At 38.1% G+C, this 72,089-nt stretch overlaps 1 protein-coding gene and 1 pseudogene across 1 annotated transcript; one reads left to right on the top strand and one right to left on the bottom strand.

Moving 5' to 3' along the window:
- The first annotated feature begins 20,463 nt into the window (after positions 1-20,463).
- LOC127214188 (eukaryotic translation initiation factor 2 subunit 1-like) lies at positions 20,464-21,650 on the top strand (annotated as a pseudogene).
- A 29,897-nt stretch (positions 21,651-51,547) lies between these two features.
- Positions 51,548-52,067, bottom strand: LOC127214186 (60S ribosomal protein L26). The gene has a single exon (XM_051174592.1). It carries the CDS (start codon positions 52,038-52,040, stop codon positions 51,603-51,605), a length of 438 nt encoding a protein of 145 aa, XP_051030549.1. The 5' UTR covers positions 52,041-52,067; the 3' UTR covers positions 51,548-51,602.
- Between the last annotated feature and the right edge of the window lie 20,022 nt (positions 52,068-72,089).

The following is a 72,089-nucleotide window of genomic DNA, read 5'->3' as shown; positions in this document are numbered from 1 at the left end:
AAAAGAAGGAGGTCTCCCTGGGAACCAGTTATGGAACTCTTGGCCTGAACAAAGTATTGAGCAGTAGTTCACTTGGCAATCTCTGTTCTTCTATTCTTTTCTCATATTGATGAAGTATTCCTGAAACCCCGTGCTGACATTTCAAACAATAGATACAAATGAGAAACCATCCCCTGAGACATGGTCACTGACAATGACCCTGTCTCCAGGAGAGCAGTGCTTTTCAAATCATTCACATAAGTACAAATAGTATTGATGAAGACTTTCCAAACAATAAAATTTCATATGGCTGTATATTTGTAATTGAGAGTAGGTTTAAACATTTGGTAAAGACAGCCTTTTGAAAAGAAAAATATTAAACAATAACTAACCATAAAAATTTATTAACCTGATGTTAGAAAATAGGCGGTTTGCTGTGGTTACCCTTTAATGATTTTCTGATTTATTGTTAGCCTTGCATAAGTTGTATGTTACTGTGCCTAACAACAATGACATCATTTGTTCTGTCTGGATTTGCTTCAATTAACATAATCTCTGGAAGCTATTCTTTATCCTGGATAAAAAGCCTTGCTTGAAAGATACAAAATACACTCAGATTCAAACTGTCACTGTGTTTGTTTCTGTTTGTCACTGTCGAATCCTTCCCCACCTACACTTTGAGAATCCTTGTCCCAGGGACCCCCATACTCTGCTGGGGAGGTCCGTGGCAATAGATATATAAAATGAATTCAAACACTGGAATAACCGCCTGGGAGAAATTTATGCAGTGACTGAGAGGTACACTTGCACAGAAAGGGTCTGCACCTCTAGCTTTGTATTATTGGAGAAATCACAAGTCTGCTTTCTAACATTAAGAGAGATAATTTCTTTTATCTTTAATGCTTGGAACAAACATACTTAAACCACCAATGAAAAGTCGTTTGAGAAAAGACATTTCATAAATGTTGAACAAAATTAATTGATTCATTATTTTATAGAGTTTGAATGAGTACAACTGGAACAGGTGGAAATTGGGCCTTTCCATCTGCACCTCTTTTCTTGTTTGAATCACTGTCCTTTTAAAACCACCTAACCTCTCTTAGACAGTTCGAGGGAATGGTGAACAACTACCTGTAATATATCTGTTACTATGGTTATGGGTCCTATTTTTTAATTGGAAAATGCTTCTCTTAATTTTTGAGATTATAATGTTATTTCATTCTTTCTGTCTTTTCCTCCCTTCAAACCTTCCTATATACTCCTCCTGGATTTGAACACACACACCACACACACACACACACACACACACACACACACACACACACACACACACACATAATATATACATCTTTCTCAGTGTGAATAATGTTACTTGTATGTAAGATGTCAGGACTGACCATTTGGTATTCAATAACTAATTAATCCCTGCTGTCAGCATTTCTTGGTTACCCATAGTTCTTTGTGTAAGATTGAGGTCTTGTTGGCAGCACATCTATTGTGTTTGTGGATTCGTAAAATGTACTCTTTGGAGTGATGAAGATAAATCACTGCTGACAAGTCACTAACTGTAATTTCTACTGGAGAGATTTTATGTTTTGACACCAGGGACTGAGGGAAAAGATCATTGATCATTTAAAAAGTGGGGTACAGAACTAAATAGAGAATTCTCAGTAGAGGAATATAAAATGGCTGAAAGACACTTAAGAAGTGCTCAACATCCTTAGCCATCATGGAAATACAAACCAGAACAACTCTGAGATACCATCTTGCTCCTGTCAGAATGGATAAAATCAAAATCACTAATGACAATTTGTGCTAGAGAGGATGTGGAGAAAGGGGAACACTCCTCCACTGCTAGTGGGAATGTAAACTTGTACAGACATTTTGGAAATCAGTATGGTTGTTCCTCAGGAAAATGGGACTCAATTTACCACAAGATCCAGCAATTCTAATCAGACATATACCCAAAAGATGCACATTCATATAACAAGGACATCTGTTTGAGTTTGGGTTGGGGGGCAGTGAGTGGAGACAGAGTTAGGAGAAAGAGAAGGGGAGAAGAGGAGGGGAGAGGAGAACATGAGGGAGCAGGAAGATTGAGTAGGGGGAGGAGTACAGGAGAGCAAGAAAAGAGATACCATAATAGAGGGAGCCATTATAGGTTTGAAGAGAAATCTGGCACTAGGGAAATATCCAAAGACCTACAAGGATGACCCCAACTAACAATCTAGTGGAGAGGCTACCTTAAATGCCCTTCCCTGATAATGAGATTGATAACTACCATATATACCATCTAGAGCCTTCATCCAGTAGCTGATGGAAGCAGAAGCAGACACCCACAGTTAAATACTGAGCTGAATTCCTGGAATCCAGTTGAAGCGTGGGAGATATGATAGGCAAAGGTGTCAAGACCAGTCTGGAGAAGCCCACAGAGACAGATGACCCGAACAAGGGGGAGCTCATGGACCCCAGACTGATAGCTTGGAAACAAGCATAGGACTGGCCCAGACCTCTGGATCTAGGTCTCAGTTAGGAGGCCTGGGCAGTCTATGGGACCTCTGACAGTAGAACTAGGATGTATCTCTGGTGCATGAAAGGACTTCAGGAGCACATTCCCCATGGAGGGATACTCCCTTAGCCTAGAGACATGCGGGAGGACCTAGGCCCTACCCCAAATGACTTGATAGATTTTTATGATCCCTCCTGGAAGGCATCATCCTCCCTGGGAAGTCGATAGGGGATGGGACAGGTCAGAGTCAGGGAGTAAGGAAGGATGGGAGGGAGAGGGAACTGGGATCAATATGTAAAATAAGAAAAAATATATATATATAATATCTGAAATGGAACCCAGTCATTCATTATTACCAGTATGTCCTGTTTTGAGGTGCTCAGGGAGTCTTTCTGGGTAATAATTATGGTTTACTCAGATGTACCCGGAAGCACATTATACCTGGTTGACAATACCATGGACTACTTGGTGGGTTTTACTGCAGACTATTTTTTCACATTGAAGAGAGACCATGCTTGTCAAATATTTTCAGTAAATGTGGTAGCTTGATTTGCAATGGTAATTCCATACCAGATGATATGTGAAACGTTTCAGAAATCACATTTGGGTCTTAAGTCAGTCTGAAATATCTTCTGGTCATGAGGGAAAGCATCTGCACTAGAGGGTGGTTTTTTTCCCCCCCCCAGACAATTGGCTTCTGAAACTACTATGAGTCTAATAAATCTATAGGTAAATGAATTAATTGGATAGTTGTTCTATGGGAATACCATAATCATTGGCAGTTCTGGAGAGAGACTGTATTTTCATCTAGCAAAATTTTTCAGATATTCTCTTTGTTACCGAATCTGATGTTTTCAAAGGCCATTGGCGAAGGGCATTTGAAGATAAGACTGGGAAGTTACAGTACATTAATCCTAAGTTCTGAATGGCCATTTCTGGATAATGAAGCTTATATCACGGTTTCCTAGTGAGTTAGTTCATATTGTTACAGAGAAAAATTGTCCGCATAGAATAGATAAGGAACACATGATGTCATGTCTATGGGAGATGGGGTGGGGTGGTATGATATGTAGAAATATGTACCTATAAATGAATGTATATTTACTGTAGCTGAAATATGGCTATATAAGAAAAATCAGAAGGAACCTAGAAAGCTGTAAATGGTAAATTCTACCATAATTGAGAGTATGTAGCACTTGGGGGAAAATGTCATTTCTGTTGAGGAGGAATGAGGGATGTCACCATAATTTTAACTAATTTCATGGTGTGTCAAGTGTTACTTTAATCTTTCTGTCACAGCTATGTAGTGAAACAAATGGCTTATTAGTTGACAAAATTAGACCATGATTAGAGAATATTTGGGGATCTTAATTTGAAGATCACAAATTAAATGTACAGATGCTAACTGGCCAGAAATAAGAATGAGTTTTACCTTCTTTTAGAAATAATTACACAATTAAATGGTTTCTTTAACGTACATAAAGGATTCAAATCTAGACAGACAGACAGATACCTTACTTGGTGTACTTCTCTGGAGATGTCTCTAGTATATTGGAGGAGAGAAAAAATGATCACTCTAAAAGTTTAGAACTCTTCAGTCTTACAGCTAGGATATCTGAATCTTCTTTGAATCCCCCAAGACAGCACCCCTTACCAGCAGGAAGTAGTTTGGAAAGAACGACGCCTAAATTCCCAAATATTGTGTATAAATGTTTGTTTTCATTTAATTGGACTTTGTTATATAAAATTAAATAAAAAATTATATATATATATATATATATATATATATATATATATATATATAAAGAACTCTTCAGTCTTACCCAGTTTTATCACTATCAAGCTTTGTTTTACTTGACAGTTCTGTCCAATATTTTACTCTCTTGTTTTCCACCCATGGCAGACATATGCCTGTCTACTCCATGAATTGTTATAGTAAGTCAAATATTTGAAGGAAGAAAAGGAAGGACATTAGCATTAATCTTGAAAGACTGAACACACACATTAACCTCTAAGGTTCATATAACCTCAGGTGGTAGAGTAAAACAAGCAATGAACTGTAAACAAATATCGAAGAGATCCTCAAAGAAGACATGATTCCAATCAACATTGTCCCAGTTGGGTATTTCAAATCACGATCACTATTAGGATATTAGTAGGCTTTATGCTCGGTATAAAATGTTGAAAATTATTCTTGCAAAATATATATTAAAGAGGTATCATAGCTAACATCAGAGTAGAGAATGGAAAGAAAATGTTAGCTATAAACTTACAAGTTATTCTTCCTTCAGGATTGTGTGCTGGGGAAGAAAAGATCCATCCCAGGGTGTTGTCAGCATTCTACAGGATGACCACTTGCTTTTTTTCTGGAAGAATTCTTATACATTGGGTGCCCATGGTGTATGCCTCTGGTCTACTTATTTTAAAGGACTTTGGTATGTGTAACTATATAATGCATGGATTCTTGGAAAATATCACACTAACAATAAAAATCCTCAAATATGAAACAGATGTCTCATGACAGATACTTCCTTTATGTAAGTGTAAATATTTCAGTCAACATTTTGAGGTGACATGCTAAAGGTTGGCCAAGGCAGGTACTTGAGTAGTTAAAAAAAAAAAAGACTCATGAATATCTCAGGCTATCCAGATTTCTCTAGCCCTTTCTTGTGACCACCTCTCTTCTTGGTGATATTCTGGTTCAGATCCAGTTTCAACTTTCCCAGGCTCATCTTATCCAAGGCTTACCATGATCACATTAAAATCCTTTGTAAATTGAATCTTTTTTGATTTACAACAATATGGAAACTTGCCTACTACTTAATTCAGCTTATCAATTTGCTTTTAACTGATAAACTGATCAGTAACAATCCATATACACCTATTTTTGAAACTGATATTCCTGTTTAAAGATGCTGAAGTCATATGTATGATTACAGAGCATGATGTGGTGACTATTCTTGGTTGAAACTTGACTGCATTTGAAATTAACTAAAGCCCGAGAGAATATATTCATTCATGAGGAAATTTTTAAAAATTGAATCAGTTGAAGTGGGGAGACCCACTTCTAGTCTGGATTTTTGAGGTGAGATGACACACCTCTCATGTAGATCTTTTAGGCCACACCTTCTGATGGAAACCTATATAAAGGACACAGAAAAAGGAAGCTTGTTCTCTGCCTTCTCTCGCTCTTACTAGCAAATCCATTCCTTCATTGATATTAAAGCCTACTACTTCAAGATTCTGGCATGTACTGAAGACGAGCTGGGCCATTCAGCCTTGTGGATTGAACAATTACTGATTCTGAGACCATCCTTTAGTAGACAGCCATTGTTGAACTAGCTGGACCACATGCCTATAAGCCTTTTTAATCAATCCTCTTCATGTAAGTGTATGTGTGTGTATACATACTGCTAGAATAGATACATTATAGATTGAACACACACACACACACACACACACAAAATTGATTTTGTTCCTCTAGAGAAACATGACTAATATATATGGCATACCATTTTCTGTTTCTCTTTTACTTTTTAAACCTTCATAAAAAAGTGAAAACACAGAACATATTTTATTGTAGGCGAAACTGTGGCCAATTTACCCTAGCCACAGTCACCCTGCCCAGGTGTACAGGCAAGCCCACATGAGCATGCACGGTAGGCACTGCCTCTATCCCCAGGACAGTTGATAAAGAGACACCTGACCCAGAGACACCAATGAGGAAAGGGCAAAACAGCAGAGTCAGCCACCTGAGCCAATGGGACCTTGGGAGGGGGTATAAAGGCCGCTCTAACATGTTTAATAAACAAGTCTGCAGCATGCTCTGCTATTCACTGACTCCCAGTGCCTGAGTTCATTGGTGCTGAATCTTCTCACCCCCTCCCACAATGGGTGTCCAAGCAGGGTAATCTGCAACGTACATGTGCATGTGCGTGTGTGTGTGTGTGCGTGTGCAAGTGTAAATGTGCATTCAAATACCATAGCATGTGTGTAGAGTACAGAGGACAACTTAGAGGTATCATTTTCTCCTTCCATGATGTGGGTGCCAGGGATGCAACTCAGGTTCTTAGACTTTTTAGATGACTTTCATTACACAGCTAATCTTGAAATAAAATCATTTGTAAGCATGTCTTATTTATAGAGTTAGAACAAAAGCAAACGTGTCACAGTCAGATTACTTAAATCATTCCAGACATTCATGAATATTTGACAAACCAAACTGAGTGTAGATAGGACCTTTGTTTCTTCTCAACATGGGGAGAATATAAGGATGGCACATTAGCATGAATACATTTGTCTCTGATTGATTTTTGTAAGATCCCTCCTTAAAAGAAGAGATGAAACATCTCTCCTCTTCTACATTCCTTTTTATTATGAGGAGAAAGACAAAGATCCCTGGGTTTATTTTCCTTTTGATGTTGTGGGGCAGAAACTTCAAGGAATTTTTTTTTTCAGTTTGTCTAGCTGGTTTCAGAGAGATCCTGCATTTTCTATTGATCCAAAATTATAGTAGAAAGGAGGATGTAGAGAAGGAGGGAAGTTAAGAAGTTTATTCTGCATTACTGATTTGACAAGTCAGTGTCTGAGGTTCAATGAGGAGTTGCCAGGAAAGCATCAGTGAGGGAAATGGGTAAATCAGAGAATCAGCTAGTTATTTGTTTCCCCTAAGAATCACTGCACTGAGATGCAATTAAGACCAAGTAGTTTTCAATGGTAGCCCATTTCATCAGCAAATGGTCAGTGACTCCGTTGAAGGAGTTGTGTTTTACAGGGTGGGTCTTACTGAGACTTTGGATTCTCTAGCCCTACAGGGCACTTCTTCCCACAGACCCCTCCATCCCCTATCCTTTAGCAGGTGGGCCACCTTGAGAGGAGCAACAGAGGAAGGTGTTTAGAGGTCAGATAATCACAGGCTGTGCTGTCTACTGTACACTAATGCTTCAGTCACTCTCCCCTGAGGAGAGTTTAGCTTACGTTTAGCTATGAATACAGATAGGGAAATGTATGTCTGCATGTGTGTATGTGGTGGGGAGGTAGGGAAATTGATGCACCAGAATGAGGAAATGATTATGTTAAAAAGATTATCTTCATGCTCATTGTATAGAATTCTTACTTAAAGAAAGGAAAGCAATGAAGACCAACAGTGCTCCTCATAGCATCCCCCCCCCACACTTTGATTTTGTTCATTCTTGATCTCTTTCCCCCAATCACTCTGCTTCTCTCTAAGCCTGTTCTCTTCTGCCTCAGAGTATAACTCTTTCCATGCTCATTTTACATGTGTTCAATTACCTCCCCAACAGCATTCTTCAAAATCCATTTTCTCCTTTTGTGGTTGCTGTCATTCTTTCATGACCTATACTACTCCCACCTAATCAATAAAATTCTTAATAATTTTTCTGAGTGTATAACCAGACATGCTAGAAACAGATCATGTAACCATATACATATGACATATATGTACATGGAATTAACAAAGTTCCTATATTCCCTTAAGAACCTAAAATATCTCTGTGAAATATATGTGTGTGTGTATTTGAATACCTAAATCTTACCCATTACCCCATTTCTTTCCTTTTCTTTTTCTGAGTCAGGGTTTTACTATGTAGGTCTAGCTGCCTGGAACTCACTATGTGGAGCAGACTGGTCTTGAACTCTCAGAGCACCTCTGCCTCCCTAGGTGCTAGGGTAAAAGGTTCGTGCCACCATGCTCAATGAACCTTATCTTCTTATTGGCTATTTATTAGATTTTTTTAGATAGCAATGATGAAGATTTCCACCCTTTCCTCCATTGGACAGTGTTTATTAAACCTGTTAATTTTTCTTTTCATTTTTAGAGTTATTTCTATGCCAAGATATCCCAGATAATGCCATTTTTCTTTCTTTGGAAAGTGGCTTTTGAGTAGTCTCTTTTTGTATTTTCCCCATCTGTTCCACACCCACCACAGTCCACTCATGAAATCTCTTATTTCCCCCTACCAAGGAGATCCATGCAGTCCACCTTGAGCCCTCCTTGTTACATAATCTCTCTGGGCCAATGGATTTTAGCATTGTTATCTTTTACTTTATAGCTAATAACTACTTAAGAGTGAGTACATAGCATGTTTGCCTTTCTGTGTCTGAGGAGTATTTTGGGGTCAGATAAAAACGTGGCATAAAGGAATCTAGAGGGATGACCTCTACTAAGACTCCCAGAAATAGCAGAAATGTAGCCAGGACTGGCTATTTCCTGTGATCAGGCAAGATTTCAAGTAGAAGGAGTGGGAAACCAACCCAGCCACATAACCTTCAACCTACAGACTGTCCTGTCTATGGGATGTGCTGGGATAAAGGTGGCCTAGAGACTGAGAGATTGGCCAAATAATGACTGATCTAGTCTAAAATCCTGGCCAGGAGAGTAAGCCCACCCCTGACACTGCCTGAAGGACCAGGATTGACAGGCTGGATGACCTAGAGACCTAGGATAGAACTAAACATGGCTGGAGGGAAAAAATTGTCAGCGTAATGATGCCAAACAATATTCTGTTATACTCATAGACTGATGTCTAGACTAACTGTCATCAGAGAGGTTTTATCCAATAACTGATAGAATCAGATGCAGATCCACAGCCAAACATTAGACAGAGCCCAGGTATTCCTGTAGAAAAGGAGGAGAAAGGATTGCAAGAGCCAGAGGGGTCAGGGACACAACAAGAAAACCCACACAATCAACTACCTAGGCTCCTAGGGACTCACAGAGCCTGAAACCACAATTGACCTAGGCCCTATGCATATATGTTACAGTTGTGCAGCTTGGTACTGTTTGGGACACCTAACTGTGGGAGCAGGGGCTGTCTCTGACTCTGTTACTGGGCTTTGGTACCCTGTGCCTCTTACTGAGTTTCATTACCCAGACTTAATACAGGGAGACGTGGATGTGCTTAGTGTAACTGCAACTTGATATGTAATGTTTTGTTGATATCCATGGGAGCACTGCCTTTTTCTGAACACAAATGGAGGAGGAGTGGGTTAGAAGGTGGGAACAAAGTGGTGTTGCTGGGGAGAAATTGGAAGGAGAGGAGGGAGGGCAAACTGCAACCAGGATGCAAAATAAATAAATAAAGGAACTCAAGTTTAGTGTGAGCTAGTTTCATTTTCAAAGTTGGATTTTTAATACTATTGTATACTGTTGAAAAAAGAATCCTTAAAATTTAGGCTCATAGTAATTTTGGAACAAAATGCGATAACTAAAGAATAATTTCAACCCCCTGTTTTTTCCTCAGGTATTTCTCAAATACCATGGAAAATTATTGTGTTCATGGTAATAAGTTATTTTTCATCTCACATTCTTTATGTAAAATTATTGCTTCTGATTAAGACAACTTTAGGGTCTCCCTCACCTTGACCAAATGATAAAATAGGCTTTTTCAGATCATTAGGTCTTAGGCCTTGAATTCTAAAGCATTTACTTAAATCAACAACAAAACCTTTGTAACTATATGCTATTTTTCTGCTTCTTTCATGTGCTTTTTAAAATATCTTCCTGCTAGATTTACAGTTTGTGATATCTTTCTCTTTGAACTAGGGTCATTTTTTTTTGATAGGCAATTCTCAGAGAGGGCGTGTCTTCTGTTCTAGGCTTTGTAGGAAGATAGGGGCCTAACTGGTGACTGCCAACTTTAAGTTGTTCCATTATCTCCAGCCATGGTGATGCCAGAAATGTTACTTGGGTTGAGGTGAATTGGCAAATACGTGTTCTGTGACTCTTCCCCTAGCTCTAGTTCAGAGAACACTTCAGGTTTTGTTGCAGGAACCTTGAATTCAGAATTACACAAAACTCATCTCCTTTCAGAGTACATCTTGAGTGAAGGTATCTCTACATGTCCAGTTTTGTTTGATCCATTTTATGCATCGTCTCCTATACTTAACTGTCTTTACCTTCTCTTGACCCCATGTAGCCTCTTAGCTGCAGGATTTGGATTTAAGATTTGGTTTGTTTTCCATTTGAAAAGTCCTAAATGAATCCCTCTAAGTCTTTTTGCTAGGATTACAAAGGCACAGAATGCATTGTTCTAGAATTCTCTTTAGTGAACAGAGGAGGGAAGGGCTGGAACACTGTTATAATACTACTTATTTTATGCTTTCATATATAATTCTGTCCAGATGAGAATGTTCCTTTTTTAAATTTTGTTTTGTTCTTGTATTTAAAGATGTGGTTTCTAACAATGCCTTGGCTGGAACTCACTTTGCAGAGCAGACTGGCATCAAACTTAGAGATCCGAGTGTTAGAATTAAAGGCATGGACCACCACACCCAGTGAGAATATTCTTGTCAGAGGCTTGTGTCATGTGTTTATTTGAAGGAAGGAAAGGTACTCTTTCAATAGTCTATATAGCCTAATGGATGGTTGCCTCAAGAGCATGAACTGCTGGCTTGCTAGTCTCCAGTCTCACTAATACACATTTTTCTTAAGAACAGAGCACAAAATCAAAATCAGCAAACACAGCTGTGTTTACACACAGCTTTTATCAGATGGCTTCTAACTTGGAGCTTTCAGTGTCTTTACTACACATTCTGTTATTGATGCATTTATCAGGTTGAAATGTAAACCTGTTAACCTTCACATACTTTTCTTCAGTGTGATCTCTTGTTGTTTCATGAACATGCCCTTTAAATACATCCATTCCCAGATGTAACATTTGTCTGTTTGTCTAAGAATAGTGTAGTCATCTTTTTCAATTCTTCCAAGAAGAATTCAGTCACCAGCAGCTTTAGAAATCTTCTCTGACAACCAAAGGAGTGTCTGAACTCTCTTTAATTATGTAAGATGTTTTAATTAGTACAACATTATTTATGTTGTTATTGCAAATGATTTTTCTTATGAGTAAACTTTCCTATAATGAATGCATTGGAACCTTTCATTTTTATGTAATTTTTATAAAATACTTCTGTCTAGTATTGTGAGCATACCTGTGTAATTAAATGAAGAATTCAGAACACCTTGGAGCCATTGTTTACTAGGGATCATTATTATGAATGCCAGTCCCTTGACTGCATTACAAAAAAATATACCAAGGAGTAGCAATTTCTCAGTGACAACACTCAGTCTGAGCTCATGTTTTCTTTTCTTGATATTAGATGTCTAAGTGTTATTTTCTTGGGATCCATGTCTCTGCCTTCATCAGTAAGCTGAGCTTTCCAATCTATTCCTCCCAAATACTTTTGGGTCAAATGGAAACTTCCTGAATGATAGAAAGGACATTATAGAATAATAAAGGCAATACGTCTGATTGATATATCTCACCAGCTAAGAGCCGAGACTTCCAGGACAATTAACATTTGCCGAAGTTTGTTACATGCAGAAATCTCTCTCTCTCTCTCTCTCTCTCTCTCTCTCTCTCTCTCTCTCTCTCTCTGTCTTTTAAATAGAGTTGTTTCAAATAAGAATGTCAAGATAATGATGCATCATGCTTAAGGCCTAAGCATGGCCTTGCTCCTTTTCCCAGCAATAAATCTACACTTTTCTAGGATCCTGGTAGGGAGCGTCATTTTAGTAAGATATGCCTTAAAAGCTTCGTACAACTTTGAAACCATTAGCAGTTGTGAAGATATCTCTTCTTAATGTGTGTAAAATTTGGAAACTGTTAAGTATGGAAATAAGATGCCCCCCAAAGCCACAGTTGGGAAAGAAGAATTGCTACAAAATATGTTCAGTGAATTTATGGGGGATAAGTGGAGACAGCTAGTGTATATCAATGATGGCCTTTGATGCCTTACCAAAGATGATACACTAAAAATGATTTCCCATTGTAGAAAACTTGGATTGATTTTGAAAAATAATAGGATGCAATACAGTAATGATTTAGTGATGGAAAGTTGGGATCAGTGTGTAGGGTTTTCTACATAAGAGGCAGGTGTTGATTAAGTTGCATTTGAGGGTGAAGTCCCAGGGAGCATCTGCCCATATCCTCCTCAGTGAAGTGTGTGGGTTTGATGAGAAATGACATTTTGTAAATATGTTTCTCCTATTGGTTAATGAATAAAGCACTGTTGGCCAATAGGAAAGCAAGATAGGCAGGACTAGGAGACAAGGAGGTTTTGGGGGAGAGAGAGGAGATTCAAAATGCAGGACCAAGAGAGAACTCTGGACCCTCTCTCCAGTAAGATAAGACCATGTGGAAATACTTAGATTGATAGAAATGGGTTAATATTTAAGACAGAGGTAGCCAATAAGAAACACTAGTAATAAGCCAACAACTTTATCTCTAATACAGTGTCTCTGTGTGTTTGGGGGCTAGCACGGCTCTGTGACGAGGACAGCAGGAAAACCTGCTTGGACCATGGGTTACCTTGATCGTAGTTTAATTCAAAGTCCCGTTTTGGCTCCAAATGTTCACCCTGTAAAACAGTCTCTAGGAAAGAGTTCAGCTCTGCTCTAGAGACCTATTCCTGGGATTTTAAATTAAAGGGGATGTGTATATTTCTAAAGGAGTTTGTTCCAAATTATTGATTACACAACTTGACTTTATAGGAGGGAATTTTATAATTTTCAATATCCTGTTTGAAAGATGAGTTCATACCAGTTTTGCTTCATGTTTGTATAGATATCCTAAAAGTTTTTCTTGGCCAGCTAATTACTTTAAAGACTTATTTCCTCAAACTAAATCATGAAAATAAGCTACTTGATTAAAATAAGGGCCTAACCTAGGTAAAATGGACTATTTAACCTCTCAAAAGAAAAAATTTCAGTCGGGTGGTGGTAGAGCATGCTTTTAATCCCAGCACTGGGGAGGCAGAGGCAGGCAGATCTATGTGAGTTCAAGACCAGCCTGGTCTATAAGAGCTAGTTCCAGGACAGCCTCCAAAACCATAGAGAAACCCTGTCTTGAAAAAAAAAATCTCCAATATCTAAAAATCAAAGGATTTCTGTGTGTTTTTCCCCCCAGTTTCAATCTCCATTTTTGCCTTTTGTCTTCAATAGGAAAGGAAGGATCCAATTCTTTCTAGAGAAAAAAAAAACTGATAGTAAAACTGGCGTAAGGTTCACTTGAAACTAGTATTACATCTCAGCATGAATGTAAGACTCTGGGAAGGCTCAGTGGGAGGTAGAAGACAGATTGTATGTCTGTGAAATGCTTTCAATCTTTGTTTAAGAGGCATAGAAAAAGTGCCCTATCTTATCCATACAGCCAGAAGCACCATGTTGCATTATTTGCAAACAAGAATTTTTATTTGTACCATGATGTAAATTTTTAGCATTTTATTTTTTACTTTCCAAAATAAAAATTTCTTTGAAAGTGAAGGATTTTCATCTTATTTTTGTCTTTCATAAATATTCACTAAGATATATATCTGTGCTCTAACACTGTCTCTAGTCCCTTGCACATGTCATGGGATGACATTCTGAACTTCATAGTCTATTTATTCAATGGCAATCTGGCATTCTCAAATTTTATCTCCTAACTAAATTATTCTCTTGGGTTCCAGATTCACACATCAATTTATTCTTTGATATATTGACTTGAAGTTCTAATAGACATTTTAAACTAAATGTTCCTAAAATATAACTCTAAACTATTTTCCTCTATCCTAATCCAAAATATAACCCCATTTAAGCCACTAAACCTCAATAAATTTTACCAGATAATCAAAACCAGGAAAAGAGATCAAGATGTTGTTTTGATTGTAATTATTTCATCTGTTAACAAGCTTCTGCTCTTACACCAAATAATTATATTACAAATCTGACCACTTTTTATTTTAATTATAAACCAGTCCAGACATAATTCTACCCAGTTTCTGTAGCAGTATCTTGCAGTTGAATCTGTAATGGTGGCCACATCCCTTTGGGCATGGCTTCACTTCAGGTGGATGGAAGCAGAAGGAGGGAGATGAGGTCTGGTCCCTCCAGCCCATTCTCTTTTTCTTGGGTCAGCTGATCAGATAGGAAGCTCAGAGAAGCTTTCATGTAGTTCTTTATTAGTGTCTGTGTAGTGTTCCCCATTAAACACCCATTCACCGTTTATCTTGGGACTCGTGAAATGTTTACACCCATGCCTTAAGAGTTGTGTTTCTTTGTGGTTGAGGCGGCTGTGAGAGCAGGCTGGCAGAACAAAGAAAATCCAGCAACAAAAAGGTTCTACTATAGACTCCCAGTGTGCTCTCATTGGTAACATTTGAGCTTCCAAATTAGGCAAAATAATCATTCTAAAAATAGTCAGACCCCATTCCTCTTCTGCTTTGAACCCCAGTGACTTCTCATTGTACACAGAAAGCTATTTTAAAACTACATATAAGGGACCTGTCATGAAGAATGCTAACATATCTCAATAACCCCCTTTCTTTCTCATCACATGGCTAAACATGCCCCATTCCCATACCACCTTGACAGGAACAAAGGGATTTAGCTTGTGGCTATCCCTGGCCCATGAAGGTTTTTTTTCCTAGTCTTATTTTGTATTGTGAGGTGAAGTTTGAGGCTGTGTATTAAAGGTATTCCACAAATTGAAAGGAGACATGGTTCTTTATTGCCTCTGTGGAACTAACTCCTATCCCAGGCAACTCATATCAGCATGCCTGTGCAAAAGACATACAGCTTGTAAAAGTTACATGCTTAGGCCTTCCATAATCCAAATCCATCTCTTTCTGTTGTCCGTGGGCCCAGACACACTGATTTTCTTTCTACTTATAAGTTCAGACAATGAGAACCTTGGTATCCCTCTGCTTGAACTCACCTCCAACTCAGATATAAACTGGAAACTTCCTTTCCTTCAATTAGGTATCACTGCAAATAACATTTTTTTCAGACAAGCCTGCTTTGATTTTCCTTCCTAAAGCAGCCACTATGCAAGTCTCTTGCTGCACTATTGTAATAAACCTTCTTGGTAACTATAGTGCCTTTATTTTTATAAAGAAGTCATGGTTCTTGAATTGTTTTTGAACTCATGGTAATTCTGCCATAGCTAGAATTACAAGTGGATGATGCCATGCCTGGCACTGAAGTTGTCACACTGATATTTGAAAACAGTTTTGGCTGACTAGTGTATATATGTATACATACATACTGTATGTATAGCTCAATTGTGTATATATGTATACAACATATGGTAGCTCATGTGAACCATGGTATTTCTATTTCCTCTGTAAATTGAATGTAAACAAGGTACTCAGCAAAACCACAGGGGTTGGGGGCAGAATCCGTGGTTTGATTTTATATTTGAACTTAGAGACAATTGTAATAAATCAATCTTTCAGAGGCTTTTTCCCCCATTAAATACTGTACTCTCTGACTGTAGGTGATCCCATGAGAAATAATGCTTATGAATATGTATCACAAAACATAGAATTCATGTTGTATAAGAGCTAAGGTAGCTTTTACAACATTGACAAAATACCTTGTCTGTAGACAACTTTTGGTGTTTAAATATTTTTTTGGATAAAGGACTGATAAATGACATGTCTATTAATCAGCCATGATATATTATAAAAGCGAAAGATTTTGTGTGGTGTTTATACCATTCTTTCTTGATCACTACCATTTCTCAATGCTTCAGAATAAAGAATGCCTAGCCATCCATTTGTCATGTGATTTGAGAGCTGCTCCTCAAACAATAGGTGTTTTCTTGAGGCTGAGTGATAAAAAGGTCACTGTGACATGTGAGGATCTGAACTTCTGTTCAGAGACAATGGTGACATATTCCACAGTGACTCCAGTTAGTATTGCTCTGAGAGACCCTTACTCAAATTGCATTTCATTGACCCCAAACCTGTTCAGAGACAATGGTGACATATTCCACAGTGACTCTAGTTAGTGTTTCCCTGAGAGATCCTTACTCAAATTGCATTTCATTGATCCCAAACCTACCCAAACTCAGGCAACAGAGAACAGGGTTGTCGGGAAATGTTCCAGTTGTCCATAACTAAGTCTCACAACCAAACAGTTATCAGTGTTCACTTTTCTCCACACACAGCAGTGATCACATCAAACAACATATACACAGTGCTTACACATTTTCATGAAAAGTATTTTCTGGGAAGGTAGGCATTTTTGTTGTTTACTATGTCTATTAATAGAGTAAGGCTTGTCCCCTGTACCTGTCTTAGTGAGCAGATGAGATTTGGGTGATTGTTACCATTGCTCCTGGTTCTGTTATGGGGCATCCAATAAAGTGATCACATGTATCCTTCTGAGAAGTGTTTTGCTTTTATCCTCAAATGAGGTTCAGCTTGTAGCATTGCCTCCTCAAGTCTCCACTGTCAAGGCTAAGAGGCCATTTCAGCACCAGGGTTCAGACTGGAAGGTTAACAAGTTCAGAAATTCCTATCAGCAGAGGGCTGAAATGAAATGTAAGATGTATTACAATTGGAATTTTAAAAGCATTATCCCAGGGGAAGAAATGAGGACAGAGCAGAGTATTCTTTTGCTTAGTTTCTATTTCCTGTTGTGTAGAAGCATCCATCAATTGTTCATTAAAAATAATCAAAATCAGCTATCCCTGAGACAAGATTATTTCTACTCTTGACAAGGTCCCCAGACAAAGTACCTTTTATACACCATTATGCAAGTTTTCACAAAGCAAGCATTAGAAGCTTTGCTGCACTTTGTAATACCAGCCAAAGAAAATATTCTTGATATTTGTTAATGAAATCTACAAATCAAGCCATATTTTGAATAGAAGCCTGGGAGAACCCTTCTATTAATGTTTTATGGTACTTATATAAAAGAACATAAAGGAACCTGAGAGATTTTTATGTCAGGATGAAAGTTAAATGCATTATTGCTCACCAATGAGCATATACAGGAGGTTATTCACAAATTGGATTCTGGAGAACTTAACAGTCTGCCTAAGAGGTCTTTCTGCCTTATGGATGTGTATTATTAGCCAACTTTACAGTGTTAAGTATATTGCATTTATATGTGTAGTGAGGCCTGATACAACTTTTAAAATTGTACGTAATTAAACACTAGTGCCTCATTTAACCTGCTTACTCTGGAGGGAAGAAGAGTATAAGACCACATGGGCTATTGCTGTGAATATAATATGGGTCAGTTATAAGCAGTTGTTTATGCTTGGGGCAGGTGGACAAAGAATATTCAAACATAGCTAAGCTGCCCTCCCATACTTAATAGTTTCTACTGCTTCTGTCAAGAAATTAAACAAAGTAAATTGAACCAGCCTCAAATCTCACCTGTGTTGATAAGTAAGTCCCATAGAAACTTTGGAAACTACTATGTAATGTTCATGGTTAGAATGGGTGTGTGGTAAGGTAGATGTGCAATGGAGATTAAAGAAGTCCTCTTCTGTTTGTATCCTGATCTATACCTGGAGTTTAGCACTTGAAATATTTTCTTGCTATATAAAACATTGTATGCATGAACTCATGCATATGAAGATATCCTTATGTATCAACAGGAAGATATGATCTAAAAATTATACATGAAAGGAACTATCACAGGATAAAACATTGATTTTAAATTCAGTTTGATTGGAAGGTTTTGTTAGTAGTGAACATAGTTTCAGCTCAGTCCTTCCAGTGACTATCTATAATTCGATTGTATGAATGGATCAAAATTCATCCCTGTCTTTTTTGATGCGTTGCTTTCATTTTCTGTGACCATAAATGATGTGCTTCAAATTTCCACATGAACGTTTGTTTATCAAGGATATGCACTAAATAAATTTCTGGAGACTGAATTGCTAGGTTAAAGGTAGGGTACTTTGAAATGTAAATGATTTAACAAGTTGTTGTATGATAGTTTGGACAAGGTTTACAATCCCTCCTTTAATACTGTCCCACACTCACCCCTTCCTCACACTTTTACCCTAAGCAGTCTGTGCCTCATGTTTAATTTCTCATCATATTTGTTAACAAACTTAGAATCTTGAGCTACTATGATCTGGAAAAAAACTTTTACAACAAAGTAAATGATTGGAAATGAAAACAATATTATTTTTATGATATATCCACATGTGAAGTAGGATTGCCTAGAGGGTTTGAAGGCTGAATTGAACCAACTTCAATTGAGATCAGTCTAAGTACTGTATAGAAATTGAGTTAGCTAGATTTAGTGGTATGTGGCAATTTGTCTACCTGCAACTGCCCAGGTAGACCCTAACTTTCTTTGGCTAGTCTCAGGCAAAGTCTTGTTGATGTTTCTTAGGACATTTTTCCTCCATAGGAGAACCAACTCAATTCCTCGCTGTCACAAATTGCACAGTGGTGTCTCTCATATTTGGGGAAATTTTAGGGTTCAACACATTCAGACAACAGTTGATAAACTTTGCCCTGGGGAAACTACCTTCCTGATGTTGTCATCTCCCCTGGCAGGCTAACATCTGTTATGAGTTTGAATTCTTGCCAAACAAGTTTATTGTTCTTTATTATCTGCTGTAAAAGAAATAATGGGTTGCTGAAGCTATTAATACTTTATAAGTTTTCTTGTCTTTTCTTGCCAATGTTTTACAAAATAAGAAAAAGCTGAATGCCAAGGCTATGAAATAAATCAATTTTTAAATCTGTGGTTTTATTTATTATTTCTAGTTAGGCATAACATGTTCTCAAAATTGGGCAACATTGACTGTACCTTCTACAATGGAAGTGGAGTTCTGGATGGTCACACAGTCCTGGTACTGTTCTTTCTCCAGGGTGCTTTCTTGCCTTTGGCTTTTATTACTATTTTTGTTTGTTTTTGAATGTTTTATTTAATTATTGGAAAAAGAAAAGTAATTCCCATCATGGCTATTCCTCCTCAAAAATTTCATTAAATTCAGAAACCAGTGGAGTATAAAGTGATTTCTTCTTAAAGCAAATTGAGTTTAAAAGTTGCTTTTGTCTCTAAATATTGTGATATTATGAAATTTTCATTTGGATTTTCTACACTTGGTCATTCAGGGATGGCATTTGCATTGCAATCACTGGGAGGGTTGGCCTCCGACAGCAGCTTTTGTGTCTCCTTAATTTTGGCGGACTCTTTCATTAGCTGTTATCTAGACAGGCATTTCCACTTGGTCGACATCTATTGCCTAGTTTATCTAGGCTTTCATTAGGCTTGGTTGACCTGAATTGGCTCTGTTCTCTGACTTTTATTCACACTGGCTCCCAGGAGTCCCCCTGTCAGTTCATGCTGCAGGGAGGCATTCATTTTGTTCTTGGCTGAGTTTCCCATGTGGAGTTATGGTTGAGTGTTGGACTCTTCTGATGACAATGCCAACTCTACATCTTTATCTATTCAGTTACCCTTCACTTCGGTCCAACAAATGTTTTACCTTTTATTTACTGGTGATTACATCACTTTATAGTGGGAGAAATCTTTTTTTTTTAAATTAAACTTCAGTATTGAAATAAATAACTTACTATTGTAACTAGTTAAATCCCTATATTATCTGGCTTCATTTACACACAACAAATTTAGTATTATTTCTATCTAGTTTTTTTTACAATGTAAATAGTGCTATTTTTTGAGAATAAAAATTTTATCTCTCTATAAAATATATAATTTTAAAGTTATTAATTTTGCACTGAGATATCTATATGAAAGTTCTATCTGTCTGTCTGTCTGTCTACCTGTCTGTCATCTATCTATCTAACTTCTATCTGTTATGGTTTTATTCCACTTACTAAAATTTATCATGAGACTGCTTTGGTTTCAACTTCAATCTCTTAATTTCAGTTTATGGAATGATTGAAAGTATTGATTAAATTTGAGTACTAATCATATAACAGTGAATAATTGGGCTTGGTTAGTCACTCTTATATTCACTCTCTATTTTCTTATTATTAAGATGGGGAAAAGTATTCTTTTTTAATAGTGGAAATTTGAAAGTTATGAGTAAAAATAATAGTATTATGCTTTATTAATAAAAATTCTATGCAAATATTTAATATTATCCTTTTTTGGAGACAAATAAAATAATTCCAAGTTTTATGTTTTTAAATACTTCTTAGAAACAACCAATAGGGAGGAGCTTTGGCGTCTGGTCCTGGTGTACCGAGTTTCTTCTTTGCTGTTGAAGAGCACGGCATGGGACCCTAGTTCGGGATTCACACATACACCGCAGAATGCCGGATCTAAGTTGTAGATTTTATCAACACAAATTCCCTGAGGTGGAAGATGTAGTGTTGGTGAATGTAAGATCCATTGCTGAGATGGGAGCCTATGTCAGCTTGTTGGAATACAATAACATTGAAGGTATGATTCTTCTTAGTGAATTACCCAGACGACATATCCGTTCTATAAACAAACTGATCCGCATTGGCAGAAATGAATGTGTAGTTGTCATTAGAGTGGACAAAGAAAAAGGCTATATTGATTTGTCAAAAAGAAGAGTTTTTCCAGAGGAAGCAATCAAATGTGAAGACAAATTCACAACGTCCAAAACTGTTTATAGCATTCTTCGCCATGTTGCTGAGGTATTAGAATATACCAAGGATGAGCAACTGGAAAGCCTGTTCCAGAGGACTGCCTGTGTCTTTGATGACAAATATAAGAAACCTGGATATGGTGCTTATGATGCCTTTAAGCATGCAGTCTCAGACCTGTCTATCTTGGATAGTTTAGATTTGAATGAAAATGAAAGAGAAGTACTCATTAACAATATCAATAGGCGTTTGACACCACAAGCTGTCAAAATTCGAGCAGATATTGAAGTAGCTTGCTATGGTTATGAAGGAATTGATGCTGTAAAGGAAGCCCTGAGAGGTTTGAATTGTTCTACAGAAACTATGCCCATCAAGATTAACCTAATAGCTCCACCCAGGTAAGTGATGACAACAACGACGCTAGAGAGAACAGAAGGTCTCTCTGTTCTCAATCAGGCTATGGCAGTCATCAAAAAGAAGACTGAGGAGAAGAGGGGTGTGTTCAATGTTCAGATGGAGCCCAGAGTGGTCACAGATGCAGATGAGACTGAACTCACAAGACAGACAGGACAGCTGGAGAGAGAAAATGCAGAAGTGGTCGGAGATGATGATACAGAAGAGATGGAAGCCAAAGCTGAAGATTAGCCTTGTGGAAACAGCCTAGTTTCAGGAATACGAAGCAGCCCTTCCTGGCTGTAAGCCCAAGACTTGAAAGTTTTCCAGTATTGAAAACTTCAAAGCTGAATATTCTTATTTCCAAGTATTTAAGTATTCAACAAACCAAAATCTAAATGCCCTCCTTCATGTCAGCTGTTTTCACACAGAAGCACCTCGAGCATTTTCAATGGAGTGGCTTGATTTGACCAGAGACAAATCTTCAGAGCAGTCCTAAAATTGGGCTCTCGGTTTCCATTTCTGATGTTCATGGATTGGCACTCTTATGGTTCAAGGCCTCCATGAAATTTACCAGGGACACCCAACACAAACAGTCCCAACCTTTCTATACAAAATGTATTCAAGCAAGCATCAAATAAATTTCTGGGATATTAAAACAAAACAAAACAAAAAAAAAAAAAAAAAAAGAAAAGAAAAAAAAAAAAAACAACCAATAGGATTGCAATTGGAAAATCCTTCATCCGTATAAATTTCCAGTTCTTTTTACCCCTTCAGTGGCTTTAGATAATATTTAGAGACCAGTGATGAACTGTGAGAGATTTTAAACAAGAAGTAGTTTCATTCTTTTGAAAGGTCAGTAGGTCAAGTATGGAAGTGATGTGAAGGCTCTTGAGTGACCACACAAGAAGACAATGATGTTTTGGCTTGTGGAAGTGTCAGGGTTTTAGCCTAATCAGCTGGAAAGAATCATGCATTTTTTTTCTGAGTTAGGAAGCAGGAACATTGTAAGACTTTTGTTGCTTCTTGCTCAGATGGAGATACTAAAGAGATTTACAAGTCAGAATTTGCTGCTTTTTCCAGGGGTAAGAAACATAGAAAAGAAACATATTTGTGGGAGGAACTATTGGTTACTTCCCTACAAATAACAAGCGACCTACCTGTGGGTTAAATTGTCTCACAGCTCTGTCTATTTTCCTGAATTCCTAGAAGATACTAACCTAGTGATGGTAATTGAGACCATGGAAATAAATGATATTTCTTAGGGGGAAATTTATACTCTGAAAGAGAAAAGGTTAAGACAGTGACTTTTAATCAATAAACAGAAGATGTTCATTCTCTTAGCAAAAACTAGGTGAAGCCACCAAAAATGGTGGCCCTGCCTTTACTTAGGAAAGCAGAGCTCAATTGAAGAGGAGCTGCCTGCTGCCACTGCACAGATCGTAACTGGAATCAGAATCACAGTCTATAGGATTTAGCTGACTGGGGGACATTATTCCTTCCAGCTAAAGCTGCAATAATAAACTGAAGGTGGTGCCATGGGTAAGTGTGGGCATAAAAGTGGGGAATGAGAAAGTAGGCATAAAAAAAAAAATGGGCAGGCTTGGTCACTTAAGAAATCTAAGTAGATGCAAAACATCTGAGAAGGGGAGATGGAACATTTTAATTTTGAGATGTTTGAACTCTGAACATTTGACTTTCCCTTGGATGAAGAGTATAACAAAAGAAAATAAAGCTAACAGGAAAACAAACAAAAAACAACAACAACAACAACAACAACAACAACAAAAAAAACAAAACCAGAACATGGATAAGCAGCAGGGAGGTAAAGGAGGCAGCTGTGGATGGTATCACAACACTGGGGAGGCATTGGTATTGGTATTCTGACACCTTTCCCTGTAACAGGAAGAAAAGAAAAGAATAGGCAGGGTTTGAAACAACTTGAAGTTCCATTGGCATTATATATTTTTCTCTAGATTGGGAGTGAAAGCAGGTTATTGACTTATGAAGGAACTGAGGGAGTTTGAAGATAATGGAAATACTTGAAACATGTGCTTTGCAGAGTGAATGAAGAAGCTAAAAGAAGAAAGCAGCAGGAAGCTTATCAAATTCCTGTGTCTTCAACACTAGCTAGTACTTGTTATGTCTTGTCTCTTTGGAAACAGGTTTGCTGATAACTCATTGTAATTTTCACATGCATTGATCAAATGGCAAGTGATGCTGACAACAAGGTTCAAAAATTGTGAAGTCTTTTTTTTAATTTAATTTATTATTTTACATGTCGATCCCAGTTTTCCCTCCCTCCCTTCCTCCCACTGTCCCTCCCTCCCTCTATTTTACCCTCTCTGCCCCCTCACATGCACCCTTACCACCCTCCCCTCCCATCCCCCCACCCCAATTCCACATGTAGGGCAATGCCATCCAGGTGGGGTCATGTAGATCTGTCAGGTCATTTGAAGTAGGGATTAGGACTTCTTTCCTGTCTCTAGGTTAAGGCAGTATCCCTCCATGGGGGAATTGTGAAGTCTTTTAAGAGAAATGTTTACTGAAGTCCTTTCTTTGGCTATTTAACTATTGTGTTACTTAAGTTCCCAATGGAATTCAGATGCTGATTCCTTTTGAAATGTGTAGCTTTGTAAACACTTCCTCCCTATCTGTGGAGTGTCTTCACTTGGTTGATTTTTCCCCCTATGTGCAGCTTTTTAGCTCAATGCAATTCCACTTGCCTCTGTTTTCATTTTTGTGACTTGTGCTTTTTGTGTCATAGTCAAATAATCGTTGCCCAAACTAGAGTAAAAAAATGTTCCTCCTGCTTTCCTTTAGTAGGATTTCCATTTCAGGCCTTACATTTAAGTCTTTAATCCATTTTGAATTGATTTTTGTGCATGGCTTCAGTTAATGTCCTAATTTTACTTTCCTGTAGAGAATTAGATGATTTCTCTAACACCATTTATTGAAGAAACCATTCTTCACCCACTGTGAATTTTTGGAGGATACAGCGAACATTTCTGAAAACAATTGAAACTACAGCTACCAATCACAACTCTGAGGGCATGTGTCTAAAAACAAAATCAAAACCTCAAAAAGTTACCTGAACTTCCATTTTCACTTCAGCACTAATTATGTCAGCTACAGCACAGATGTAATCTAAGTATCTGTTGTGAGTAAATGGATAAAGATGAATGAAGACATGAAGATCACACACACACACACACACACACACACACACACACACACACACACACACACACACACCATTCAGCATTTAGAAATGCATTTGTAAAAACAGATATACTTTCACTTAAATATGGAATCTAAAATGTCATGTTTGTGGACTCAGAGAGCAGAATGGAGATGTAGTATACAACAGTGTGACCATTTAATTAAAAATAGGTAGACTATTCTTTGAATACAAGGTCTTCCTGCTGAGCCCTGGCTGTCCTAGAACTCAGTGTATAGATCAGATTGATCTCAAAATCACAGAGATCCACCTGCCTCCACCTCCTGGTGCTGGGATTAAAGACATGTGTCACATGCCAGCCATAGGTACAAATTTAAGAATAAAATATGATTTAATGGTAGAAAGAAATATAAAATCTATCTTCTTGACTGTAAGGAATATGGTTTTTCCGCCTGCTGCCGCTGGTCTTGTCCCGCCACCGTGCCAGCCCCAAATAATGCATAGAGACTCTGTATTTGATACAATGCTATTGGCCAGGTGCAAGTTTCTTATCGGCTAGCTCTGTCTTAATTATTAACCCATTTCTATGTATTTCCACGTGGTCTTACCAGTGAGAGGCGGCTGGCAGTTCCATTCTTTCCACATTCTCCATCTTGACTCCTCCTTACTATTTCCTATTTCCTCCTTATCTACTAGCCCCTCCTATCTTCCTTTCCTATTGGCCAACAGTGCTTTATTCATTAACCAGCATGAGAAACATTTACAGAATGACATCTCCCATCACTTGACAGATAATTATTGACTTAAATTGAAAGACTTTCTAGGTCTTAGGTAACATTGTTCCATAAGTGACATTAGTCTTAAATAGATTATTATTGTTATATTTTTGAAAGGTTATAGCATTCTTAGATGCTCTTGGCTTTGATTCCTTTTGTACAAAGAATTACAAGAGAGTTTGTTTGCTTTGTTCCTTCAGGATAACCCCTGTTTCATCAACTAACTTTCCTGTAAAAATAAATTGTTCTTATGTGAAGATTTGAAGGTTTATTTTTCCATTTTTTTTAGTACTACATCCCTGTACGCTCTTCATGAATTAAACAGTTGATCATGTTTTCAATGCCTTTCTAACACCAGAAAAATACTGTCACAGTTTGTTTCCTAAAAATTCAAATTTGATATATAAGTATGTGGGAAGATACTGGATGGTCAGTACTACTTGTGAACTTCCCTGGGTTGGTGTTAGAATAACATCCCTCTGAGTGTGCTTCTGGGGGATGACTTTTTGATGAGAGTGATGTAGGATTTTGCCAATGTGCACCTCATATAATTAACTCATGTCCTAAATTATTTCCAGAGATTGAATATAAAGGAGCTCTTTCATATGGCTATTTGAGCAGAGCTACTACATCATTTTCTTTTTTTAAATTAATATTTATTTATTTATTTTTTATAACTAAGTCCATTTAAATGAAAACAAACATTTATAGACAATATTTGGAAATTTGGGCGTCGTTCTTTCCAAACTACTTCCTGCTGCTAAGGGGCGCTATCATGGGGGATTCTAAGAAGATGTAGAAATCCTGGCTGCACTCTGCAAGGCTGCGTTGTCCAGCTGTTTTGAATGTAGGATCACTTGCTACTGTGTTTCAGGCAGTCTGGCTTGATCAAACCACATTAGTCTGGAAGGAATCCACAGCTTTTCATTTTCTGTGGAAACAAACATAGAAATCCTCTTCCCTAGTAACTTGTCCTTGAACTTAAATTTTTGAGTCAGAGCATTTTTTTTAAAATTTATTATTTTACATGTCGATCCCAGCTCTGTCTCCCTTCTTCCCTCCCTCCCTCCCTACCCTTTACCCTCTCTGCCCTCTCACTTACACCCTAACCACCCTCCCCTCCCATCTCCCCCACCCCAATTCCATATGTAGGGGAATGCCATCAAGTTGGGTCATGTAGATCTGACAGGTCATGTGAACTAGGGACTAGGGCTTCTCTCCTGTCTCTAGGTTAAGGCAGTTATCCCTCCATGGGGGATGTGTTAGCAAGGTCCTCTTGTGCACCAGGGATACATCCTGGCCCCACTGTCTGAGGTCGCTTAGACTGCTCAGTCCTTCTGGCTGAGACTCATATTCAGGCGGCCTGAGTCTGTTCCATGCTGGCTTCCCAGCTATCAGTCTGGGGGCCTGTTAGCTCCTCCTTGCTCAGGTAAGCTGTCTCTAGGTGTTTCTGCTGCCCAGTCTTATCCTCTCCATCTGCATCTGGGTTCTACTCAGTGTTTATGTATGGGTGTTTGCTCCTGTTTCCAACAGGCATTAGATGAGGGCTCCATAGATAAGTTAGTTGTTGATCTCACTATCTGGGAAGGACATTTATGGTAGGCTTTCCACAGAAGCTCAAATTGCTAGTTGGCAGCAATCTTGTAGTTCTCTAGACCTTTCTTTGTGTTCAATTTTATCTTCAAACCAATATTGGCTCCCTCTTTTATGTTCTCTCTCTCTCTCTCTCTCTCTCTCTCTCCTGTCTTCTATTCCTAACCAGGCTCAATCTTCCTGGTCGCACATGTTTTCCTCTCCTCTCCCTTGTTTTCTCTTACTTCTCTCTCCATTCGCCACCACCCCCCACTTCCCCTGTCCTCTGGGGGACTTGTTCCTTCTCCCTTCTGTGAGGGACTTTATATGAATCTCTTAGAATACACCTTGTATCCTAGTTCCTCTGGTGGTGTGAATTATAGGCTGGTGATCCTTTCCTCTAGGTCTAAAATCCATATATGAGTGAGTACATACTATGTCCCTCTTTTTGTGACTGGGTTACCTCATTCAGGATGATTTCTTCAAGTAACATCCACTTGCCTGCGAATTTAAGATACCATTATTTTTTTTTCTGCAGAATAGTATTCCATTGTGCACATGTGCCACATCTTCTTTATCCATTCTTCAATTGAGGGGCAACTAGGTTGCTTCCAGGTTCTTGCTATTACAAATAGTGCTGCTATGAACATAGTTGAACAGATGTCTTAGTTGCATGGATGTGGATCATTTGGGTATATGCCTAAGAGGGGGATTGCCGGGTCCTGTGGTAAACTAATTCCCATTTTCCTGAGGAACCGCCATACTGATCTCCAAAATGGATGTATGGGTTTGCATACAGGAGAGAGAAGGCAACCTTATCTCATTCCTGATTTTAGAGGAATTGGCTTAAATTTCTCTCCATTCAGTTTGATGTTGGCAGTTGGTTTGCTGTATATTGCTCTTATTATGTTTAGGTATGTTCCTGCTATCCCTGACCTCTCTAAGACCTTTATCATGAAAGGGTGTTGAATTTTGTCAAAGGCTTTTTCAGCATCTAGGTAGATAATCATATGGTTTTTCTTTTTCAGTTTGTTTATTTGGTGGATCATGTTGGTAGATTTTTGTAAGTTAAACCATCCCTGCATTCTAGGGATGAAGCCTACTTGGTCATGGTGGGTGATTTCTCTGATGTATTCTTGAATTCGGTTTGACAGTATTTTTTGGAGTATTTTTGCATCGATGTTCATCAGGGATATTGGTCTGTAGTTTTCTTTCTTAGTTGTGTCTTTGTGAGGCTTGGGTACCAAGGTTATTGTGGCCTCATAAAAAGAGTTTGGCAATGAACCTTCTGTTTCTATTTTGTGGAACAGTTTGAGGAGTAGTGGTATTAGTTCTTCCTTGAATGTCTGGTAGAATTCTGCACTGAAGCCATCTGGCCCTGGACTTTTTTGGTTGGAAGGCTTTCGATGACTGCTTGTATTTCATTGCGGGTTATAGGTCTATTTAATTTGTTTGTTCTTGATTTAATTTTGGTAAGTGATAGTTATCCACAAATTTCTTCATTTCCTTTGAATTTTCAATTTTTGTGGACTACAGATTTTCAAAGTATGACCTGAAAATTGTCTGGATTTCCTCTGTGTCCATTGTTGTGTTCCCCTTTTCATTTCTGATTTTGCTAATTTGCATGTTCTCGCTATGCTTTTTCGTTAATTTGGATGAAATTTTGTCTATCTTGTTGATTTTCTCAAAAAACCAACTCTTCTTTGCATTGATTTTTTTTGTATTGTTTTCCTGGTTTCTATTTTGTTGATTTTAGCCCTCAAGTTGATTATTTCCTGGTGTCTATTCCTATGGGGTGAGTTCGCTTCTCTCTGTTCTAAGGCTTACATTGCGCTGTTAATTCTCTTATGTGACTATCCTATGAAGAATGGATTCTGTCTCCATATCCATTCTGTTAGCCTGTGTCTTTTTATAGGTGAGTTAAGACCATTGATGTTGAGGGTGAATAAGGACCATTGATTGTTGATGCTTGTTTGATTTAGGTTTGTTGTTGGCAGTGGTATTGTGAATATATTAGTTCTGCTTTGCCCTTCGTTTCTGGTGTAGTTGGATTATCTCTTGCCTACATTTTTGTGGCCATAGTTACCTTTCTTGGTTTGGAGTTTTCCTTCCAGAACTTTCTGTAGGGCTGGATTTGTAGATACGTATTGGGAAAATCTGGTTTTGTCATTAAATATCTTGTTTTCTCCATCTGTAGTGATTGAGAGTTTTGCTGGATATAGTAGCCTAGGCTGGCATCGGTGTTCTCTTAATACTTGTAGAACATCTATCCAGGACCTCTGGCCTTGAGGGTTTCCATGGAGAAGTCAGGTGTAATTTTGATAGGTCTGCCTTTATATGTAACCTGTCCTTTTTCCTTCACTGCTCTTAATATTCTTTCTTTATTCTGTATGATAGGTGTTTTGATTATTATATGTCGAGGGGTCTTTTTTCTTTGGTCCAGCCTATTTGGGGTTCAGTATGCTTCTTGTACTTTCATGGACATGCCCTTCTTCAAATTGGGAAAGTTTTCCTTCATGATTTTGTTGAATATGTTTTCTGCACCTTTGAGCTGGGCTTCCTCACCTTCCTCTATTATTCTTAGGTTTGGCCTTTTCATGGTGTCCCACATTTCCTGGATGTTTTGTGTTAAGGATTTGTTGGATTTATGATTTTCTTTGGTCGATGAATCTATTTCTTCTAGTTTATCTTCTCCGCCTGAGATTCTCTCTTCGATCTCTTGAATTCTGTTGGTTATGCTTGCATCTGTAGTTCCCGATTTTTTGCCAAGTTTTTCTATTTCCAGCATTCCTTCAGTTTGTGTCACCTTTATTTTCTCTATTTCAGTTTTCAAGTCTTGAACCGTTTCCTTCACCTGCTTAATTGTTTTTTTCATGGCTTTCTGTACTTTCTTTGCTTTCCTTAAGGAATTTGTTCATTTCTTCCATGTTTTTTTCCCCTCCATTTCTTTAAGGTTTTCTCACATCTTCTTTGAGGGTCTCTATCATTTTTATGATGGCAATTTTTAAGTCGTACCCTTCTGCTTCCTCTGCTTTGTTGTTGTGTTCCATTCTAGTTGGGGTAGATTCCCTAGATTCTAGTGGGTTTATGCTTGTCTTTCTGTTGTTAGGTGTTCTCTTGTATTGCTGTCTTCCTGTAGCTTCTTCCAGTAGGTGTTGGTGGCATCTCCCCCTCTCTCTATGGTACTTCCCCGGTGGGCTTATGTGGGTCAGAGATTCAATATCTGTAGCTCTGTGTGGTCCAAGCTCTCTAGGAGGTTTCTCCGCAGACAGGGATCCAGGGATGGGGTCAAGGATGAGGATCCAGAAGAAGATGCCACTAGCCAATGGCTCTAGCCAATGGCTGGCGCAAGAGGACAAAGGCTGAGCTGAAACTTTGAAAGTTTCTGCAGGATAGTCTGATCTCACTGGAAACTGGCACTCTACATTTTCTTTTCAGACAGGAACTGGACTTCAGCTTCTTTGCAATCCCAATCTGGTGGATTTAGGCTGAGCTACCCCTGATTTTCCATCTAGCCAGCTATAGGACTTGTTATTTCTTAGGCCACACAACCATGTGGGTCAGTTACTTATAATCAGTGTCTCCTTCATATTCATGGCCACACACAGGTGGCTCCATAGTGATGGAAGCTTTCTTACATTTTGCTAGATCAGGAAGCAGAGAGGCCAGACGAGAATCAGGCTGAGCTGTAATCCTTACAATATCTCCTCCAGAGAAGCATTTCTTGGAGGTAGGCTTCAGCTTCTTAAGTTCATCTAGGTAACTACCTATTTCTCTATTTATATTGTCTTTCTTTCATTGGAGAACCTTGATTTACACAGATATGAAATGAATAGGAAGTATTGAAAGTATCACATTTTGGGCTAAGGATATAGCTCAAGTGGGAGAGTGCTTGCCTAGTATTCACGAGGCCCTTGCTTTAATATCTGGCACTATATAAATTGGACATGATGACATATACCTTTAATCTAGCACTAGGGAAATGGACTTGGAAGGATCAGAAATTTAAGGTTTTGATGAGGAGATGACTCAGCAATTAAGAGCACTGCTGCTCTTGCAAAGGACCTGGGTTCACATTATAGCATCCACATGGTAGCTTACAGCCATCTCTACCTCTGTTTCCAGAGGACCCAATGCATTTGTTTGATCTTTACAGGTGCAAGGTACACACATGGAATACATACATAGATGCAGACAAAACACCTGTGCACATAAAGTTAACTAAGTCAGTCTAAACATTAATCAAATATGAGAAATTCAAAGTCATCCTCAACTAAATAACATGGAGAGGCAAACCTGCAATAAATGAGATCCCAAATCAACAAAAGAGAAAGAAGAATTAAAAAGGAGAAAATGAAAACAAATTACACTGTATTCAATGAATATGTACATTACTATATATCAAAAAATTTAAAAGAAGGATCAAGAAGAAATTTTAAGTATTTGATTTGTCTTTTATATACTGTATACTTGTAATTAATTATCACATGATACCTTGTAACTATGTAGAATTAAAGTAATAATTAATAAAAAATAAAAATTGTAGTGCTCATTAACTTTGTTCTGTTCAGAAGCAGAGGACAGGAGATGATAGGTATCCATGGAAACAGAGCTGGAGCACAGTCTATTTTATAGATCTAAGTTTTGGCATATGCTTTTAGTGGTCTGCATGAAATTATAGTAGTTGCTTACATTTTCAAATTGAACTTTCATTTTTTTATTTGAAAATGTAAAAGTAACTATATGTTATGGTCATAAGATTTACTATCTTACTAATATGTTCAATATGTCTCATTGTATATCATTGCTTCAGATTAATAACTAGGCAATTATTTTGGTAAAAACTATGCTTTCTTTTTAACCTATAAAGCATTTATTCACTCTAAGGATCATGGTAAACATTCAACACTCATGGCTAAGTGCTTCATGTCTTCTTTCGATGAGATATCCATGAGGCTGTAATGTTTTCATGGCATAGATGCAGGATGTTCCCCCAAAGTCATCTGCTAAAAGTTTGGTTGCTAGGGTTTGTGTTATGGGATTTTAGGAGGTGGGGTCTTCTTAGAAAAAGCAGATCATTGAACTCATGCCCTTAGAAGAGACAGTGGAATCTTGATCCATTTCCTGCTTCTGTTTTACTTTCTGGTCATCAGGAATTGAGCAACCTCCCCTGTGATGATGCTCTTCACCAGACCAGAACCCGATAGAACTAACTGACCCTGGACTATAGTCACTGAAAGCATAAGCCTAAACAATTTCTTCTTTAAATTGTTTTATCTGATGCATTTTATAATATCAGTAGATATCTGATATGTATTCTTCTTAATATTTTTTGACCAGTTATGATTTTATGGAAATATTAATACTTCATATGAATAAGTTTTACTAGAATTTATCAGGAAATAAAGATATTATTTAGTGAATAGGTAGTCTGATGAACCAGAAGTCTAAAGTGGGTTTTAATATAAATCTTTTAAATAGATAATAACATTATAAAATTCTTAATCTGGCCAATCTTCTTGTAGTCTACAAATTTCACATTGAATGGAATGGAATCTTTCAAGATGAAGTGTTGCATTGATATATGAAGGGAAAGATTTATAGAGAAATAAAGTGCTAACAAAGATCCTATGCATTGTGTCCATCCATCCATCCATCCACCTATTCATCCATCCATCCATCCATCCATCATCATCAATATTATCCATCTATTTGATTTTTCAAGGCAGTGTTTCTTTGTGTAGGCCTGGCTGTACTAGAACTTTCTTTGTAGACCAAGCTGGTCTCAAACTCACAGAGATCTGCCTGCCTCTGCTGCTTACGTGCTGGAATTAAAGTCATGTGCTACCAATACCTTGCCTATTATTCTTATTTTTATATTTGGTCCCACATGACGTTTTGTTACTTAATTAAAAATGTTTAGGTGTATAGAAAACATGTTACAAAATTTTAAGAAAATACCCAAAGAAAAATTCTCTTTCTTTCACTTCAATCTTCTGTAATTTTGTTTTTAAATTTCAGTTCCAATCATAAATAATATGGATTGAATTGTCATATCTAACTCAATTCATGCTGAAGACATGATAGGATATATTACAAAATATGTAAATATATTTCTCTTATTGGTTAATGAATAAAGCACTGTTGGTCAATAGGAAAGCAAGATAGGCAGAATGAGGAGACTAGGAGGAGAGAGGAAGTGGGAGGGAGGAGATACAAGATGGAGTATTGAAAGAGAAGAATGCTGGGGACTCTCTCGGGTAAGATAAGATCATGTGGGAATACTTAGATTAATAGAAATAGATTAATATTTAAGACAGAGATACACAATAAGAAACTAGTAACTGGCCAACAGAATTATATCTAATACAGTGTCTCAGTGTGTTATTTGGGGCTGGCACAGTTGTGGGACCAGGCTGGCAAGGAAAAATCTACTCCTAATATAATGGCGCCTTCATCGTGGTTAATAAGAAAGGCCACATAAAACTTAAGAAAAGCTTAAGAAAGGGTTTTAGAAACAAAAGAACAAAGACAAGCAAGATTTCTTGGTAACCACAATGTTCGCAGTTGGACTCTGTTTTGCTAGAGACAAACAGAGACTAGTGAGGCTCCTTTAAAGGAGGTTTCCTGACTCAGCACTAGTGGCAAAAAAAAAAAATAAAAAAAAAAATAAAAAAATGCACGGCTTTTTTTTTTTTAACATTTTTTATTTTATTTATTTTTTTTACATATCAAACCCAGTTCACTCTCCCTCCCTCCTTCCCTTCCTTTCTCCATCTTTCCCTCTCTTCCCCCCTCCCATGCACCCTGACCACCCTCCCCTAGCCCCCCAATCCACATGTAGGCTGACGCCTTCCAGGAGGGGTCATCTAAATCAGTCAAGTCATTTGAAGTAGGTACTAGGACTTCTCTCTTGTCTCTAGGTTAAGGGAGTATCCCTCCATGGGGGATGTGTCCGAAGGTCATTTTGTGCACCAAGAATACATCCTGGTTCCACTGTCTGAGGTCCCTTAGATGGCTCAGTCCTTCTAGCTGAGACCCATATTCAGGGGGTCTGAGTCGGTCCCATGGTGGATTTCCAGCTATCAGTCTGGGGGTCCCATTAGCTCCTCCTTGTTCAGGTCAACTGTCTCTATGTGTTTCTGCAACCTGGTCTTTTCTGCTCTCTCTGCATCTGGATTCTAGTGTTTAGTTATGGGTGCTTGCTTCTGTTTCCAATGGGTACTAGATGAGGGCTCCTTGGTGGTGGATAAGTTAGTTGTTGATCTCATTATCAGGGAAGGGCATTTATGGTAGCCTTCTACTGTTGCTCAAATTGACAGTTGGAATCAGTCTTGTAAGTATCTGGGCATTTCTTTAGGTCCAGTTTTCTCTTCAATCCTATAATGGCTCCATCTTTTATGTTCTCTCTCTCTCTCTCTCTCTCTCTCTCTCTCTCTCCTCTGTCTTCTATTCCCCCCCTGACTCAATCTTCCTAGTCCCACGTACTTTCCTCTCTTCCCCTTCTCTTTCTCCTAGTTCTCTCTCCACTCACTGCCCCAAACACACTCCCCACATACTCTGGAGAACTTCTTTCTTCCCCCTTCTGTGAGGGACCTTATATGAATCTCTTAGAATCAGGAATGTATCTAAGTTCCTCTGGCGGTGTGAATTATAGGCTGGTGATCCTTTGATATAGGTCTAAAATCCATATATCAGTGAGTATATACCCTGTTCCACTTTTTGTGACTGGGTTACCTCATTCAGGATGGTTTCTTCAAGTGACATCCACTTGCCTACTAATTTCAAGATTCTATTGCTTTTTTCCGCAGAGTTGTTTTCCATTGTGTAGATGTGCCACATCATTTTATCCATTCTTCAGTTGAGGGGCATCTTGGTTCCTTCCAGGTTCTTGATATTACAAATAATGCTGCTATGAACATAGTTGAACAGATGTCTTTGTTGCATGGATGTGGATCATTTGGGTATATGCCTAAGAGGGGGATTGCTGGGTCCTGTGGTAGACTGATTCCCATATTCATCTCCAAAATGGCTGTATGGTTTGCACTCCCACCAGCAGTGGAGGAGTATTCCCCTTTCTCTATATTCTCTTCAACATAAGCTGTCATTGCTGTTTCTAATTTTAGCCATTCTGGCAGGAGTAAGATGGTATCTCAAAGGTATTTTGATTTGCATTTGCCTGATAGCTAAAGATGTTGAGCACTTTCTTAAATGTCTTTCAACCTTTGTGATTTCTTCTATTGATAATTTTCTCTTCAGTTCAGTACCCCATTTTTTAATAGGGTTATTTGATGTTTTGATGACTAGTTGCTTGAGTTCTTTGTATATTTTGGAGACCATCCCTTTGTCAGATGTAGGATTGGTGAAAATCTTTTCCCAGTCTGCAGGCTGCCGTTGGGTTTTGCTAACTGTGTCCTTTGCCTTACAGAAAATTCTATGTTTGAGGAGGTCCCATTTATTAATTGTTGATCTTAGTGTCTATGCTGCTGGAGTTATGTTCAGGAAGTGGTCTCCTGTACCACTTTGTTCAAGGGTAGCTCCTAATTTCTCTTCTAAGAGGTTCAGTGTGGCTGGATTGATGTTGAGGTCTTTGATCCATTTGTACTTGAATTTTGTGTGTGGTGAAACACATGGGTCTATCTTCAGTCTTCTATACACCATCATCCAATTGTGCCAGCCCCATTTGTTGAAGATTCTTTCCTCCTCCCATTGTATACTTTTAGCTGTTTTGTCAAAAATCAGGTATTCATAGGTGTGTGGGTTAATATCGGGATTTTGTATTCAATTCCATTGGTCTACTTGTCTATTTTTATGCCAATAACAGGCTGTTTTCAGGACTATAGCTCTGTAGTAGATCTTGAAGTCAGGGATGGTGATACCTCCTGAATTTCTTTTATTGTACAGGGTTGTTTTTGGCTATCCTGGGTCTTTTGTTTTTCCATATAAATTTGATTATTATCCTTTCAAGGTCAGTGAAGAATTGTGCTCAGATTTTAATGGGGATTGCATGAATCTGTAAATTGCTTTTGGCAAGATTGCCTTTTTTTACTGTGTTTATCCTACCTATCCAAGAGCATGGGAGACCTTTCCATTTTCTGGTATCTTCTTTAATTTTTTTCTTTAAAAAAAGCTACTAACAACTTACTGGTGTTTACAATAGCTGGCAATGGCAGTGACCACATCTGCAAGATGATAATATGCTGATATATGGCAGCATAGACCAAGGCAGTGAGCCCAGCTTTCAGTTCTGGTGGTAAAAGTACCTGCTGCCATCTTGGATAGACAGAGGCTGAGACAACTGTGGCTTTCATTTTAGCAATGTTGTTGTTTGCCAGATAAAAGACTCATGGGTACAATAAGATTATGATTTACAGTAAAGACAGAGTCAGATTATGAAAAAGCTCTAAAGGTTTACAGTGTGTTTTTAAAATATATGTAGGCTTGGGAGAGAAATAGAAACAGGATAAAATGGTTTAAAAAAGAATAATGAAAAGAGAGTAGCTAGGTATGGTGGCACACACCTTTAATTCCAGAACTTGGGAGATGGAGGCAAGCAATCTCTGTGATTTCAAAGTAAACCTGATATACAGAGTCAATTCCAGGACATATATAAGTTTCACAGAGAAATCCTGTCTGAAAAAATGAAAAATAAAGTAGAAAATATAGAGTAATAATAATAATAATAATAATAAAGATATAAAGTTGGAAAGCACAAAGTGAATCTGGAATCTGGATACTGGCTACTGGATATTATATTGTCTTTTTATCGTTTGATTGCTGAGGAAATAACAACAACTTTTAAAAGAAATGCTGCTGGATTAATTCAATTTAAATATTTTAAAAATGGTTTGACTTCAAAATTTAAGTCCAAGGACAGGTTGCTGTGGAAAAGGATTTCTATTTTTGTTTCCACAGAAAATGAAAAGCTGTGGATTCCTTCCAGACCAACATGGTTTGATCAAGCAAGACCCCCTGAAGCAATATCCATGGGACAATGCAGCCTTGCAGACCACTATAGGCAGGATTTCTGCATCTTCTTAGGATTTCCATGACAATGCCCTCTACCAGCAGGAAGCAGTTTGGAAAGAATGATGCCCAAATTCCTAAATATTGTTTGTAAATGTTTGTTTTCATTTAAATGCCTTGGTTATAAATGGTTAATGATCACAACCAATTCTTTTAAACGTAGAAAGGGGATTAGATATAGATATGAATGCTTTGTTTTGAAATGGACTTTCGTTTATTGATACAAATTTAAGGTCAATTTTGTGATATGTATATTTCTCCTCTTGTTTAGGTATTGTATTTATATTGCTCATTTAGAAATGTAATGTATAATTTAATACAGATTATAGATAATTACCTATAATAGTCAAAATTTATAGTTAAGTTAGTTAGGATTTCTAGATATACAAAGATGTATTTGAGATAAATATTCCTCAAACCTTTCAAAGGCCTACAGAATATGGCATTTAAAATGGCTTAGGATTATTCTTGACAGTGAGACATAACTGTTCCTAGCACCACCACCTGCATCAAAAAGGAAGATGGACATTGAAGAAACTCATTATGGAGTTTGCTTTCAATATGGCAAGACTAACTATTTGGACTAGATACTGCTCTTGTCTGGACTGTTTGACTTTATGCTGTATAAACTAGACATGCAGGATCTATAGGAAAGTGACTGCTGATACAAGATAGACATTGCTACAAGGTTCCTGCTTTGTGGAAGAGTCTACAACACATTCTGCAGGACACAGAAAAAAATGACTGATAAACTACCAATGCAGGTGGACAGTTTAAAGTTTCTTGCTTTTCTGGGGAGTCTGACAGACACACTGTGGCCTATAGGCTGAAGATGGAACTTTACAGAAAAACTTCAGGTGAGTGACCAGGTAGTGAGTTGTCTCTGTCATTTCTAGAGTTTATATATTATCCTTCTGTGGTCTTTGAAGTAATTGAAGACAGATAGTTAGGTTATAATTTTCCATAGTTCAGATTAAATATAAGTTACATATAGGACTTTAGACTCACAAAGATAGGATAGATGATGGAATATTTTCTTTAAATCTCGCTAAATGTTAATGGACTAAATATTGTTAACTGTGATTCTTATTTGATAACTGTTTTGTTATGTAGTTTACTATGTTAAGGTTAAAACCTTTTTTATTTTAAACAAAAAAGAGGAGATGATGGGAGATGTCATTCTGTAAATAAGTTTCTCTTATTGGTTAATTAATAGAGCACTGTTGGCCAGTAGGAAAGCAAGATAGGGACTAGGAGACAAGGAGGAGGGAGGAAGTAGTAAGGAGGAGTCAGCATGTAGAGACCTGAGAGAACAGAGGTCTGGTCCCTCTCTCTGGTAAGATAAGACCACATGGAAGTACTTAGATTACTAGAAATGGGTTAATATTTAAGACAGAGCTAGCTGATAAGAAAGTAGTAACCGGCCAACAGAATTATATCTAATACAGTGTTTGTGTGTGTTATTTGGGGCTGGTGCAGCAGTGTGTCCAGACCGGCAGGGTAAAACCTACTCATAACAAAGACCTAACCTCCAGTGTGGCTCTCACTGCAGCTTGGTTTATAAAGATATGATTAAGGCTAAAAGTCTTGTGTGAGTAGTGTCCTAATGCTTTATGACTCACGTCTTTTATTAAGGGACAAGCCACAAGAGGCTTGTACAGGATGGAAGGATACATCTAGAAGGCAGCCATCTCAAATCTAAGCAGAGAGATTTTAGAAATACTTTTTCAGGTCCTTGATCTTGGGTCTCTAGCCTCCAGGACACAGAGAAATAAACCTTAGCTGATTACAACACAGACTGCGATATTTTGATATAGTGACACGAGGAGACTAATAGACTAGACAAATATTTTCAAACTGTCTCTTCAGGTAAAACATAATGATCCTTGGTAGTTTCATATCTCAGCGAGAAAAACAGGTAGCAAAGCTGTATCTGCTCACAGTGTCATGGCTGTTTGCATTGAAACATTATAGGTCTTATTGGCTCAGCTTTTCCTGATGTCATTTATTTGACATCATTACTCATGGTGCTATATCATCTATTATGCCTCCTGTGAAAGCTGGCTTCCCAAGATAGTAAAGATTGTTTCTGTGCTTCCATAATAATGACCATTACCTGAACAAGGAGGAGCTAAGGGCCACTAGACTGATAGCTGGGAAGCCAACAGGGGTCTGACTCGGACCCCCCTGAATATGGGTCTCAGCCAGAAGGTCTGAGCAGTCTAAGAGACCTCAGAGAGTGGAGCCAGGATGTATCCCTGGTACACAAAAGGACTTTGCAAACATATCCCCCATTGAGGGATAACTGCCTTATTCTAGAGATAGGAGAGAAGCCCTAGTCCCTACTTCACAGGACCTGTCAGATCTACATGACCCCAACTGGATGGCATTCCCCTACATATTGTATTGTGGTGGGGGGTTGGGAGGGGAGGGTGTTTAGAGTGCATGGGAGAGGGTAGAGAGGGTAAAAGGGAGGGAAGGAGGGAGGGAGGGCTTGGGGGGAGGGAGGGAGGGAGGGAGAGGGAACTGGGATCGACATGTAAAATAATAAAAAAAAAAAAAAAAAAAAAAAAAAAAAAAAACGCTTTGACTCCAAAATTTAAGTTGAAGAACAAGTTACTGGGGAAAAGTATTTCTATTTTTGTTTCCACAGAAAATGAAAAGATGTGGATTCCTTCCAGACTAATGTGGTTTGATCACACCAGACCGCCTGAAACAGAGTACAAGCTGATCCTACATTCCAAACAGCTGGACAAAACAGCCCTACAGACTACAGCTAGGATATCTGAATCTTCTTCGAATCCCCCAAGACAGCGCCCCTTACCAGCAGGAAGTAGTTTGGAAAGAACGACGCCCAAATTCCCAAATATTGTGTATAAATGTTTGTTTTCATTTAATTGGACTTTGTTATATAAAATTAAATAAAAAAATACTCTATATGCATAAAAAAAAATAATGACCATAAATGAAAATCTTACCCAGGGTGTGCAGGAAAATGTAAATCAAATACATCTATTTTCTGGAATTGTTAATTTAATTTTTAAAACCTCATAGATTTTAGTTGTGGGTGTCTGCTTCTGAATTCACAGCTAAACACTAGCCGAACTCCTAGAATCCAGTTGCAAAGAGGGAGGAATGATGAGTAAAGGGGTCAAGACCAGGCTGTAGAAATCCACAGCAGTTGACCTGATCAAGGAGGAGCTCATGTACCCCAGTTTGATAGCTAGGAATGCAGCAAAGGACTTACCCAGACCCCACTGAATGTGGGTGTTAGTTAGGAGGGCTGGGCCGTCTATGGGGCCTCTACTAATAGATCAGTATTTATCCCTAGTATATGAATGGACTTTGGGAGCCCATTCCACATAGAGGGATACTTTCTCAGGCTAGACTCACTGGGAGAGCCTAGTCCCTGCTGCAAATGATATGACAGACTTTGAAGACTCCCCATAGAAGTTCTCATTTCTGTAAGGCAAAGGACACAGTCAACAAGACCAAATGGCAGCCCACAGACTGGGAAAAGATCTTCACCAACCCCACATCTGACAGAACTCAAGAAGCTAGTTACCAAAAAATCAAATAATTCAATTAAAAATTGGGGTAGAGAACTAAATAGAGAATTTTCAATAGAGGAATCTAAAATGGCTGAAAGACACTTAACAAAGTGCTCAACATTTTTAGGCATCAGGGAAATGCAAATCAAAACAACTTTGAGATATCATCTTACTCTTGTCAGAACAACTAAAATAAAAAATACTAAAGACTGTTTGTGCTGAAGAGGATGTAGAGAAAGGGGAACACTCCTCCACTGATGGTGGGAGTGTAAACTGGTACAGCTACTTTGAAAATCAGAATCAGTCCTAGTTCCTCAGGAAAATGGGAATCAGTCTACTACAAGATCCAGCAATTCCACTCTTAGGCATATACCCAAAAAATGCACATTCATACAACAAGGACATCTGTTCAACTATGTTCATAGCAGCATTATTTGTAATAGCCAGAAACTGGAAGCAACCAAAATCCCCCTCAACTGAAGAATGGATGGAGAAAATGTTGTACATTTACACAAGGAAGTACTACTCAGAGGAAAAAACCACAATGGAATCTTGAAATTCACAGGCAAATAGATGGAACTAGAAGAAACCATCCTGAGTGAGGTAACCCAGTCACAAAAAGAAGAACATGGTATGTACTCACTCATTATGGAATTTAGACATACAGGAAAGAAGTACCAGTCTACAATCCATACCATCAGAAAAGGTAAGAAACAAGGAGGACACATGGTTCCCTGGACAAGGCTAAAGGGACAAGATCTCCTGAGCAAATTGAGAGCATGGAGGGAGGCTAGAGGGTGTTTGGAGAAAGAGAAATGGATAAGAAGAGGGGAGAGGAAGGCATGAGGGAAAAGGAAGTTTGAGAAAGGAAAAGAATAGAGTAGAACAAGAAAAGAGATAATATAATAGAGGGAGCCATTATAGGTATAAAGAGAAATCTAGCACTAGGTACATGTCCAGAGATCTATAAGGATGATTCCAACAACAATCTAAGCAATAGTGGAGAGGCTACTTGTAATGCCCTTTCCCAATAATGAGATTGATGAATATCTTATATGCCTTATATATCTAGTAGCTGATGGAAGCAGAAGCAGACACCCACAGCTAAACACTGAGCTGAACTCCTGGAATCCAGTTGCAGAGAGGGAGGAGTGATGAGCAAAGGAGTCAAGACCAGGATGGGGAAATGCATAGAAACAGCTGACCTGATCATGGTGGGAGCTCATGAAGTACAGTCTGGTAGCTGGGAAACCAGCGTAGGACCCACCCAGGTCTCCTGAAAATGGGTGTTAGTTAGGAGGATTGGGGCACCTATGGGGCCTATGGTAGTGGATCAGTATTTATCCCTAGTATAGAAATGGACTTTGGGACCCCATTCCACGTAGATGGATTTTCTCTGTGAGTAGACACATGGTGGAGTGGCTAGGCCCTGTTGCAAATGATATGATGGACTTTGAAGATTCCCCATGGAAGGCTTCATGCTCCCTTGGGAGCAGAAAGGGGTGGCAAATTTAAATAAAACATAAATAAAATGCTGTTTGAACTGAAAAAAAAAACCAAAGAATCAGTAGGGCATAAAACTCTGAAATACAGATACATGGGCTTCCTTGTGTCTAAGGGTAATAACAGGCCTTTACAAGGTGCAACTTTCTGTTTGTGTCTGGTGACTGATTAAAAATCTTGTACTCATTTAGTTTTCAATGATATGTGATTTATATCAACTTCCTTTTCTAAGTAGGTCAAATTCATTAAGCAATTATTTGTTGTAGTGATAATATTTCTTCTTCTACAAACCCACCATCTTTCTATATTGTCATCCTTTATGAACTAGAAAATGGCAGTGGTAACATTTATTTAATATGGTAATATTTAAATAGAAACAAAAGGGTGCTAAATTTGTTATCATTGCTCAGTTACACTAAGAATTTCAGAATGGTTCAACTCCATCACCTAAAGTGTAGTGATGTTTAATACTATCTGTCAACTTGAGGCCATGGATACCCAACCATTTGGTCAAATTGTATTCTGGTTTCATCTCTGAAGATATCCTCAGAAACTATCAATTTTTAGACCAATTGATTGAGTAAAGTGATTACATACCATAAAATGGGTATGTTTCACCCAGCCAGCCAAATACCGGAAGGAGAAAAAAAAGCTTTACTCCTAAGTAAGAAATATGTCTTCCGTCTGTCTGTTTGAGCTCAGGCATTACTTTTCCTTCATTTCACCTTGGCTGAAAATAGCTCTTCCTTTGTTTTGAGCCCATTAACTTTCCAACTATAGTGTATACCATCAGCTAACATGGTTCTCAGGCTGTGGACAGATTGAAACTTTGCCATTGACACTCCTGGCTTTTTAGCTTGGTGGCTGATTATCTTGCACCTTAGTTGTATAATCATGATTTAAAGCTGAGAGAGAGGGAGGGGAAGAGGAAAGGAGGGAGAGAGAGAGAGAGGGAGATGCACTCAGTGTAAGCACATACACCTGTGCTATTGGCTGTATTTCTTTGGAGAGCTCTGACTAATCTTCATATTTTGGTACTGAGTGTTACTGCAAAAATAATTTAAGGAATATGTTTTCTGAATTGATTCTGGGATTCTAAGGAGATCTCTAATCTAATTATATTTGAAGATGCTAATGACTTCAGTTATAGTAGTGAAGAGACCCACAAAACCACAAAATTGAAAAGAGTAGCAGGAATATTGTCAAGTGCAAGCAGCACCCAAGTGATTAAGTTGGAGAAAGTCTTAAATGTTCAGATGACCTACACTGTGGCCATATTGTCTTTTCTCTCCCAATATTCACCATGCTTGAAATGGAGTTGACAGAGGTGGAGAAGGCTTGAGTATTCTGCATGTCATAAAGGCACCACCACAATGTGAACAGCAGAAGCACCTCAGCCTTGGTGATACCCCCTGAAGGTTGGTTCTATAAGAAATTTCTTCTAATGAGTATGAGACCTTTAAGCAGTGATCCTGGACATTCACTTTGATTGTGAAGATAAAGGATAAGATATATTATTATTTAATAGTTCATGGGCTGTAGCAAATAATTTGGCTGGATAATCGGGAACTTTGAAATAAAATTATTTGAAGATTTAAAACAAGGAACACGTGAAAACAGATTTATGGGTAGATCTGCTTGGATGGACTAAACTACAAATATATTTGTGTCTTCTATGAATACTCAGCAAATGGTGTTCTTGGTAGAAGAGTAGTTTAATAGTGATCTAGAGGGGCAACCAGTTTTGTAGATCCTAGTCATCAGCTTCTTTCTGAAGCTCCCTTACCACTGCCCAGTGTGCTTACCAACATTGTGAGCATCTTACCAGGGACAGAGGTTATGGAGGGGCTCAGCAACTTGGATTTCAGCCTACCATTGCCACTATAATTTTAGTGGAAACAAACACACATCCCTTCTAAGCATCATTCTCCAGAGAGTTCAGCCAGCTGCCTACTTGGTGGTAGGTTGATGACATTGGATCAGTTTCATCACAGAATTTGAAATGTTTTATCCTTATACTATTAGGCACTGACTCAGGATGCATACTTATCTTCTCTGTTGATAGTCCTTTTTATCAAGATTGTAGATGGAAGGGTTCTGTCCTGCCTGGTCCCTCAGCCTTCTAGCCCCAAATAAACACACAGAGGCTTATATTAATTATAAACTGTTTGGCCGATGTCTCAGGCTTGTATTGACTAGCTCTCTCTTAATTATTAACCCATTTCTATTAAGCTATGTATTGCCGTGAGGGTGTGGCTCTTGCATGATACTCCTTCAGCAGCTACATAGTGTTTCTCTGGAGAATTTCTGCATTTCTCTTCCCAGCTTTCTCCTAGTCTGGTGGCCACACCTATACCTCCTACCTGGCTACATCCTGCTTATCCATTGGCCAAAACAGCTTTATTTATCAACCAATAAGAAAAAAAAACATATTCACAGCTTTCAAAAGGATATCTCCCATCAACAGACTTACAGAATGCTTTATCTAGCATCATATATCGGACCAGAAATTTTAACCATTTAACCAGAAAACCTCACTTTATAAGAAAAGAAATATAGCAGTGAGACAGTGCTTATTGAGTTTAACTCAATCATCATACCATGATCCCTGCTATCCAGAGGTAGCTAGTTTGATAGATTAATGGAATGACATTTTAAAGTTGTAGGTACACTGACATATAAGTGACAATATCTTCAAATATTAGGATGAATTATCTGTACTCCTTAGTATTCACTGAATTAGCCTTCAATGTGTGATGTCATCTCTCCTATATTCAGAATTCCTAGGACCAGGACTTCCAAGGATAGAAATGGAAAAGTTACTACTCAGCATTAGAAACTTAACAAAAGTTTGTTCCTAGGATTTTATACGTTTGTTTGGCCTAGACATCTTGGTTCTAAACAAAAGAATGCTACTAGAGATAGGAAATATGTTTTACTAGACCGAGTGTTAAGATGGCCACCAATATACTTTGTTTATAATGGAATCAGTGATCAAAATGTTAAGCATACTGGCTGTGGTGGTTGTTCCTGAATAGCAAAATAAGATTGAATTCTATTCAACAGTGAAGGTAAGGAAGACCATGTATGCAACACAGTATATCTTTTAGGGCATTTCTTAGAAGTATAACCACTGAATATGTCAATGGATTATTATAAAAGAATCCTGGCAGGTTTCTTTTGGCCATTTGGGCTCTTTCAAAAACTGTTTAAAAACAGTGATTAGCTGAAGGAATACAGAATGATTTTTGAAGGGAGGTAGTTAGAAACACTAGTGTACTGTGTTTTCTATTATGGTTTGGATATAGTTTGAGTGTATCCCCCAAGCTTCATGTGTTGGGAGCTCTGTCAGTGTGAAATGTTGAAGGAAGATAGCACATTAAGAAGTGGAGCATCATGGGAATTTAACAGGTCACTGAGGTGCCATCTCCATAAATGATCAATGCTGAGCCTGTTGAATGAGTTTGGTCTTACAAGAGTGATTGTAAAACAATGCATGCCAATATATTTGGCTTGTCATTTCCCTTTCTGCTCTCCTGTCAAGTTATTATTCAGACAGTGCCTTCCAATAGAGGCTAAACATATGATATTGCCCACTCTTGGACTTTCAACCTGAACATCTAAAAAACTAAAAAAAAAAAAAAAATACATACAGTGTTCTCCATAAGGTACACGACTTCAAGTATTTTTTAAAAAGTGTCATAAAGTGAATAAACTTTATTATTTCAAAAAACCAGGACTGGAATTGTCATGAATATTTCCTACATGATTTAAATTTTTGCATGTAAATGTCTTTTTGCTTTATACCCCTACTCATTTATCATTTATCATAAAATACAATGACTTTAGGCCACAGTTTTTAGGTGCTGCTTGTTTTACACCATAGCATGTCAGTTATGGGAGAAGTAGAAAAATAAATATCACCTAAAGATTTTATATGATCTTTCAGTGAATGTTTCATGTGTTACAAGTTTTTCATTTGGAGATTAGATATGGTTTAAAAAATGCTTATGGGCTACAAGAGGGTGGTCATGTGAGGGTAAATTTGTGGCTTGATTGAGCCATAAGGTTCTCAGACACTTGTGTACATATTCTACACAGGTCTCTAAGGGTGTTTTGGAAGAGATTAACATTCGAAGTGACAGATGGAGTAAAGCAGATTGCTGATCTAATTTAGGCATCCTTCCTCTAAATAGTTAAAGACCCAACTAGAACATAGTGATGGAGTCTACACTCAGGGAATGCCTTTCTGCCAGACTGCTAGATATGTATCTAGATTCCAGCCTTCACTTTAAGCTTCAGAGCTTGCTTTGCCTCAGGTCTTTTGGCTGCTAAGATGAAAAGTTTCCTCTTGTGTTCTCAAGCCTATTGGTTGGGATGGGAACTGTATGTGACATGTGCCTTAAATTGACGATGTAGTAGAAGAGTGCTAGATGTGCCCTGTTCACACTGATGTATCTATGTATTTCCATGTCCAGTTGTCTAGTTTATAGCTATCTCTCTCCTTTACCATTTATCTGCTCCTCTAGGATTATTTATTATGTCAGCATTTCTTTACAAATAAGAAAAGCAATTGCACATTCTACATCCTATAGTCCACTAGTTGCAGAAGACTTCCATAAGTAATGTTAGTTAAATCACATGTCTTTTAAAATGTATGAATATTTATAATTTAACATTATGTTTGAGAAGTTGTATACAAAAGAAAGTGGTTTAATCCGGTTGGGGCTTTAACATGTTCTAGGCTATTCAGTTGTTTAAAATAAAACAATGGTCCATACAAAATGTTCTATGAAGTAGTGCATTAATGTATTGAAACACAAACTTCCAATCTTCCACTACATATGATTTTGATAGTTTTGAAGGAATAGCAGTTCTTAATGTATGCTAAATGAATTATGATATAACTTCTACTTGTGTTATATTAATCATCTCTCTATGCATTAGTGCTCACTTTACAGTATTTTCAAGCTGGAAAATAGCAAAGTACCTTTGCACAAACCTTTCTGTGTTCTTAGACTGCTCTTGGCTCCACCCATTACATGTTAAAGATCCCTTGGCCTATTACTTTCGGAGAAAAAATTTTCTTCTCTCTCATTGATCCTTGTTAGTTTCATAACATGTAGTTGACTTGTTCAAAGTTTATTTTCCTTATTAGATGCCATTGATCATGTACATTTTGCTGAGCATTTCTACCATCTTCTAGTTATGCGTAAACATAACAGAGATAGATATGTTCATGTGATAACTAGTTCTCTTCTTTACATGGTAATCTGCATAAATTCAGGATTTGTATGTATTTGGTTTTTTTTTGTTGTTGTTGTTTTTACCAAAATCATGAATGAAGTAAATAGCATTGAACTTTTTGTTGTTATTGTTGTTTTCATGAGAAAACTATCTCTCTGGTTTATTGATAAATACTTAATTCTTTTTATATCTCTTCTAATCTATTATTCTGATAAATAAACAAATATTATTTATTAGAATAGCTTAACTGGATGAATTCTAGAAAATAGGGCTTACTGTTGACCCCATGGCATCATTTTAGTTCTATAGATGGAAGCATGAAAAGAGAAAAATAAAGCAAAAGGAATTGTCTGGTTTATCTTCTTGGTTTATAGCATAACATAATGGAAAGTCACCAGAACATAATTTAAATATAACTGTGAGTTTTAGGAGCTTCTTTCTTCTTATTTTTTATTTTTATTTATTTACTATTTCTGTAATTAGAATGGGCAGGAAGTAGAAAATAATTCAGAGGTGTGGGCATTTGATTACTTTATCAAATTTTATTGAAACGCAAACGAATTATTTAGTGTTTAAGTGGATTGAATATCAGTGTGGACATAAGAGGCACAAAGAACCATGGTTCATTTTTCATTATTAAGAGTTAGAGCAATGAAGTCAGACAAATACCAAGGGACTCTTAGAATTATTTTCTTTTTCTTTCTTTCTTTTTTTGTAACCCATTATAAGCCCCAGGAAACTCACCATCTCTGAAGCAGGTGCAGCATACTATAGGGTAGTTTCTCTTAGCATAGGAAGCCTTGAGCCCAGTGAGCTGTGATTTAGTTCACATCAGCACCATTTAAAGATACAGCTGAAAGTAGGGCTGGATTTGATGACCTGTGCTTTCTCCGTGGTGTGTCTTTTTTTCTTTCCCTCCCAGTCTCTTATCAGCTTAGTTCTTCCGAAAATACTTTAGCCTAAAAGTTTAGATGAAGAAAGTTCAGTAGCTTTTATTTCAAGATGTATGTCTTGGGGGAAAAATAAAAGACTGAGGGAGGGTTACTTTCATTATGGAAGTCTTTTGAGGCAGCTGTGAGAGTGGAGAATGGATGAGAGTAGGGGCAGATGCCGTGTCATGGGCTTAAAAGCAATCATAGGAAATGAGTGCAACTCAATAATGATATCTAAAGCAATTTCTAAGACTCAAGATGAGTGAATTGCAAAGAGAATATGAAAAGATATATATGCAAGAGAGGTTAAGGATAATCTGTTCCCCATTTCACATTTCTTTCTTTAAAAATCCTGGAGGCTTTCAGAGAGATGGCAGTTCTAAATGTTCTGTGTAGAAAGACATAGCATCTTCTCCAAGGAGCTCCTTTGTCTATAGCTTGCAGCAAAGACAGTCTATCACTTGTAACGTGTACGGTTTCCTGCCCGCCACCTGCTCTTGTTCCGCCACCAAGCCAGCCCCAAATAACACACTGAGACTCTGTATTTGATACAATACTGTTGGCCCGGTTACTTGTTTCTTATCGGCTAGCTCTGCCTTAATTATTAACCCATTTCTGCTGATCTATGTATTTCTCTTACCGGGGAGCCGGCGGCATACTGCTTTCTTCAGACTCTCCATCTTGACTCCTCCTTCCTACTTCCTATTTCCTCCTTGTCTCCTAGTCCCTCCTATCTTCCTTTCCTATTGGCCAACAGTGCTTTATTATTAACCAGTATGAGAAACATATACAGAATGACATCTCCCATCATCTCCTCTTTTCTGTCTAAATAAAAAGAAGGGTTTTAACCTTAACATAGCAAAATATATCACATAACAGTTATCAAATAAGAATCACAGTTAACACTATTTAGTCCATTAACATTTAGCAAGATTTGAAGAAAATATTCCATCATCTATCATATCTTTGTGTGTCTAAAGTCTAAGTAACTTATATTTAATACTAAGGAAAACTGTAACCATAAGTCTCTGTCTTCAAGTCCCTCAAAGACCACAGAAGGATAGTATAAACTCTAGAAATGACAGAGACAATTCACTGCCTGGTCACCCAAAGTTCTTTTGTAATCTTCCATCTTCAGCCCATAGGCCATAGTGTGTCTAGCTGACTCTTCAGCAACGCAGGAAACTTTAAACTGTCTTTTTGTATTGGCAGTTTGACAGTCACTTTTCTCTGTGTCCTGCATACTGTCTCGCAGACTCTTCCATGAAGCAGCAACTCTGTAGCAATGTCCATCTTGAATCAGCAGTCACTTTTCTGTGAGTCCTGCATGTCCAGTTTATACAGCACAAAGTCAAACATTCCAGACAAGAGCAGTATCTTTGTCCAAATGGCTAGTCTTGCCATATTGGACGTAAACTCCATCACGAGTTTCTTCAATGTCCATCTTCATCTTCCTTTTTGATGCAGGTGGTGTTACCAGGAGCATTTATGTCTCATTGTCGAGAAAAACCCTAAACCATTTTAAATGCCATATTCTGTAGGTCTTTGAAAGGTTTGAAGAATGCTTATCTATCTCAAATACATCTCTGCATATCTAGAAAACCTAACTTACCAAGCTATAAGTTTTGACTATTATAGGTAACTATCTAAAATCTGTACTAAATTATACATTACATTTCTAAATGAGCTATATAAACACAATACATAAACAAGAAGAGAAATATACATATCACAACATTGACCTTAAATTGTATCAATAAATGAAAATCCATTCCAAAACAAAGTATTCATATCTATACCATAATTCCCTTTTTACCTTTAAAAAGAACTGGCTGTGATCATTAACCATTTATAACCAAGTCCATTTAAATGAAAACAAACATTTATAAACAATATTTGGGAATTTGGGCGTCGTTCTTTCCAAACTACTTCCTGCTGATAGGGGGCGCTGTCATGGGGATCCTAAGAAGTTGCAGAAATCTTAGCTGTAGCCTGCGAGGCTGCTTTGTCCAAGCTGTTTTGAATGTTGGATTATCAGGAACTCTGTTTCAGGGGGTCTGGCTTGCTCAAACCACATTAGTCTGCAAGGAATCCATAGCTTTTCATTTTCTGTGGAAACAAAAATAGAAATCCTTTTCCCCAGTAACTTGTCCTTGAACTTGGATGTTGGAGTCAAAGCATTTTTAAAATATATAAGTTGAATTAATCCAGCAACATTTCCTTTATCAATTGTTGTTATTTTCTCAGCAGTCAAACAATGCAGAGACAACACAATAGCATACAGTAACCAGATTCTCTCTGAGCTTTTCATCTTTACGTGGCTTTATTATTACTCTGTTTATTTTACTTTTATTTTTTGAGACAGGGTTTCTCTGTGTAACTCTTATCTGTCCTGGAATTCACTCTGCATACCAGGTTTACTTTGAAAATCACAGAGATCTGCTTGCCTCTGTCTCCTGAGTGCTGGGATTAAAGGCGTGTGCTACAACACCCAGTTCCTCTTTGTCTCTTTAAAACCATTTTTTTTTCATGTCTACGTATATTTTAAAACACACTGTAAACCTTTAGAGGTTTTTCTTAATATGAATCTGTCTTTACTGTAAATCTTTATCTTCGTCTGGCCATGAGTCTTTATCTGTTAAACAACAACATTGTTAAAATGAAAGTCATAGCTGTGTCAGCCGCGGTTTACCAAAGATGGTGGCGGGTACTTTTACCGCCAGCACGGAAAGCTGTGCTCACCGCCTTGGACAGCGCTGCCACCCAGAAAGCATGCTGCCGGCTTGGAGATGTGGTCACTGCCATTGCCATCTCTCATACACACCAATAAATTGTTAGCAGAGTTATTTAAAAGCTGTGCGGTTTTTTGCCACTTAAGCTGAGTCAGGAACCTTCCCTTTAAGGAGCCGCGCAAATATCTGCTTGTCTCTCGCAAAACAGAGTCCAACCGAGAAAACTGCTGTTACCAAGAAACCTTGCTTATCTTTGTTCTTTTGTTTCTAAAACCCTTTTTTAACCTTTTGTTAAATTTTAAGTGGAAGTTCTTATTAGCCACGTGGGCGCCATCTGTAACGTGTACGGTTTCCTGCCCGCCACCTGCTCTTGTTCCGCCACCAAGCCAGCCCCAAATAACACACTGAGACTCTGTATTTGATACAATACTGTTGGCCCGGTTACTTGTTTCTTATCGGCTAGCTCTGCCTTAATTATTAACCCATTTCTGCTGATCTATGTATTTCTCTTACCGGGGAGCCGGCGGCATACTGCTTTCTTCAGACTCTCCATCTTGACTCCTCCTTCCTACTTCCTATTTCCTCCTTGTCTCCTAGTCCCTCCTATCTTCCTTTCCTATTGGCCAACAGTGCTTTATTATTAACCAGTATGAGAAACATATACAGAATGACATCTCCCATCATCTCCTCTTTTCTGTCTAAATAAAAAGAAGGGTTTTAACCTTAACATAGCAAAATATATCACATAACAGTTATCAAATAAGAATCACAGTTAACACTATTTAGTCCATTTTTTTTTTTTTTTTTTTTTTTTTTTTTTTTACTTAAACAGTCTTTAATGAAATCTGTGTATGAGACGCCCCTACTCCTGCATCTTCTCAATCGTTTCTTCCTTGTATTTGCCCTTCTCCTTTCCTACTTGCCGAGACTTGGCTTTCCTTTCCAGGATCTTCTTGCGGTCTTTGTCCAGCTTTAGCCTGGTGATAACCACCTTGCTGGGGTGGATGCCCACATGGACAGTTGTGCCATTAGCCTTTTCTCGCTGTACTCGTTCAATGTAGATGACATATTTCTTCCTGTACACCTGGACCACTTTGCCAATCTGCTGACCTTTGTAGTGTCCTCGGACAACCTGAACTTCATCATCCTTTCGAATGGGCATAGACCGAACATTGTACTTCTGTCTCAGCTCTTTGGAAAGAGGGGAAGACATGATCTTCCTCCGAATGTGAGAAGGTGCATTGAAATGCCGTTTGCGGTTCTTGCTTCGGTCAGAAGTCACGAAGGGATTGAACTTCATTTTGGCGGCTGCGATCCAGCGATGGCCGCTGGGCGCCATTTGTAACGTGTACGGTTTCCTGCCCGCCACCTGCTCTTGTTCCGCCACCAAGCCAGCCCCAAATAACACACTGAGACTCTGTATTTGATACAATACTGTTGGCCCGGTTACTTGTTTCTTATCGGCTAGCTCTGCCTTAATTATTAACCCATTTCTGCTGATCTATGTATTTCTCTTACCGGGGAGCCGGCGGCATACTGCTTTCTTCAGACTCTCCATCTTGACTCCTCCTTCCTACTTCCTATTTCCTCCTTGTCTCCTAGTCCCTCCTATCTTCCTTTCCTATTGGCCAACAGTGCTTTATTATTAACCAGTATGAGAAACATATACAGAATGACATCTCCCATCAATCACTGTTTTGCTATAAACCACAACATCTTATCTGAGTTGTTTCAGGAAGCAACTTTTGGCTTGAATTCACTTAATGCTTTGGTCACAACTGATGTCTCATTATCCTGTCATAAATACTCAAAACTCTCTAAGAGGGGTTCCTTTGTTTGCTGAAGTCATCTGTTCTTTTAATAAATCTCAGCTTTGGCTACATGATCTGATCTGTACTGGGGACTCAACCCTGAATGAAAAGAGGTCTGCACTCCTGGAGCAAAATAAAAAAAAATATGCAATGAGGAAGGGCAGGAATAAAATGTAGGGTGGACACTGACTGAAACACAAGATTTATAGTAAAGGAAGTTAATTAGATGGCTTCACCAGCTGACAAGCCTGTAGTGGTTCAAGAGACAAGACTCTTGATAATGTCTTTACTGGTGTTTCTAGAGATATTTCAATGGTATGGGAAGACCCACTATACATCTGAGTGGTATCATTCCATGGGTGGGTTGCTGACTGAGTCAAAAGGAGAAAGTGAGCTGAATGCCAGAATTTATATCTTTCTGTTTCCTGAAAACAGAGTCAATATAACTATTTACTCATAATTATGCTCCCATTCTTCTCCCTCATGATAGACTATAGCAATTCATCCTCGAGTCAAAGCAGACCTTTTGTTTCTTAAGCTGAACCTTTGTTGGTTTGTTTATTTTGTCATAAGAAAAGTAAGTAAGTATCTCCAGAGCAAATGGAACAGCTAGTGCAATGGTCAAGAAGTGGGACTCTGACTATTGTCTTTGAGGAGCAGAGAACATTTGGGGTAGTATGCATGAGGATTTCCGGCAAGACATGAAGTCAGTGATAGTATGGTATTCTGTTGGGTCTTGAGGCAATAGGGAGCTATACATTTGATTCACTTATAGAGATTAAGACATTCCTCATATTACTAAATAGTGCATATCCCTGTCACTCTTGTATTTGAAAGCTGTCATAGGCAGCCATATTGATACCCCACTGTAAGTAGTAGAATGATATGCTCTAAACAGTATAATGTCTTTGTGTGGCTTGGGTTCCAAGGTGATTGTAGCCTTGTAAAAAGAGTTTGGTAATGAACCTTCTGATTCTATTGTGTGGACCAATTTGAGGAGTATTGGTATTAACTCTTCCTTGAATGTCTGGTAGAATTCTGCACTGAAGCCATCTGGCCCTGGGCTTTTTTTGGTTGGGAGGCTTTCAATGACTGCTTCTATTTCGTTGCAGGTTATTGGTCTATTCAAGTTGTTTGTCTGTTCTTGATTTAATTTTGGTAAGTGATAGTTATCCAGAAATTTTGTCCATTTCCTTTGAATTTTCAAAGTCTGTGGAGTACAGGTTTTCAAAGTCTGACCTGAAAATTGTCTGGATTTCCTCTCTGTCCATTGTTATGTCCCCCTTTTCGTTTCTGATTTTGTTAATTTGCATGGTCTCTCTCTGCTTTTTTGTTAGTTTGGATAAAGGTTTGTCTATCTTGTTGATTTTCTTGAAAAACCAACTCTTTGTTGCATTGATTTTTTTGTATTGTTTTCCTGGTTTCTATTTTCTTGATTACAGCTCTCAAATTGATTATTTCCTGGTGTCTACTCCTCTGGGGTAAGTTTGCTTCTTTTTGTTCTAAGGCTTTCAGTGTGCTGTTAATCTCTAATGTGACTATCCTCTGTTTTCTTCATGTGGACACTTAGTGCAATGAACTTCCCTCGTAACACTGCTCTCAAGGTATCCCATAAGTTTGGGTATGTTGTGTCCTCATTCTCGTTGAATTTTAGGAAGTCCTTAATTTCTTTCTTTATTTCTTCTTTGACCCAGGTATGAAGCAATTGCACATTGTTCAGTTTCCATGAGTTTGTAGGGTTTCTGTTGTTGAATTCCAATTTTAAATTATGGTGGTCTGATACACGGGACTATTCCATTTTTTTTTTTTTGTATCTATTTAGTTTTGTTATGCCGCCTAGTATGTGGTCGATTTTAGAGAAGGTTCCATGTGGAGCGGAGAAGAAGGTATATTCTTTTGTGTTTGGATGGAAAGTTCTATAGATGTCTGTTAAACCCAATTGAGACATAACTTCTGTAAGTTCTTTTGTGTTTTTGTTAAGTTTCTGACTGGTAATCCTGTCTAGTGGTGAGATGTGCCTGTTGAAGTCTCCCACTATAAGTGTGTGAGGTTTTATGTGAGGTTTGAGTTTTAGTAGCGTTTCTTTTACAAATGTCGGTGCCTTTGTATTGGGGCATAGATGTTCAGAACTGAGACTTTTTGTTGGTGGATTTCTCCTGGGATGAATACGAAATGACCATCTTCATCTCTTTTGATTAATTTTGGTTTGAAGTCTAACTTGTTAGATAATAGGATAGCCAAACCTGCTTGCTTCTTGTGTCCATTTGATTGGAAGATCTTTTCCCAGCCCTTTACCCTGAGGTAATGTCTATCTTTGAAGCTAGATATATTTCTTTTATGTACCAGAAGGATGGATTCTGTCTTTGTGTCCATTCTGTTATCCTGTGTCTTTTTATAGGCGAGTTAAGACCATTAATATTGAGGGAGAGTAAAGACCATTGATTGGTAATGCTTGTTTGTTTTAGATTTGTTGTTGGCAGTGGTATTGTGAATATATTTGTCCTGCTTTACCCTTGGGTTCTGGTAAAGTGGGATTATCTGTTGCCTATGTGTTTGTGAGCGTAGTTAACTTCCTTGGGTTGGGATTTTCCTTCCAGAACTTTCTGTAGGGCTGGATTTGTACATACGTATTATGAAAATCTGGCTCTGTCATTAAATATCTTTTTTTTTTGCTCTGTCTATAGTGATTGAGAGTTTTGCTGGGTATAGTTGCCTGGGCTGGCATCCGTGGACTCTTAGTACTTGTAGGACATCTATGCAGGACCTTCAGACCTTGAGAATTTCCATGGAGAAGTCAGGTATAATTTTGATAGTTCTGCCTTTATATGTTACCTGTTCTTTTTCCTTCGCTGCTCTTAATATTCTTTCTTTATTCTGTATGTTAGGTGTTTTGATTATTATATGTTGAGAGGTTTTTTTTCTTTGGTCCAGTCTATTTGATGTATGCTTCTTTTACTTTCAGGGCCATGTCCTTTTTCAGATTGGGAAAGTTTTACTCAATGATTTTGTTGAATATGTTTTGTTGCACCTTTGAGCTGGGTTTCTTCGTCTTCCTCTATGCCTATTATTCTTAGGTTTGGCTTTTTTTTATGGTGTTCCCACATTTCTTGGATGTTTTGTGTTAAGGGTTTGTTGTATTCATGATTTTCTTTTGTCAATGAATCTTTTTCCTCTAGTTTATCTTCCTGCCTGAGAGTCTCTCTTCCATCTCTTATATTCTATTGGTTTTGATAATCGTTTGCCCAGTTTTCTATTTCCATCATTCCTTCAGTTTTTTTTTTTTTTTTTGAAATATTTTCTTTATTGTCTCTATTTCAGTTTTCAGGACTTGAACTGTTTCCTTTACCTGTTTATTTATTTTTTTTCTTGGCTTTCTGTACTTTCTTTAAGGGATTTTCTCACATCGTCTTTGAGGGCCTCTCTCATTTTTATGATGATAATTTTTTTTATTTTATATAACCAAGTCCATTTAAAAGAAAACAAACATTTATAGATAATATTTGGGAATTTGGGTGTTGTTCTTTCCAAACTACTTCCTGCTGGTAAGGGGCGCTATCATGGGGGATTCAAAGAAGATTCAGAAATCCTGGCTATAGTCTGTAAGGCTGCTTTGTCCAGCTGTTTTGAATGTAGAATCACGTAGTACTCTGTTTCTGGTGGTCTGGTTTGATCAGGAGGCATCACCATTCCTGACTTTAAGCTCTACTACAGAGCTATAGTTCTGAAAATAGCCTGGTATTGGCATAAAAATAGACAGGTAGACCAATGGAATCGAATTGAAAATCCTGATATTAACCCACACACCTATGAACACCTGATTTTCGACAAAACAGCTAAAATTATACAGTGGGGCAAAGACAGCATCTTCAACAAATGGTGCTGGCATAATTGGATGAGGGTGTGTAGAAGACTGCAGATAGACCCATGTCTGTCGCCATGCACAAAACTCAAGTCCAAATGGATCAAAGACCTCAAAATCAATCCAGTCACATTGAACCTCTTAGAAGAGAAAGTAGGAGGTACCCTTGAACAAATTGGTATAGGAGACCGCTTCTTGAACATAACTCCAGGGGCACAGACACTGAGAGAAACAATTAATAAATGGGACCTCTTCAAACTTAGAAGCTTCTGTAAGGCAAAGGACACAGTGGACAAGACCAAACGGCAGCCCACAGACTGGGAAAAGATTTTCACCAATCCTATATCCGACAAAGGGCTGATCTCCAAAATATACAAAGAACTCAAGAAAGTAGTCAACAAAACACCAAATAACCCTATTAAAAATGGGGTACAGAACTGAAGAAAGAATTCTCAATAGAGGAAATCAAAAAGGCTGAAAGACACTAAAGAAAATGTTCGACATCCTTAGCTATCAGGTAAATGCAAATCAAAACAACTTTGAGATACCATCTTACTCCTGCCAGAATGGCTAAAATTAGAAACACCAATGATGACTCATGTTGGAGAGGATGTGGAGAAAGGGGAACACTCCTCCACTGCTGGTGGGAGTGCAAACTCATACAGCCATTTTGTAGATCAGTATGGCGGTTCCTCAGGAAAATGGGAATTAGTTTACCACAGGACTGTCAATCCCCCTCTTAGGCATATACCCAAAGGATTCACATCCATGCAACAAAGACAGCTGTTCAACTATGTTCATAGCAGCACTATTTGTAATAGCAAGAACCTGGAAGCAACCTAGATGCCCCTCAATTGAAGAATTGTTAATGAAGATGTGGCACATCTACACAATGGAATACTTTTCTGCAGAAAAAAATAATGGTATCTTGAAATTCGCAGGCAAGTGGATGTTACTTGAAGAAACCATCCTGAATGAGGTAACCCAGTCACAAAAGGAGGAACACAGTATGTACTCACTCATATTTGGATTTTAGACCTAGAGGAAAGGATCACCAGACTATAATTCACATCACCAGAGGAACTAGGATACAAGGTGTATTCTAAGAGATTCATATAAAGTCCCTCACAGAACTGGGAAGGGACAAATCCCCCCAGAGCTCAGGGGAAGTGGGGGGGGGCAGCGAATGGAGAGAGAAATAGGAGAAAATGGGGAGGAAAGGAAAACATGTGTGACCAGGAAGATTGAGCCTAGTTAGGAATAGAAGACAGGAAAGAGAGAGAGAGAGACACAGAGAGAGAAAGAACATAAAAGAGGGAGCCAGTATTGGTTTGAAGATAAAATCAAACACAAAGAAAGGTCTAGAGAATTACAAGACTGCTCAAATAACAATTTGAGCTTCTGTGGAAAGGCTACCATAAATGCCCTTCCCGGAGAGTGAGATCAACAACTAACTTCTCCATGCAGCCCCAAACTAATGCCTGTTGGAAACAGGAGCAAACACCCATACATAAACACTGAGTTGAAGTAGAACTCAGAGGCAGATGGAGAGGACAAGACCAGGCGGCAGAAGCACATAGAGACAGCTTACCTGAGCAAGGATGAGCTAACGGGCCACCAGACTGATAGCTGGGAAGCCAACATGGGACTGACTCAGGTCCCCTTGAATATGGGTCTCAGCCAGAAGGACTGAGAAGTCTAAGGACTGATGGTAGGGGTCAGAGACCAGGCAGGTGGAAGTTACTGGTGGTCCCCTGTGTATAGGCAGGTCTAGTGTGCTCAGAGCAGCTCCAGGAAGTACCCTGAAGGTGGCAGGATTGTTGCCTCCCCACTCTGTCCAGCTGCTGGTGGGAGTGCAAACTTGTACAACCATTTGTATAGCAGTTCCTAAGGAAAATGGGAATTAGTTTACCACAGGACCCGGAAATCCTCCTCTTAGGCATATACCCAAATGATCCACATCCATGCAACAAAGACATGTGCTCAACTATGTTCATAGCAGCATTATTTTTATTAGCAAGAATATGGAAGCAACCTAGATGCCTCTCAACTGAAGAGTAGATAAAGAAGATATGGCACATCTACACAATGGAAAATACTCTGTGGGAAAAACAAAAAACAATGGCATCTTGAAATTCACACGCAAGTGAAAGGCACTTAAAGAAACCATCCTGAATGAGGTTACCCAGTCACAAAAAGAGGAACATGATATGTACTTGCTCATATATGGATTTTAGACCTAGAGCAAATGATCATCAGCCTATAATTCACACCGCCAGAGGAACTAGGATTCAAGGAGGATTCTAAGAGATTCCTGTATGGTCCCACACAGAAGGGGGGAGGAACAAGTTTTCCAGAGCACATGGGATTTGGGGGAGCAATGAGGGTAGATGGAACTAGGAGAAAGAGAAGGGGAGGAGAGGAAAGCATGTGGGACTAGGAAGATTGAGTCATGGGAGGAATAGAAGACAGAGAAAAGAGAGAAAGAGAGAGAACATAAAAGCGGGAACCATTATTGGTTTGAAGAGTAAACTGAACCTAAAGAAATGTCTAGATACCTACACGACTGACTCCAACTATCAATTTGAGCATCCGTGGAAAGGCTACCATAAATGTCCCACCCTGATAATGAGATCAACAACTAATTTTTACACCATCATGGAGCCTTCATCTAGTACCTGTTGGAAACAGAAGCAAACACACACAACTAAACACTGAGTTGAACTAGAATCCAGATGCAGAGAGAGAGAGAGAGAGAGAGAGAGGGTGGGGGGACAAGACCAGGTTGCAGAAACACATAGAGACAGCTGACTTGAACAAGGAGGATCTAACAGGCCCCCCAGACTGATAGCTGAGTTAATCTAGCATGGGATTAACTCAGTCCCCCTGAACATGGGTCTCAGCTAGAAGGCCTGATCAGCCTAAAGGACCTCAGACAGTGGAACCAGGATGTATTCCTGGTGTACAAAAGGACCTTGTGGGCACATCCCCCCATGGAGAGATACTCCCTTTACCTAGAGACAGGAGTGAAGTCCTAGTCTATACTTCAAATGACTTGACAGATTTAGATGACCCATCCTGGATGGCATTACCCTACATGTGGAGTGGGGAGGGGATGGTGTTTGGGGTGCATGTGACGGGGGAAAGAGGTAAAGAGGGAGGGAGGGGAGAAGTGAGGGAGAGAAAGGGAACTGGAATCTATATATAAAATAGAAAAATAAAATAAAATAAACAGTATAATGGAATGTTCATTTAAAAAGTTCTCTGTAGCTCACACTTTGTGTATTTTCTGAAGAGGGGAGAGAGCAGAAGTTACAGCAGTAGCAAAATTGTAGACCAAAATATTGATAGATATCTTGGGCAGCAAGAGGATTAACACTACCTGGATATATTTACACTCTGTTATGAACAGGTTACATGTCCTGTTTTAGATGCTGTCTTAAGTAAGCTGCTTATATAATCCACCAGGCATGTGAACTATCTGTCCTGAGCCTTTGCCATTAACATAGTTGTGATGGTTTAAAATACAGTGGAGAGAGATTGTTGTAATGTTCTCTGTAGAGTTTTTATTCAGCTGCAGGACTCTATGAAGTCATACATTCATGATATCATCACTTGTTCATTTGCATTTTGTATTTCAACATTAACTAGATAAGCACCCACTCCTGAGTGCAAGAGACTGAAAGTATTTAAAACCACAGGTGCCTTGCTGATTCATGTTTCTTTTTCACTATTTGTAGGATGTGGCAGGTGATGGGCATTTCTATCTGCGGGGATTCCCAATCTTCTCCAAGCTCCATCTATTTATAACAGTTTATTAAACAAAGATCTTTGTTGACCTCATCCATAATGATGAATTTATAAAATGTCTACATGAATATCAATTCCTCCATGTTATTGTTGGACATAACAAGACTGAGGACCTTATGCAAGTGAAGTAGAACTTTCCCTTGGTGTCTCAGTCACTGTTCTTGCTGTGAAGAGACAATATGGCCAAGGTAATTTACAAAAGAAAGCATTTGATTGAGGCTTTATTTACAGTTTCAGAATGTTAGTTCATGATCATCATGGCAGGGAGTAAGGCAGCAGACAGGCATTATTCTCCAGCAGTAGCTGAGTGTTCACATCTGATCCACAAGCAGCAGGCAGAGAGATCCCAACTGACCTCTGGTCTGGGCTTTTGAAATCTCAAAACCCACCTCTAGTTACACATTTTTCCAAAAGGCCACACCTCCTAACCATTCCTAAACTGTTCACTAACTGGGAGCCAAACATTTAAACGCATTAGTCTTTGGGGGTTGCTTTCATTCAAACTATCACACTTGGTAAGAAGGTATAAAGTCACTAAAAGAGGAGAGAAGTCAGTGATTTGGTGGTGGGAAATGTCCTTCTGTATGCTGTATGTTTCTCTTATTGGTTGATTAATAAATTTGTTTCAGCCAATTGGCAGACAGGGTTTAGCCAAGGTGGGAAAATCCAAACAGGGATAGAGAAAGGGAGTTGGCAGAGTCAGGGAGATGCCATGTAGCTGCCAAGGAAGCAAAAGCTCTGGGTGTCACCAGTAAGCCAAGACCACATGGAGATACACAGTTTAATACACAGATTAATAGACATGTGCTAGTAATTAAGAGAAAGCTAGCCAAAAAGAAACTTGAGCAATAGGTCAAATTGTTTATAATTAATATAAACCTCTGTGTGTTTATTTGGGACTAAATGGCTGTGGGACTGGGTGGAACAAAAGTTTCAGTCTTTACTATTGACTTTGTAATGTGATCTTGCACTATATTAACCCCAAAGTTTTAAAATGTGAGTCTGAAGAGTGAGGGAGTTCATCTTACACTATATTAACCCCAAAGTCTTAAAATGTGGGTCTGAAGAGTGAGGGAGTTTAGTGAAAGTTAATATTTGAAAAGATAGATGGACCCAAAGGCTCAATCAGATATTGAGATACCTTTTAGAATCCACTATTATGGTGGGTCTTTTGAAACTATTATTGTTTTTGTTATTATTATTATTATTATTATTATTCATGTCTGTATGTACACAGGCACATAGGATTCATACCTTGTGGAAAGGAATTGACTTACCAGACGTAACTGACTCAATTAGACATTCATTTGTTAGAAAATACAATGCATTTAAAGATAGCAATACTAAGGAACCAAGCCACAGTGTGTACATTGCCACTATTTCACTGATTTATACTTAGAAAGAATACACTTTGCAGGGCCTGCCATCATTGCTTGTTGTTCAGTAAAGCGTACTTCCAGAGGCAAGTTGGGTGCTTAATAGTATCAGTGATATTAAGGAAGGCATCTCTGAGATACAGTGACAGATTCAGCTCTCTTTTCAATTTAAATAATTTGAATATTGTTGTTAAATGTAGAGGTGTTTAGGACCTTTGCTTAGCTTTTAATGCTTTATGACTATCAAATCATTGTCAGCTAATCAACTTAAGAGCAATCTCAGATAGGATTACTTTTCGGTTGTCTTCCTCCACAACAAATTGTCCCAAAAAGCTTGAGAAAAAGGAATGTGGAGACCTCCTTCCACTGAATGAATGAGCACAAAGATCCCAATCACTGTCTTTCTCAAGCTCACAGCAGTTGTCTGCTGCAAATGCATCTTACTGTATCAGGACATTGTGAACAAAGATGTTTTGCTACATATGTCTAGGCGAGTATTATACCACAGGGCTTGTATTAATTGACTTCAAGACCATATGCTCTGGTTAATCAAATGCATTACCCTTGTGAATTTTTTTCCTAATATACTTGATGTAGCCATTTTTCATCTTCTTTCTAGGATTTATTCTAGGCAACCAGCCTAATTATTAACACTATCATTTAATATATTAAGAGCATTGTTAGTTTCTTGGATTTTCTAGTGTTAAAACATAAATATAGAGGACAATGAAGGCTTTTGAAGACATTTTATATTTTTGTTTAGTTGGATAGGATTTGGTAGGCTCTACGAATGTGTTTTGTGTATGTACTTTTGAATTTTAAAGTTTATGCTTTGAATCCATTAGCCCTTTATCTTCCCAGTTATAGAAGGGATCTCAAACAAATTAAAAACCGAAGCAGGATGTTTTGACACTTTAATTTTCACACAATGGAACCAAAAGTATTTTTTTTTTCTTGGATCATGGAACCTCTGTGTTTGGATAATCTTGAAGTTAGTTTATGATCTTATGAAATTTAGAAGCATCAGTAAATGATACACTGGCAATTTACAGATCCTGGCATATATCACAGTCTAATGCCCATCTATAGATAATTATAATAAGTGTTCATGAAAAAAAACAATAATTTGGATGGCAAAATTCTTGCTACCATTGGAAAATCTTAACCCCTTTTATAACACAAGGTGTAATCCATTTTTTAACTATTTAAGAATTTTTTTTTTTACAACCAAGCAGTCTTCCTCCCTCCCTGACCCGTTCCCTTGCCTGCCTTCTTTTCACCTCTCCACCTACTCCTCAGAAAAGGTAAGGCCTCTCATGGGGAGTCAACAAAGCCTGGCATATCAAATTGAGGCAGGACTAAGTTCTTCCCCACTGCATCATAGGGAATGAGTCCCAAAAAGCCAGCTCATGTGCTAGGAACAGATTCTGGTTCCACTAGTAGGGGCCCCACAAATAGACCAAGCTCCACAACTGTTACACACATGCAGAGATTCTAGTTAAGACCCATGCAGGTTCCCTAGCTCTTGTTCTAGAGTCCGTGAGCTCCCATGAGTTCTGTTCAGCTGTCTCGGTGAGTTTCCCCATCATGACCTTGACCTCCAACCTTGCTCATATAATCCCTCCCAACTCTAGCTATTTCAAAACACAGAGGAAGTAAAGGTATGGAAATTATGACTTCAAGTCTCAGAATGCAAGGAATGGTCTAGAGTGCTTCCTTGTCTGACCCCAAATAAACTTTTTCTACTGAATTCACAAGGTCAGTAGATTTCTGAAAACCATTTGTAAGGTCTAGTCCTAAAGTCATCTGTATTTTAAAGCAAACTAAGTTTACAGCCTTGCAGAGTTTCATATGTGGAAAGTATCACATAAACTCGGACATAGTAGAAAATAAAACCAATCTCTACGGCCTGGTGGAAGGACTCAGAGAGAGCTTGGGACATTGGACTTTTAAAGCTTTGTTGACTGGTTCAGAGAAGGTGCTTGCTCATTTTCTCTGGGCTTAGTCTCCATGTATCTCAAGGTATGAAGCCCATACCAAGGGGAAACCCTCATAAGGAACTACATGTATTCTTGTCATCCATTTTTACCTGCGATTTTTCAGATTTATAGCTTGACTAAATAAAACCCATAAGCTATCTATGCAGGCGAGGTAGCAAGCACAACACATGAAATGGTCCTGCATATAGTAGAATAGGTGTATATTTGTTTCAATTTTTATTGACAGAATTATGGAGTATAACCATAGACATGGATCAGTGTCAGGAAAGTACACTTTTAAGTTATGTTTGATGTAGATTGACTAAGCAGAGATTCTCCATCCAATTCTCTGCTATATGAGCTAGAATGCCTCTGAGTTTATTTGGTTTGTTTATGAAAGTGGGTTCTCAAATGATGTACAATAACTGAAGCAGAAATCTTGGATGTTCAGTGTAATAAGGTAGTATCTGATGACTAAGAGATATTGAATGTAAGAGTAGATTTGTGATGTAAACTTTGTGTGTGTGTCATACTGAATTTTATCTCCTAGAAGGGCTAAGATAGCCTCTTCCCAAAGTTGTAAGAAATGAAAATATTCCCTCACATGAAGCTGTTAGAAATGTTAGAAATGAGCTTTGCATCTTGGAGAGGACTGTGGTGCTTCGTCCTTAAAGATCAAGGTTGTCAGTTGCAAAGCTGACATCAAATTGGACAATCATGAATTCAGAGGAAGGGATGGCATGATCTTAGGGTTGCAGGGACCACAAGGTGTCACTTAGTTGACAGAAATGAGATGAATGTTTTCTCTTCATGGACAGTGGAGCAAAGCAGTCATCAGATTTTGACCTGTAAAAAGAGATCCTTGATCATTATGGTATTTCTAAGACTGAAATACTTATGCAGTCTTCTGTAATCACATTTCATTTCTAGTAGATATCTCTAAGCCCTAGAACCAAAATCTTATTGAATCATCATAATAAAGTTATGTCCTCTCAATTGCCCAATATGAGTCAGTTTCCAGATTCAGAGTCCCTTGCAGGACTCATACTAGATTGCCTTGAAGAAGGACCTTAACACAGCTAGCATTTTATTCTGAAACTCTTAGCATTCTTCAAAGGACCTATTCCTGTTTTACCAAGAAAGCCAGTTTAAAAAGTAGAAACAGTTACTGTTGTAGTAAAATTATTGAGAAACAGTTTGTAACTGAGTGTCAAGTCCTCAAGTCCCCTTGTGGCCCCTTTGTCACATTAATTCTGCCAATTCAGGAGCACAGGAGGTTATTTCAATGTATGTTGTCCTTTTTAGTTTCTTTTTATGGTATTGAAGCTTTTCTTTGTAGAAGTTTTTTTTCCTTCTTATTTAGGTTTATTCCTGGTTAATTTTTGGAACTATTATGATGAGATAATTTTCCCAATTTCTTTCTCAGCAAGTTTGTTATTGGTATGTATAAAAGTTGCTGATTTTTATGTGTAGCTGGAAGTGCCTATCAGACTTAAAAGTTTTCTGGTAGTATCCATATAAAGTAAAAATCATGTTGTTTGTAAATAGGGAAGCTTTGAGCTCTTCTTTTCTTATCTGTATCCCTGTTTTGCATTTTCTTTTCTTGCTTTCTGTATGACTTTAAGTACTATAAGGAATAAGATCAGAGTTTGAAACCTTTACTTTCATTTTCAAAATTTCTGTTTGGTTATTTTTCATTTGTTCTCTAGGCTTCTGATCATTTTATTCATTTTATTTGTAGTCTAGGTCCAGAATTGATTTCTTATGGCATCCATTTGCTTTTGAGTCCTCCATATGATTTTTGATCATTTTAAAAAGAAGGACTGTGAATTCTTTCTCATTTCATTGACTTGGCCAAAGATACCTGTAAAGTGCACTTGTGTCCTGACAAGTCTCAGAAATAGTTGATATTGAATAGTGGGATATTGAATGAGGAAAGTATACTTTTAGGATTTTTTAAAAGCCAAGGTATTAATATTTAAATATAATATTGAGGAAGGAAAGGTTAAGTAGAAAGAAGGGTCAAGGAAACAATGAGAACCCTAGGAGACATGAACCCACAAGAAGGGAAAGGGTCAAGATCTCCTAAGTAAATTGGGAGCATGGGGTGAGGGGGGGATGTAGGAGTAAGAGGAGGGGATAAGGGAAGGGAAAGGAAAGGAGAATATGAGGGATCAGAAATGTTAAGTTGTGGGAAGAACAGAGGAGAGCAAGTGAAGAGATACTTTAATAGATGGATCCATTATGGGCTTAATGAGAAACCTGGCACTAGGGAAATTCCCAGGAATCCACAAGGATTCCAACTAAGAATCTAAACAATAGTGGAGAGGCTACCCTAAATGCCCTTCCCTATAATGAGATTGATAAGTACCTTCAATGCCATCATTGAGCCTTCATCGGAAGCAGAAGCAGAGATCCACAACAGAGCTGAACTCCTGGAATCCAGTTGTAGAGAGAGAGGAGTGATAAGCAAAGGGGCCAAGACCATGCTGGAGAAACCCACAGAAATAGCTGACCAGAACAAGGGGGAGCTCATTAACTCTAGAATGACAGCAGGGGAACCAGCATAAGGCCAAACCAGGCCCCTTGCATGTGGGTGTCAGCTAAGGAGCTTGTGTAGTTTATTGGGCCACTGACAGTGGAACCGGTCATTATCCCTAGTGCATGAACAGGCATTTTGGAGCCCATTCCCCATGGAGGGATACTCTCTCAGCTTAGACATAGGGGAAGGGCCTTGGTTCTGTCCCAAAAGATGTGATAGACTTTGATAATCCCCCATGGGACACCTCACCCTCTCTGAGGAGTGGATGGGGATTGGGATGGGGAGATGGTGGGGGTAAAGGGAGGATGGGAGGTAGAGGGAACTGGGATTGGTATGCAAAGTAAGCTTGTTTTTACTTTAAATAAAAAGTTAATAAAAAGATGCATGAGAAGGAAATTATATAGCTGGAGATGCAAGAGACAGTTGAAACTATGGTAAATGTACAAGTATAGAAAATAAATGGTTTGTAGGTATAAAAAAAGGGGGGTAGTTATGAAACTCCTGGTCAGATAAAAGTTTAAAATGTAATAGCTTAATATTTGAAGTAAAAATTCAATAATCAATTATTGAAAATAATAAAAAACAACTAAAGTGCCTAAAGTGCTAAATAAAATTGACAATAGCACAAAATAGAAGGTATTATTTTGCTTTTAGTCAGTTTTCCTTCTTTACTGGGGTGATATTGTTTCTCCCTTTGTATTATCATTTGTATCAGTCTCCACAGGTGCCCGAGGTACTGACAACCTGAATAATTTAGAAAAATTAAGTCAGTGTTCCTTTAAAACAATAAAGATTTCTGTTAGTTTAGATAATATTCTGTCAGAATTAACCATCTAGAGCCCCCCTGATCTCCCTCTATCCCCAAGTTACAGTGTTGCTCCTAGTGAAATAGGAATTGATGCTTCTCAGAGGCAGGGTCTTCTACAACTCAAGGCCTAGAGTGATAAACAATATCCACACATTCCTGTGAGTATGATTGTGTTCCCAACGGATGCTGCACTGGGTTCCACAGCACACTTCCAGTGGTCCTGTGTAACAATATCTTGTATCTTGACTTCCTAAGAGGCAGGGATTGGGGGGTCATGTTTTTCTGGCTGAGTGTCAGAAGTTTACCACATTTTTGTTACATACTTTGGTGATGGGTATTCAATGGGACAGGTAGTTAAAGCTGGTTAGCAAGATGGTCACAGTGGTTATGCTTCAATGGTGGTAGCAGCAGTTGGTGGTGGAACCCTTGATGTATACTGTGCTCTATTTTTTTTTTATTTTGACATGAATTTAATCACATATGTAAATTAATTATTTCCCATTCCTTCTTCCATTCTTTTACTGACTAGTTTATACTATAGAACATCACATAAGGAAGACCATGTTGGCTTCCTGGCTTGTGTAGATTGTCTTTTAGCTTCTGAGTCCCAAGCCGGGAAAGGGAGTAGTTTTGTGATTGGGAGGACAGCTTTACCTGCAGGTCACTAATACAATGACCATTGGAAGTGCCCAATGAAACACATGTTTCAGTGTCATCATTGATTTTCCTTTGTCTTTGCAGATATCAGTGTATCTTGTTGCATCTCTTTCTATATTGAACTTTTATCCTTCATATCATAGGCCTCATTGACTGACTTATAATGACTTTGGGCTTACTGACAGATGGAGAGTCAATCTCCATCAATAGATTTCCTTCTTGGGCTCTTTTCTTATACAATAGATCCAGTTCTTAAATTCTCTTTCTTTAGACTTCACTTCTCTGTGGGCAAATTTTCTTGCTAAAATAAATCTCTTAATCAACAGCACTCAGAACTCTGGCTCTCCCAAATATTGGTCATCTTAATTATTGTCTGTTAAGTTTTTCCCTTTTAGTCTCAACTCTGTTATAGTTTTTTATTTTAAACACCCATACCTAAACACTGAGTCGAACTAGAATCCAGATGCAGACGGAGAGGACAAGTCCAGGTTGCAGAAACACATAGAGACAGCTGACCTGAACAAGGAGGAGCTAACGCCCCCCCCCCCAGACTGATAGCTGGGAATCCAGCATGACACTGACTCAGGCCCCCTGAACATGGGTCTCAGCTAGAAGGACTGAGCAGTCTAAGGAACTCAGACAGTGGAACCAGGATGTATCCCTGGTGCACAAAAGGACCTTGCGGACACATCTCCCATGGAGGGATACTGCCTTAACCTAGAGAAAGGGGATAAGTCCTAGTCCCTACTTCAAATGACCTGTCAGATCTACATGACCCCAACAGATGGCATTGCCCTACATGTAGAATTGGGATGGGGGGATGGGAGGGGAGGAGGGTGGTCAGGGTGCATGCAGAGAGGGTAAGAGGGAGGGAGAGGAAACTGGATGGACATGTAAAATAAAAAATAAATAAGTAAATAAACTTTATAAGTACAGCTACAACAAACATATTCAAGATAAAAATATGAGTTCCCAAACAAGGTGGGTATTAAATAAATAAATGTGTTTGTTTCACGGCTGAGAGTGCTTTATGCCTTCAGTGAATGTTCTATAACTTCATTAAGCTATAGCCCTTTAGACTTTAGACATCCTGGCCAGAGGGAAGTGCCAAGTCCTGAAAAGCATTGATAGTGGGGGAAAAAACAACAAATACAAGACCCAGAGCAACTATGGGAAGTGAAAGATATTGTCAATGATGCCCTTTTTCTCCATCTTGGTAAAGCTCTACACAGTCTTATAATGGCAACAGGTTGGTTTTCTGGACTCCAGGGAGCTCTACCTAAGACTATGAACCAGATTTTCCAGTATGACTTTTCAGTCAAGATAAGCTTGAGTAAACCAGTTAAGAATGGTGGATTAAAAGTCAGTACTGACACCAACATGCATAGAATGAATCTCTGTTCTCTCTCTCTGAAAAAAAAAAATGACCAAGAAAAACTACTTCATAGAGTTTTAAAAATTCGTTATTTTAGAATTTCATATACATCCATCAATACATCCACACATATGTATGTGTGTATGTGTGTGTATGCATTTTAATCATACCCTTTCCTTATTTCATTTCCAAGTTCTTCCAGACATCCTCCATATATCCCCAACTTCCTGCCCTATTTTTATAACCCATGGAGTCCAATCAGTTCTGTCTATATAAGCCTTTGTCAGTTTTTGTTTGTTGTGCATGTTCATGGCACTGCTTTTGAACAAGTTATGGAATTAGCTATGAAGCTGAACTTTAAACTCTCTTTAAAATGTGTTTGTTGCCAGAAACAGCATTTCTTTCCTTGTGTTCATTCCAGCAACTTGTAAAGGATCACTGGGTTTCCAAATTGAATATCCTCTTCCCAACATTGATGTAAGTAAAGAAAGAACAATATTTGAATGTCAGAGACAGTTTTGATTCCTTTTCCCCATCTGTGCAATGTACTTCTTGGTTGATTGACACTAAATAAAACACAGGCATATGATTAAAAAAAAAAGATATTGGCTTAAATTGAACAAAATACCCTTGGGTTTATAAAAAATTCAACATTTATTACTGAGAGACTTAAACTGGTTTGCTACTATTTTCATCCCTTATCTGCTAAACCAAAGCACAAACCTGAACAAATTTCAAAACGCAAACAGGCTTTTTCTCTCTAACTCCTCTCCAGATGTTGGCTATAATTTTTTTTTTGTGATGCTGCTGACTTTTGGGTGAACCTGTATCTTCTGTGCATGTTTATAGAGGATTGGCATCAATAGCCAGATACTTCAGGCTTTTGGGAAGAAAGTATCAGCTCCGGTGTGGCAAGTTTTGTATTTGAACTTCTGTAACATTTTAAACTTTACTTATGCTTCCAAACATGTACATTGTCATTATGCCTACAGTATCATATTTTTGTTAGGACATGGACCACACATTAGAAATAAAAATGGTAGATTTACCATGTCACATTCCAGGATTATTACATTTGTTAGTGAGAAATACTCTCCTCTTCGTCATACATCTTGGAAGAAACCTAATGAAAAAGTACCTACTGGAGTCTGGGGGGAGATTTCCAGGATGATTCACAAGGGCAGAATTGACTTTTGACTTAAAATGAGTGCCTGTATATTGCTCTGCCATAAAAGAAGGGCTACACAGAAGGAAGCAGGTAAATGTTTCAGTGTTGGAACCCTGATTTGGACCAAATGCATAGCTCATGCTCACTGTCTATTTCTTGTCTATGAGTGTGGACCTCTCCTGTTAATGTGAAATGTGAAACTAAAAAAAAAAAAAAAAAAAAAAAAAAAAAAAAAACCAAACAAAAAAGGAAGCTTCATAGGTTTTATTTTTTCTTTCTTTCTTTTTTTTTTCTTGTGTGTGTGTGTGTGTGTGTGTGTGTGTGTGATATGATAGTCTTAATGTACAAACAATTAAGGAGATGTCCTTATTTCTTTAAAGCTAAAAATGAAAACAACTCTTAAGAAGTCAGAAATTGCTTTATTTTTCTTTCCCCAAAGGTAAACATGTCCTTTTCACATTTGGACTGGAAGCCATTCAAAAGACAGAAGGATGAAAGAGGGGCATTGTTTGCTTGAGCTTTGGCCTGAGGTAGTGAACCTGCCATGTAACATTGCTTTTAACTAACCATTTACCATGAACACCTGTCTGGCATATAAGTTAGCTAAAACCAATAAATGTTTATTTTCAGTAATGTTTATTAAATGGTGAAGGGCTTAAAAGTAACATATTTGATAGGTCAAGTCATAAAGCTTATAAATTTGACAGTTCACTTAAGAGGATAATACAGTCTTCAAACAGCTGCCAAGGGTAGAAGAATTTTTATCACTGACTAATCTTACCCTATGATTTATGAGATGCCAAAGATTACATGTGGCTTAAGTTGGGCTGGCTTCCATTACTTTATCTTCTTTATTCTCTTTCAAGTATTTTGCTGTCATCACATGTTACATAAATATTACCAGGGTATATAATCAGTCAGGCAGTCCATTGTGTCCTCTTGGCTGGTTGTCAGGGTGCTCTTGGTAAAATGAAGCCTTTATTGGGAAGGGTAAGTTTATATATTGCTGGAAATATAAAAGGCAGTTTTGTGATAAAACATACTTCACTAATCTGATACATATCATTTCTCAAATTGCAGATGGAGGATTTTATCTTATTTGGGATCTGTAGAATTGTGAAAACATAGCTAGTCTCTCAAACAACGATGGAAAACTAAAGTTATCTTTTCTCTCCATTTCAATTCTAATGTGTGATTTCTTTTAAATTGTAGTACTATACCAATAGTTACTTTCTCTCTCTTTGAAAATATGTTAATTTGTTGTAATAGATGTTTCACATGTGGCTTTTCTTTGTTTTACATATAAGTGTGTGCTGTGCATGTATGCACACCCACTCCCACATAATCTCCCCAATTTTTTAAAAAAGAATCCCCAATGGTACTTGTTTTCCTGAACAAGATAAAATTAAATATGAGATTTTATAGATCTAATACAGTACAGCTTTATTGAAGCCTCTTAAAGATCTAAATATCTTCAAAGGTTAAGTCCATCTATGGATTCATAAATCAAGTGCTAAAAACTACACCTATACTCTGGAAAAGTAAAAGGAAACTGGCAGTTAATGTTTATGATGTCAGAGTTCAAATGCCTCTCATGGGATATGTGTCAATAAAATAGGCAAAATTATATGTTAGTATATGGTTTGTACTGTGTATTGAAATAATAAGTTCTGTTAGAAACTGTGTTTCATGGGTTTGGTGACTCAGAGTTTTAAAGTGCTTGCTATACAAACACAAAACCTACATTCAGATCTCAGGACTCATGGACATACCTGCAACCCTGGTGCTGTAAGAGTTGAAAACAGGAAGCAGGCAGGACCTTGTTTACTGACAGCTTAACTCTACTTTAGGGAGAGACAGTCTCAAAGGAATAAGGTGGAGAGTGATAGAGCAGGACATTCAGTATCCTCTTCACATGGACATATATGCACATGTAACTGCACACACATATGCACAAATACCAC

Source organism: Phodopus roborovskii, unplaced genomic scaffold, assembly GCF_943737965.1.
Source record: "Phodopus roborovskii unplaced genomic scaffold, PHOROB, whole genome shotgun sequence".
NCBI classification, from domain to species: Eukaryota; Metazoa; Chordata; class Mammalia; order Rodentia; family Cricetidae; genus Phodopus; species Phodopus roborovskii.
The sequence above is the reverse complement of the archived record's forward strand: the minus strand, read 5'-3'. Positions and strand labels throughout refer to the sequence as shown.

Bases quoted from the DNA above. Each gene is read 5' to 3' on its own strand.
- LOC127214186 (XM_051174592.1), bottom strand. From the start codon at position 52,040: ATGAAGTTCAATCCCTTCGTGACTTCTGACCGAAGCAAGAACCGCAAA.